This window comes from Stegastes partitus, unplaced genomic scaffold, assembly GCF_000690725.1.
Source record: "Stegastes partitus isolate 25-593 unplaced genomic scaffold, Stegastes_partitus-1.0.2 Scaffold164, whole genome shotgun sequence".
NCBI lineage: Eukaryota > Metazoa > Chordata > Actinopteri > Pomacentridae > Stegastes > Stegastes partitus.
Window position 1 is genome coordinate 29,609 of NW_007577895.1, and position 72,089 is coordinate 101,697.

A 72,089-nucleotide genomic window follows, 5' to 3' on the forward strand; every position below is an offset into this window, starting at 1 on the left:
TCTGCTGCTTCCCTTGAAAAGTCGACTAATGCAGCTGTAATGTGTTTAACAAAGTGAGGGAACAGCTTTACTGTTATCCATTATTATAACTGTAACTTCGTTTATGGAGCACAACATAATTTGTAATGAATTAGATGAAGAGTGCATTTTATGAATGTCTGAAATCATTTTATGTTGTGCATTTAGACTGTAAACTTTTAAATAATCACAGATCTGGTTAAATAACTTCCCATCTTCGAATGTACTATAGGTTGACTTTCAAATAAAGACAGACAGCCCAGTAGTGCACACACACCTAAAGTGTATGATGGGTGTTTTTTTGTGTCATCATTTTACCACTTTTAAGTTTTTTACAGGCTAAGTAGCTTTTCTTTTGCCATATAAGGCTGACTAAGCCTTTTTGTTTTTAGAGGAGTGATCCCAGATTAAAAATAAATAAATAAACAAACAAACCTGCATTTGGAAAATATGCCTATCAGCTGAACAGTTAATTGATTTCAAATCTAATGCAATTAGCAATTGCTGTAATTTAGTTTTATTTAATCTGAGCAGATTAAAGGTTGTTTATTGTTGCCCATTGACCAACTGATACTATTTTGTACAGTCATGAAATTGATATTGTTCTCCTTGAACCTCCTCCTCCAACTGAAGTTGACTGAAGCGGAGTCAAATTGCAATATCTGTCAGAAAAATCAGAATTAAACCATTCAGCTCTTCCTTTAGCCATGTTTGAGTACCCTACAGGGACAGCAAGACTCCACCCAGTCCATAGACTGTATATAAAGATGGATGAACCATCCGTTGACGTCACCCACAGGTGTCCTGAACAGCAGTTTTGAGGCTCAGCTGGCCATGCAAACATCTCCGTACCATGTTCTGTCCTATAACGGCAGCTAATTGTCACTCAAAGAGGCCACGCCCTTAATTATGCATAACTTTAAGTCTTAATACAATTTCAAGTTATTTCAATTTCAGTTTTCACGAATGAAGAAATTTGCTGTATTTCTACTGTAAAGTTACACATTTTTAACATGGTGGTTTATGGGGATTGACTCGCTTTTGGATCCAGCTCCAAGTGGCCATTCAAGAACTGTGAGCAGTCCTACATACAATTTGGTATACATCCATAGTTCATTTTTGCACTTTAAATCAGATAAGTTAGAAAAAAATATGGGAATCAGAAACTTTTTTAGATATATAATTTATGCTAAGCTAAGCTAACCCTCTTTTGGCCTCCATATTTAACAGACAGATATGAGAGCGGTATCGACCTTGTAAACCATTTCTTGGAAAGATAATTTATGACTGACAGGAATAATGGCCCAAACTATGAGAATAAGACCCAGGACTTTACAACATTGCCAGGTTGACGAACTGGATGCATCATCAGCAGTTTGGTTAGCACGATGGAGCATTACTGACACAAACTAAAGTTGTAGGTGTGTGTAAAAGTCTTTACTTTAGAATCTGCAGGTTTTTGTGTAGGTCTGACTAATGCGTACATGTTATGTTGCATTCATAACTGTGTAGTCCATCAGAAGAAACAGTTGTGCGGTGTCTGCTTCAGCCATGTGGAAACATCTCAAAGCACAGGTTAATAAACGTGTGTGTCCATTTTCATGAAATCCGCTGTGTGGTGTTTGTGTGACTGGCTGTGCAGCTTTGACCTCCACGTAACAAACTTCCTGAAGCCAATTTCACACCAGAGTCTAAAGGGTAAAAATCTAAGGGGACCAGCTGGGTTTCACATCCAAAATTTCACTCTGGTGTTCGTGTGTCTGTTCGGTGTGGTGATGTATTGCCATCATTAGCAAAGTGAAGCACTCAATCTGGAGTCATGAGCAGCCTGGAAGAATAGTGCAACTACTGTGGCACGTCTTTATCCCCACTGTTGGCTTTGTTTCTTTCATTAATTGCATTAAAGCCTTTTTTTAATTCCCACACATCAACAGCTACATATGATTTTTGGGTCATGCACACCTTTGTCGCCTCTGACAAGCACACAGACAATTGCCTCTGTCTACTTATTTGATTGTGTTGATGAAACAAGGCGATTATAAATTGCACTTCTCACTGGTTCAGTAAATTTTTGAATCAAGGATGCACCTGTCACGGGAACTTGCAATCTATTCAGATGCTTGAATGGGGACTGAGAGGGGAATCGAGGTAGCTGAAGTGTGAAAGGAGAGCAGAGCAGCGACAAGGACATGTGATGGATTTTATTTCGCAAGACCCAGTTAAACATTCCCTCCCACATTAGCCCGCTCTATCTTCAAAGATAAATCAAAATCTAAGTTGAATAAGTCAAGTTGAACTAATAAATATCTCTGTAGATGGTCCTCGGTAGCCATAAAAAATGTGAATTTAAATTCATTTTTGTGTGAAATGGTTACTTTGTCTTGTCACAAGAACACTATAAAGTAATTACAGAGTCATAAATGAATCTCGTTAAACAAGCAAGTATCTAAAGACAGATCAATTTAAGCTTATGCTCATTAGAAATATGAAAAACGGTAAATACCGTGAGGGGAAGTGTATCTCAGTTGCACAAACACACCCACACCCACACACTGAGTTGTCCTTTAAAGTCCGCTTTCTCTGGGTCCCGGACTGTCCTTGCCTCTGTGAAACCTCCTCAAGCGTGCTACAGGAAGGGAACAGCAATTAATTTGACTGACATCATTCAGAGTGATGGCCGAGGTGGCGACAAGACAGGGTGTGTGTGTGTGCAAGTGGGGGTGAAATTGTGTGTAGCGCTACTATCACCTGCTCCAACACCCAAAACCAGAGTCCTTGCAGTGTCAACAGCGCTCTATAAAAACAAAGAATGCATTCCTTTTGTTTTTTTTGCCCAGTGGAGCTTGTGAGATTCTCAAACTGATACTGTCGTTTCAGATTGGCACATCAGAAAAGGGATGTTAGACATGGCAACTTCAGATGATGCTAATGACTGGCCCTGGGGAAATGATTTACTGAGACAGGGAGAGAGAGAAAGAAAGGGGCAAGGAGACAGAGTCTTATGTAAGAATCAAGCAAAGGCAACTTAAAAAAAAAAAAAAAAAAGATGCAAAGGATGCTCTGTAAATATCACAACCCACCAGAAAGTGTCATCAAAAATCAGCCTGGTGTCCATAATGAAGTAGCATCTAGTGCCATGCTGTTTATTTACAGGGAGGCGAACCTGAGCAAGTGGCTTTTTAGTGTGCTCAGTGATTTTTCTGCCACCCTCTCTCCTCTCTGGGAATCAAAATGCAATTAAACAGTTCACAATCATTTGTATTGCTCTCCATTAAATATGTATTATTCAAAACTGGAAGAGCTATCATAATTGCACTCGAGCCTAATGCATTTTTAATATCTCACACAACGGCGAGATAAGCATAATTGAGAGCGAGCGTGTCGGTGACTCCAGCCAAAATGCGTCAGCACAGTTATGTGACGACAGACATGGATGCATGGGGGGGGGGAGAAAAAATAACTGTTTCCGGTTTTGTTGCCGAAATATATCAATGTGTTGCTTTTAAGCTGATGTAGATGAGAGAAGCCAGAAGACAGAAAACAATGCATCAGGCCACGAGTGAAACAAAACTGCACACACAAATCTCAGGGGTATTCTCTTAGAAGAGGGCTAACTTTGTCAGAGTACATTCAAAAAGCATGTAAACACACATCAGATCCCAGCAAAGGGCTATTTTATCCAGTGCTGCAGAAACAGACGCACAAGAGATCGCTCCCCGCAAATCTCTCGACCTTTAGCGTCCGTCCTCTGCAGCGAGCCCCTTCGTTTCTCTTCCTCATTTACTCTTCATTTCTCTTTCTTTATCACACCCCTTCCGCTCTCTTCCTCCGCCCTCGCTCTGTTTACTGTTTGTGCTGCGGGCGGCTGGCAGCGCTGCGTTGCCATTCGTCACTCCAACTGGCTCCAGTGGAGAGGACAGGCCCTCTGACCCCACCACTGGGAAAGGAGCAAGGGAACGAGGGGAAGGGAAGAATCACAGAGGGGCTCGTCAGCGAGACATCAGAGCAGAGAAAGATAATTACGAGAGAGAGAGAGAGGGGCACAACAATCGGGGACTCCTTAAATCATAGCAAAGGTAGTTTTCTTGCTTTCTTGCCAGTAGTTAGGTGAGAAGATCGATGCAGCTCTTTTTTCTTTAGCAGTGTTCACAAGGTTATGCGTTAAAAAAACACAACTTCTGCACTTTGTACACTACAGAGTAAACAAGTGAGTTTCTTTGTAACCCTTGGAGACGCTAAGCTTGCAGTTTGCCCTGCCCCCCATACTTTAAGTTTCTCACAATCTCCTGACTGTAGTTTCATATTTAATGGACAAATATGAGAGCGCTATTGATCCGATTATAAAAACTTTGAACGAGAAATTTACTAAACTGACTGTTTCTGTTTAGTGATCAATCATCTTAACGGTATCAAGGCCTACAGGGTTACAATTAAAGAACAAAAAGTTGTAACTGCTTGAATAAATTTCATTGTAAAGTGACTCAGAAAGACAAAACCCTGCAAGTCTGTGAAACTGGAGGAATGAAGACTGTTCTCTAAAAGATATTCGGTGTCTTCATGACGGTGGTGGAGTGCATTGTTTCACATGTCGTGCCAAAATCAAGAAGGCCTTAGTGATTTAAGAGATGGACTGAGGTGGAATGAGGGGTGGGGATGCAACTTGTTAACCTGCCGAAGCACCTGTTATACTATCCCTGCTGTAAAAAAATAAAAAATAAAAAATCACCTGCTGGGCTTGAGGCGATTTTTTTTGGGCTTGTTAGAAGTGAGTGGTTGGGCACTGATCGGGCACAGTAGAGGGCGCCAATTTCTGCCCCACGACAGAATGATTTCACAAAAAACAACCCACATCTGTATTTTTTTTTAGGTCTTGAGATAATCTGGCATGTAGGGGGTGGAATCATGGATGGAAATGAGCAAAAAACAGGTAGAAAATAGCCGATAAGGATGCATCTATTATGTTGCTTCCCTCATTTGACCGCATTTTTTTATTTTTCACCGTCACCCACTGTAAGAGTGAGGAAGAGAAAGAAATGCTGTTGTTGTACACAGAAGCAGAGTGGAAGCAACAGGCCTCCTTCTGAGAATAACAGCCACTGGCACTGTTTTCTGGTTTGTTTTCTTACATTGTGGAGTTCTTGTTTCCCTAACAAATCTCAGTGTATGCTGCTAAATCTATGAGAGATCATAATCCCTCATAAATGGATACAGTTATGTCCCGCCATTCTGACTCACGGAACGACCTCCGCTGGAGATGGGTCAAAAACGGAGATCAGTTGACCTTTTGCTAAATTCAGCCGGATCAAATCCACCAGAGAAACGAAGACAGATTTGATGTATTGGCTGCGTAATTGCTCATATCACCCTCATCTCTGGCCTGCAACAAACTGTCATCGAGGCAGAGTAGAAAGCATCACTGAAGCATGTTAAATGAGTAATAAGCCAAGACAGTGAACGCTGATCCAATTATACAATGAATAATAAGCTGGGTGCAAATGAGGATGGCGGATGAATAGCGTTCTCAACAGGGGTGATGTCCACTCCAGCCACGCTCTGCAGCTTAGCTGGAGAGAGGTGCTGTCTGGCAGAGACGGCTCTGAGTGGAGAACATGCTCTTAATGATGCCACTGCTAATGCTCATGCTGGTAGGATGCCCCATAGGTGAATTGTGACGCTGCTAATGCTAATCAGCTAGCTTCCGGGCGAGAACAGATGTGTCTTATCCCTTTAAGACCGCAACGTCGGCAGCAGAATCTGACAGACAGAGCAACAGAGTGATTACTGACAAATATGCAGGGAAACTTGGAGATAATGCTGCTTCCACATGGGCTTAAACTAAGCGATGGCTGCTGTGTGTTTGGCCTGAATGGGACAGCAAACAGTGCAGACTGTGAGAGGATTGGAGCTGATGACCATGTGATCTGAACCATGTCAGTGCAGCGCTCATGCTCTTTGTAAAATGTTCTAAACAGTTAAATTATAGTCCTGTTTCCACTCCTTTTAAAGGGCCGCTCAGCCATTTCCTATTATTGAATGAAAGTGACAAAGAAAGCATGTGACATGTGCTCCTTTGGCAAGGGCTGTTTGGGAAACACTATGCACCATTAGAGAGATATCTCACACTCTGGCAATGTGTTACTCTCACACATGGTTTCGTTTCCCAGCAGAACACCCACATGAGGTGGTGATTCATGCAATTTCATAAAAAAATGTCAAATTCTTGCTTCTTTCTCTGGCTGAAGTTACAGTAATATCACATGGCCACACCTCCATCGCTGATGAAGTCTAAAAATACCCAACTCTTGCTGAGCTTTCTGTTTCTGAGTAAGACCTAACGTATACATTTTAATGCTTAACGTGATGATAAATGTAATCCCCTGAACCCTAAACTCCACCAGCTGATTTAAAAGATGTGTTGTTTTAAATAAATTGCCAAAATTACACCATTTATCAAATCCAGAAACCATAAAAACTGAAAAAATAATAAAATTTTCAGCCATTTCATGATCATAGACCAAATCATGTGACATACAGTTAGATCAGGAAAATTAATGAAATCTTTGCTTCAAGTTCACGTCATGCTACATTTATTATTTACAAGATCACCAAAATGAATCATTTACACAAACCACATTCTGGAGAAACCAAAAAATTCTGAGCCGTCAGTGACTCAGCTGTGATCAACAGTCATGTGACACAAAATCAGGGACTTTTTTGCTGAAGTGCAGGCTGTGATTACACAGATTATCTATGTACAGTCACCATTTTTTCCATTATTTTTAACATCGGTGGGAACCTAGAAAAACATCAAACACAAGTTGATTTTAGTTTCTGGAATTATTGCAAAACAAAAAAATCTGAAATTCAACTTTCAGCATTTTTGGTATCACAACTGTGTCACACTGCACAAAAGATGTTTCTGAGTTTTAACTTATTCAAACCATGACTCTGCTGTTTCGGTAGAGGTGCAGGACTATATATCGCAGTGAAAAATGAGCCCAAAATGTGACAGGAGCAAAAATTACTCAGAAACTCCTTGGGGTTCAGAGGATTAAAGGGGCAGAAAATCCAGTGATTTTTCACATTAAGTTCAGTTTGCTCATCACAAAGAGGACTTCCCAGCCTGTGAAAAAAAAGGCTTTTGAGCTCAGGTCTGAACAACAACAAATAGCCTGACTGTGGATGTGGAGTTTAAAAGATGTGGGAAATTACCCAACAGCAAGGAAATAGAGTTACAGAGAAGAAGGATGGGAAATATCAGGTAAAAAATAAAGTGTATATCAAGATAATGCATCCTTGGCTCTGAGTTGAATTTTGACTTTTTTTTTTAGCTACTTACTAATGAATTGTGTGAGTTCTCCAACTCCACAGAATAGGAATGTTAATCCACTGTCGTACAACAGGTCAGTAAACTCTCTCAAAAGGTGCTTAACGTTATTACTCCATAAAGCACTGAGTAAGGCGCTTACTTAAACTCGCTTCTAGCTGTCTTCACTTAATAAATTCCCTCCATGGCCAAATAAAAACATGAATGCTAGCAACATGACGTGAATAATTTCCAAACCCAATTTAATTTCTGTAAATATAAAATTAGAGTAAGCCACAGATGAGAATGTATCCGGCAGGAGTAGAGGAACAGAGAGGTCACAGAAAATAAACGCCGTCTACAACCCACTGATGGCGACTCCAGGGAGAATATAAATGCCTGGCATATTTTTTAGGTTCTGCTCCGTGCATCTGAAAAGGGGATTAACAGAGCAGGAGGATAGTACAGAAAAGACCACTCAGCGACAGACATCCCACTCCAGCAATGGCACAGTGACAAGCTGAACAAACATCCCCAGCAGAGAAACAGAAAGAACAGGAAGGAGGAGAAGAGGAGGGAGAGGAGGGGAGGGGAGGGGAGGCAGATAACAACGACGGGATGGAAAGAAAAACTGCTCGAGAGTTGAAGAACAAACTGTGAACAGATTGTGACAAAGTCTGTGATAAGGGGAAAAAAAAGCTTTAGAGCAGCTGTGGCCCACTGAAGGAAAAAAAGACTTGTATTGTTCACCCGTGTAAATGTGGGTAATGTGTATCTGTTGGCTGGTTATTAGGAGTTTTTGCATTGGGTAAATGCTTAGGAAAGGTAAATACTACAATATTTCCAGTGATCTTTACTAGCATTGCATGTATGAGAGACATTAAAGTTCTACAGTCATTTTCAGCTTTAACTGGAGAATCAGTTGAGCTTAAAACTTACAATGGAGTGAAAATAATAATGATAATTAGTTCTGAGACTCTATGGCTTTATGGTGACAGGTTCTAATTTGATTCAAGTAATTACTGAAATCATTTGATAGTAGTTTGAAAACACTGATTTCATTTCATTTCAAAGTTAGCATTAGTGAAATTAACATGTTTGCAATTTTTATTCCTATAATAAAAGAAAAAAAGTCATATCGTGCTGCTTTAAAACCTATTAGAGATTCACAGTAGGAGCTTTACAAACCTATAATTAAATCAGATGCATGGAATGAATCATTATAGTAGTAATAAGAAGAAGAATGAACAGAGGAGGAGAGCCAGGAAAGCACCAGGAATAGAAACAACTCAAACACTCATTGTTGCAGCGACATGCGACTGTGGCCGTGAGTTCGTGGTGGTTTTTCAGTTCCATAGGAGGGAGGCAGACGGCAGACACAATTTGGTCTATTTCGGGAAGGGACTTGTCAAACAGGAGCACAGCAGGAGCCTCTTTTACCCTCTGGAAAGTTCAGATGGGACCACACGAGCCGACACAAACGTGCTCACAGGCACACAGAGCAGATATACTGAGACGCAGCTGGGAGATGGTTTTTGGATCCTTCGTTTGGTCGTAGTCAGAAAACCAAACAATATTTCGCCCCTTCCTCATTACTGTTTAACCGAGCGTCACAGTCCAAGCGTCTGAAAAATCTCAATTTGTCTCTCAACCTCAGTGACATCACTGAGAGGGTAACTAATGCCAGAGCTAAATGACAGCTTATCTATAATATCTACACGACAATCTGAAAATAAAATTTCCAATAACAAATGAGGGGTTCAAAGTGGGCCAAACCATAAAAAATCCAAAGCTGAGTTTTATGTTTTTCTGATAAGTGTCTATGGTCTACTAGTTCGTGGCAAAGTGGTTCAACCAACAACCCACTAGTAATGTCACAATGCGACTTTGAAGTTTGGCCCATAATGGATTTGGCACGAAAATTTAGTGGCAAAGTACGGAGCCCCGGAATGAACATGGAGACAGAAAAAACACAGAGAGAGGGGAAAAAAATACAGGTATCTTTTGCAAGATTTCGCAAAACTTTCTCGGGATCTCACAATAATGTTTGCAAGATCTCGCAAAACTATAGGTACATATGGGTCTTTGTGGCAGTATGGAGAAACGACAATAGAGGACACCCACCCGTACGAGAGTTTGATTGAGTTTTATTTTGAAATCGGCCGAAAATATAAAGACATTCAAGCAGTGCTTAGCAACAGGCACAGTTTTCCCAAAACGTCCAATAAGATTGATGTGACTTTTGCGAGATCCCAAGAAAGTTTTTTCCTCTCCCTGTGTTTTTTTTTTAAATTTCTCCACGTCCCTTCCGGGGTGCTGTAGCCAAGCCACAGGAATTGCCGACTATTACATCGTGGGCGCAGGTAGTTACGCGTGTTTACGATTCAACATGGCGGGCAGCGCGACCTCAAGCCCCGTGAAAACTCAACTCGTAGGTATGGTAAGGTAAAATAAAAACTTAATTAACTACCACCAAGCATCTATTTCTACCCCATGGTCCTCAAAAGCATCTCTAGTTCCTTATGATAGCCCATGTAAACTCCTCAGTGCTGTTTAACAAGACACACCTTGAATCAGTGTTTTTCTCAAACAGTAGAAAAAGTGGTTTGGCCCACTTTGGCACTAACCTGACCACCTTTCTGGAAATAAAGTAGATTTGAAAAAAGAAAACCCCGAACAATTCACCAGCTGACTAAACGTAGCAGCAACCTGTTCACCCCGCTGTAAGCCATTTCAGGATTTACTCAGCGTGTAACGATGTAATAAGGCTCCCATAGGGGCAAAAAATGTCCCTCGTGCTCCCTCCTTCACGCAGAGGTCAAAGGTTCAGGGTCGGCCGCTGGGCAGCCAGCCAGCAGCTGGTAGGGATTCAACGCATTGCTCAAGGACACCACAGCAGCGCGGCACTTGGGGGGCTTGAACCCAGGTCTCTCTCATTGCACCACCCTGCTGTCATTTATCCTTGACAGCCTCGAGTGTCCATAAACTGTTAGGGAAAGCTCAGCAGAGGCTGCTTATCTCTTGCAAGCTGCGTCTAACGGCACAGTTATCTATTCAGGAAACGTTATCACAAGCATCATCTCAGCTTCGTTTGTTGGTTGCATTCGATCATCTGGTAACACATGAAACTGAGATCAGTGATGGGATATAGGAGGCTAACGTGCTCACTTGTCCTTAGATATATGGGTAAGTTATTTAAGCAAATAAGAGTGTGATACAGTCAGAAGTGCACAAGGATCTCATCCATCAGTAACATGAGATAACTTAAGTTAAGTTAAGTTAAGTTAAGTTAAGTTAAGATTTGCTTTATTGTCCCATAAGGAAATCTGTCTCAGGTAATACTGTTAGAGTACAGCTTCACCTCCACTACATATGGCTTTTCGTACAAAGAAAACCATAAAACACAATTGAAACAATCAAAACAAACAATCCCATCAAACGTAGCATACAATAAGAACACAGTAGAGCAGATAGTGCAGCATGGCTCTGTACAAAACCTACTCAGTTTTCAGCTACACAAGAACATCACAAGGGAGTATTGCACATGCCACTTGAAAACAATAGTAAGGAATAAAGATCAAGATATTTCAATCTGGATCAAAATAGTGGACTGCTCCACACGTCAGCAGTGCTAACCAGGTTCAAAATGAATACCGGTAGCCCTCTTTTGAAATAAGGTATTTGTTGACATGACTAACAGGTTTGGAGGGCACCACAGCACGACACAAACATCAGCTTGTAAAAGATTTTCAGGCGAGGTTAAAAACAGGCAGATAATAAGAGTTTGGAAGTAATTTCGAAACGCAAAGGGGAAACAAGGGGATCTTATCCATCATCCACACTTTTTCAATTCATCATTGAAAGAGTTGGAATTAAAAGCAGTCGCTGCCAGACTTCGGACGTGCTTTGATTTCGTCTTGCTTTCCATCAATATTGCCCAAAGACAACAGAGTGCCCTAAATTCTCTAGAAACTGCGTGCTACGTCCGCCCACTGTGCTCAGCACACCTCAGGAAAAATCCCAGTGACACAGTGTTACAGTCCAGTCTGTAACCACTTGTTGTATCCTGGAAAAAGACCAAAGTCACAGCCAGCTTTACAGGAACATCCTTGAGAGTTTTGTGTGTTTATTTGTGTTCTATACGAGGGACAATGCCACAAACCAACAGAACTGTGTCCACATCCGTTGTCTACTATTAAAGTCCACATCAGTCATGTGAAAACCAGGAGTTGGCCTCAACTGTGTGTGAGTGAATGGGATTTGCTTGCAGGGAGTTGAAGAGTAATGCTAAATGTAGATCACCTGAAAGGTCATTAAAAAAACTAGCATTAAACTCCAATATTCAGGGAGGACACTTAAAAATACCAAGAATTATTAACAGTCTGTGATACTTTGTCAGAGCAAAAGTACTTCTGGTTCTGGAAGCTGTAGATCATGAGGAATATATCCTGTCATAACCTGGCTCCTGGGCTACAACAAATATGGCAAGGAACACAGATTTAACTCAAAATAAGGATATTTATGATAACCAAAAGCAAACAATGTAGCACATAAAAATAAGCATGGCGTGTGAATATCAGTAGTATAGGTGTGAATGAGTGTTAACATGATGAGATGTACGATGTCGTAGAGTGAAAACAGAACAAAAAGGTAACAAAGGAAAACGTGTCACCACCAACGAGGCCGGGTCAGAAAGAGTGAGAGAGGGAGCGCAAAAGAGAGATGGCTGAACTTTATGGGCCATTGTGATGCCTTCAGGGACCCACAGGTAAATGGAATCTAGGCCTCCATGGCAGCAGCTGACACTGGGCCGTCACAATACACTGTCAGACTGTGTTTGAGTGGAACAGACGCAGTGGGAGCTTCAATCAAGCAGTGAATGATTCTGTGAACTAATCTCAAACTTCATCTTTTACATGAACTAATTCAAGAGTTTTAGGTTGCTGGAAGGAACTGCTTTGAGATTTACGAGCATAAATACTGAGAGAGAGATAAACAGAGAAGTGGATGCAGGTAAGGAAACTTTAAAAAACATGCAATAAAAATAGTGACATTCTGGAAGCGCGAGTGTCAGAAAGAATACAATAAAAATGGAATACTATAATGTTCAAAAACTGAAAATAATGGCAACTATCTGTAAAATAGTGACATGATCAGCTGATTTAAATAGGATAAAATTGTGTGATTTTGCAGACACATATTCCAACAGAACAAATTACAGATTTATAAAGTTAGAAATACATTATGTACATTTTTTTACAATAGTAAATTATTAAATCAATGTAAATTTTCTGTTACATCAGAAGCTTTAAAATGAAAATATTTTTGCTGATTTAAATACAGTAAAAAATATATATATAAAAAAAATTGATTTTTTTCCTGCAAATTAACTAATTATTGTCTTTACTTTTACAAAAGTCACAAAAATTGTACAATAACACTGTAAATGGTTTTTAAAATTTTCAATTAAAAATTATCTAACATGTATTTAAATCATTTTCTACCGTGTTGATAGGTGAGGAGGGTTATATGATCAACTGGTGGGATACAGGCGAGGTGGGCGTGGCCAGAGGGGTGTAGTACAAAGCAAGTTTGACAATGCCAGGCTTTGTTTTCGTTAGCTGGCTCAACAAAACCTAAAGTTCCAATCAGTGAAATGGGGATCACAGCTGTGGTTATTAACTTACTTTTAAAATGTTCATAGTTTTGTTATTTGACTCTTCTTCTGCACAAAATGGACCAAAGCATGCTGCCTACATCCGTCAAAAGGAACAGGTTGTTATAATTAAGAGCTATGACAAATTTATTTTTAAATATTAAGAAAAAAACATTGAAAATAAGGTGAGAGAATAATGCTGGAAGAAAACTATTACAGGTCAAAGGTAATAATTATTTTTCCACTCAGTGAGCTCTCATTACAGCAGTTTATGTTTCAGGTGATGGCTCAACATTAAATCTTTTCAACTTTATACATTTAAACACCATATTCAAGACGAGCATTTAGGTCTGACACTGTGTGATGAATGTTATATGGAAATCACTTTAGTCTTTGGCCAAATCAAAGTTAAAAGGAATGTTATTGATTGAACATAAATACCAGCAGACTAATCAATTCTCTAGTCTGTTTTCAATTAGCAGAACTCGTGCTGTACATCCAGAAGCATTAAAACATATTCTTGCATTTACTGCATCACCAGCTGAATGCATGTAACATCACACACACACATTTTGTGGTGCTGTAGCTGCACAGCTTTGTTCAGTGGAATTACTAAGAAAAGGCACAACGGAAAATCATCATCAAAAGAATTAGTAAAAGGATGGCACTTCTGATTTAAATCCAAAAATCTGAACAGAAAGTCTTCTGGAGCAGGTTAGCTGTGCAGCATCAGTTACCATGGTGATGGTCTAGCAGGTTAAAACACAGGCATACCTCACTAACTCATTCATCTTAGTACGCTCCTCAGGCTAGAAATTAAAGGAGAATTAGTATATGGAAAAACAGATAAACAGAAAGAAATGAGTGACATGAGCAACAACTCATAACAGGAGAGGAAGTGGAGATGGACGGTTTTTCTGAGGACTATGTTAATGTTTTTTAATTGTCTCAACTGGAAGTCTGCTCTCCTGCTTAGACCACCCACTGCTCATCAATAATTCAATAAGTGACCCTACAGGGCACCCAGCCTGCTCTGCTGCGTTATATATTTTACAAGACTGAGCAGATTTACCAGTGTTAAATCTGGCAAATACGTACATGTTTAATGAGAACAGAAAATGAAATGAAGCGCATACTGTTCACAGTTCTGTCATGATGTTTTACCGCCGGCAAATCATGGACCCAATCAATTCTTTAAGCAGGTTTCTGATGTCTTGTAACTTCCAGAGACTTCACTTCGTCGTGCCTGATAATCTGAGGTTTGCAGAATCAGGTACATCTTTTAAATCCTATTAAAAAAGAGCTTTCACTGATTTTATTATTTTATACTTGGTTCAACATCTATTATATTCTCTTCTTAGATTTTTTAAAACCTTTTTATCTTGATTGTATTCATTTATTTCACGTTATCTGCATGTTTAGAGGCACGATTCAAGCTAATTTATTGTGTTTTCCTTTACAAAGCACCTTTCTAGTTAAATTCTTCTCAATATAATGACATTTCAATTTCATAAAGGATTAACATCTTCACGAATGAACTTAGGCGACGACGGATGACGCCACTTCAAATTCCAGCTGCACATCACAGACAAAAACCGCACTATCCGATTTCCTCAACACCCTCGAACCAAAGGGGGATCAAAACAGAGCAAAGAGCTGCGACACCTTCCCCATATTGACACGAGATATTACATTACATTAGATCTGAGCTAACCGGTCTGCGTTTTTTTGTGCATCCGGGCGCACGTCTCACATCGGCTCTCGTGTTATTAAGTTACCAGAAAGAGTTGGACGACGAGGTCTCCTTCAGCACAATGGAGGCCGTGGGGGAGACTGATGAGTCATAGGATCTCAGGAGACGCAGCGGACGCGCAGATCTGTGAGGAGACCCGGACAATGGTGAGGGCTGCAGATGGCACAGCTTGGACAGGGAGGGAGGGGGGGTATAAACCTCCCAAGGGGCAATGTATGGATGTCACTGCGAGAAGCTAATGCAGCTGACATTGGCGCGTCCTATCTGGAAGAGTCACTTCAAAGCATATAAAAGGTACTTTTGTAGGCTTAGAGACAGAGTGTACTCTATGTGCTGAAGGTACAGGACTATAAACAGCAACAAACGTGCAACTTCGTTCTTTTGTCTCAGGGGTCAACGGCAATATTGAGCCCAGATGTGCTCGATTCAGAGCATCGTGGCTCCACACAGTCATGTCAGGGCAGCAGGCTGTTGCTTCGTAGGGGGTTAGGACAGTTTTCTTACAATAACACCCTGGGAAGTATTTAAAAAAATACACTGTGGATGAGAGAAAGAAGGGGGGGTGAGGGAGCAGTGGGGGTTTTATGTGTTTAAAACATTACTTCAAATCCCCCCAAAAAAAGAAAAGAATAAAGAATAATATCCTGGAGTGTGCTGTTTTCATTTCTGCGATGACTTCTCCGGGTTATTACGCTCGGTGCCCCAGATCCTCACAAATAAACACTCATAACCCAAGAGAATCTTTCCGTCTCCCGACCTCAAAGCCAAAGCTATTAGGTGTGTCTTTATGTTTAAATGGGTCATGTTGTTTGGTCCGACCTGCTGGAGGGAAATGTCTCTTGAAAAACCAGCTGAAAGAACTAAACAAAAGACAGAAACCGCTAGAGGTGGGATTACTCTGAGGACAGGACGAGGTCTGCATGCGTGTGTGTGAGCATGCGTGTTTCAGTGAAGATCAGGTTGCTTTAGCGAGGAATTCGTCGACTTGTTTCTGTATCGGAGCCACAGTTTGAGCAGAGCGTTCTTTTGCCGTTATAATGAGCACACACATTGACTTAACAGGAAAACGATGGTGGATTGTGTGTCTAATTGTGTTGTGATTGCTGATAGCTTCTTGTCCATTCAGTGGCTTCCCTCGCTCAGAATAGGCCTTTGGGGGGTGACTATGCATGACAGTCAGCGTAATTGGACTGTGTACAGTAAAGGCAATGAGTCTTTGTTATCTCAATTGACAGGAATCTTCTGTTATTGCTGACCATCTGATAAAGAAAATAGTCTGTTATGCTTAAGTAAATGAAACTCCAATTGACAAAACTGGTTAAAAACGCTGTTTTGTCTCAATTCTTCTTATTTCTTTCTTTGACATTGCCTTAAACCTGTTTGAGGGGTGCCTCAAAACCTCTTGGGGACACCAACGATTCCTCTATATGAGGGAAACACCCTGATCTTACATGCAATGTGAAATATCTGGATGAATCTGGATGAAACAGAAAGAAAAGCAGAGAGAGAGAAAAAAAAAAGGTGTGAAGAGATGCAGACCCTGAAAAATCCAGAGCAAAGTTGAAGGATGGATCAGGGGTTGTTCGGGGAAGCACACCTGCTCCACAGCTTTGAAGACCAGATGAAAGCAGGTCCTCTGTCTTATTATAGCACTTTGAACAACACACGAGTCACTGCATGGCCACAGTGAGAGCTAAAACAAGCTGAAACTTAAGGAAATACACAAACAGACAACGATAATGACATTTGACAGAGTTGTAATACTCCGAAAATAATTAAAAATGCAGCCAGATGCTCAAATGCATCACAAAAATACACAACATCACCATGATTTCAGAAACTTTATGTGTCACCATGACAAACAACAACATGTTCATCACTTTTTCACGTCCTCTGGAAAATTACTTGCTGCATTTCATAATATGTTTGGTTCTTCTCTCTTGGCAGAATCTTTTTCTTGTGTTGTGAAACTAGTGAAGATGTTTTCTAAGGCTGCTTGTTTTTTACCTGTTTGTCTGTGTTTTCTGAAGTGGAAGTGCGCTGAGCTCAGGGACACCATGCAGTTATTTCCTTCTCTGGCCTGCAAGGTGTGCGCAGTATTAAAAATAAATAAATAAATAAAAAAATAAAATAAAATCTGCTCCCACTGTCCCCCACCCTACCCCTCGTATCTCACATTACTGCCTCCCTCGTGAGAAGTGATTCTCAAATTTGTGTGTTTTTTCTGGTGTGCAATGATGCGCGTACTGTAGCTCAGCTTTGCTCCTGCGTGCAGTTAGATCTTGAAATGTTGCTCTGAATCTCAATTTTGCTTAACAGGCTGGGACAGGAGAGGAGAGGGCCAGTGAGAAATCCAAAACTGGCTGTAGTTTTTCTTTTTTTTTTTTTCTATGTAATGCCCTCTGACCACTTTGTTTTTCCTGACACAGATTTAAACAGAGTCAAATGAATTCATAAATAATGTGCACTCAAGTCACGTTAAATGAGACGTCAGTCTGATCGGAGTAATTAGACAACTTTACTTACTTCACTAATTAACGTGAATATCTTTATCTACCGGAATAAAAGCGAGGAAGGGAGAGCTTCTTTCTCTCGATCAGATTATATCACATTCTCGATCTCAGCAGATTTGATACGACATCGCTTTACAATAATGTATGCACCGAGATTTAAAGGCTTCTTTCCCCGCAGCACTGAACTGTAGAAATCCCAAATCCCCAAACTCGTGCCATTTACCGTCGGCACAACGCAACGACGCCTAAGAGTTTCATCTTTTATTCAGCACGTTACTCATGATGAATTAAACAGACATTATCTAAGAGCCTGTGAATTTCAAATTAGATAACATGTAAATCTCTATCTAAGATGATATGTTGTTAACTAAAGTGTTCTGAAATGTCTCTTAAATGCCAAGAATAAGTCTATTAATATGCCAGTGGTGGGGACTGTATGGCTTTGATAAGATCAGTAATAGATGGGAAGCTGCTACACCCAGTGGACTTCTGGCAGAACTGCAACAACTTTAGGCACAAGGCTTATTTAGCGTCGGTGCCGCCAGTAGATGGGATCAGATTTGCTGTCTGACTCTACCTAACGTCAGCCACCAGTCACAGTAGAGCATCCCACCAGTTGATGCAGTCTAGCATCGACCCTTAGGTAGCAACTGATTGATAAAATCTTTCAAAATTCTATTTGTTTGATTTTTTAAAAAAAAGTCTTAATTAGATTAAACTGACAAGTCACAATAACTCCATCCATCCATCCATTATCTACACACCGCTTAATCCTCACTAGGGTCATGGGGGACTGGAAGGAGACACCCTGGACAGGTCACCAGTCTATCACAGGGCTACACTTAGAGACAGACAACCAAGCACACTCACATTCACACCCTATTTTGAATCACCATTTAACCTAATCATGGTTTTGGACTGTGGGAGGAAGCTTGAGAACCTGGTGAGAACCCACACTGCATGGGGAGAACATGCAAACTCCACGCAGAAGGACGCGAACCAGTGACCTTCTTGCTGCGAGGCAACGATGCTAACCACCAAGACACCTTGCAGCCCTACAATAAACTCAATTTATGAAATTAAAATTTTGAAACTAAATGCAAAGAAACCCCATATAGTAAAAAAAACAAACAATCACAGTTATTATTGACATTTACAATTTAAGAAACAATGTACAAAATCAGGTCTTTGTTATGTGTAAAAAATGTCTTTTTCAGTAAAATATCCTCCTTAACTTTAATGGTAAAAATCTCCTTATGGCCGCTATGAACAGGAGGAACTATTACTGAAACCAAAAGCTGTTTTAATGCATATATGCACGTGAGCACAAGACAAAGTTGTAAAAAAATGTTACCTTATCCTTTAAGCCTCCATGAGCTTTGTTTGACCTCTTCAACTCTTGGCTGAGGATATTATAAAGGGTGCACGAAGTGAACCTTCACTGACTATTCTACCTGAGAAACCCAGATTAGCTTAATCGGTATTTAAATGACTTGTAAAGGTGCATTTCCATAAAAATAAAGTAATTTTTTTGTCAAATTTGCCCAGCTATTTTGTGATTTTGACTCTTTTTGACTATTTATTAGTACTCACTCAAATTTAATCATTCTAAATATACAAAAATGTTCTTTATTAGATGTCAGCTGGCCATTTCTTCTGCTTAACTTTCACACTGAAAACATCTGAAACTGGAGGCTGTGGTTATTGGACAATCAAAGCCGTTAAGGGCCTCGCTATCAGCTTAATGCTGGGTTTAATTTCAAAACGGAGGGGAGCAAATGGACTGTGAAATATGTGCTAATGGTAACAAGCTTTCTCCAAGTTTACAGAAGGAGAGAGGGAGAGAGGAGGACAGAGAGAGCATAGAAATCGCTGTTCTGTTATCACTGAGCCTGTACGTATAATTTCACAGAGTTTTGGAGTCAGAATTCTGGGACAAGCTCAATTAAACCGGGGACTGCAAACTCAGGGACAACGTCTTATACTGCTGTGGCACAAAGTTCACAGAGAGGGAGCTCATTTAAAGCAGAAAGTTTCAAACTAAAGCTCAAACTTTACCTCCGTGAGTTTACAATTACAACTATTTGAGATGTGCTATTTGCCAAACAAACAAAAAAAAAGCATACATTTTTGCAAACACAATTTCACAACGTTCTGGAAAATTTGACTGAAAACACATCAAAAAGTGCAGCACCGCTTTACTTGGGCCACCCAGTTGTACATCCACCCATACGAAGGGGATCCAACTCATTTCCCTTAATGCGTGAGAGCAGCCGACAGTCGTACGGTGTTATATTATGTTTTCATTTTCGAGTCTAAAGCTCTAAAGCAGATTAGCAAACTGAATAGTTTAGTATGTTTTGGTTCGCCAATTTGTTTATTTCAAAGGTTTCTCAAAAAATGTGTTAAGTTTGAATAGTCTGAAATAAAACCAAGTGTCACATCGTTTTCCTCAGAGCTGCTTTGGTGCATAATTGTTTAAATTCAGTTAAGGGACAGATCAACGTATTTATTACATATTAGGCACTTAAGACCAGTTCACTGTTTATAGGCTGAGGTGGTTTACGGTAGTACCTAATCAGCTTATTTAATGTGAGATACAAACAGCTTCTTTCTTTCTTAAGGAGGACTAAGTTTAGCCTACTTTCTTAAGCAATAAATCCAGAGGAGAGCAGGAGTGACAGAAAAAGTGACAAGTCTGTGCAGCTGTGAACAGAGCTGTCACTTTAGCCTTTAGAGTTAAAGTCCATCATGGTCTATTTCGCAAAATATATTTCAAAAAGTAACTGCAGGAAAAATTAAAAAGTCATGATTTAAAGGTCTTAAAAATGAAGGTCACACTGTCATGGCTTTACTGGGGAATAGAATAGCGTCATCATTGCAAATTAGCCACACTAACAGCGGGGCTCAAAGTGCAGCAAGAGGAGGGGAAGGAGGGCTGTTCGTCACAGAAGTTCGGTAGGAATAGTTATTGTGGCTTCTAACTGCTCTGAATATTTCTGAAGACAAACAAAGCTTGCAGAAGGAGATTGGAACCAGAGAAAGTCTTACTGGATGCGGAGTAAGCTACAGGAGGCAGATGGATGACGGAAGCAGATGGGCCGTCAGACTCGACTGAAGAGCTAAAACGCCAGGAAACACCCATTAAAGTGCTGCATCTGAGCAAGACAGCAGCTAGCTCACCAGGTAACTGATGCTGCTGTGTATCGTATGCACGCCACAAATAAAGAGAACAAAAGAGAGAGTTAACGAAAAGTTTCAATTTAATATCATACATATGAAATATTAACCTTTAAAGTTGTAGATATGCATCATGAAATATATAAATCTAAGTGTTATCACAAATAAATATGTGTCCTTTGGGATGGTAGCAAACCTGGCTAAACTTTCATTCTCCAATCGCAGCCTCTTATTATTCTTGCTGGATTATAAAAATGTCCCTGCATATTTAAGACTAATGGGTCTAAACACACTTAAATAATACAGGAAAAACAAAATGTGCAGAGAAGAAAAATCAAAAGGCTGCTTTTTAGGACTGCAAAGACGGATCTCTCCTGGTCCTTCCAGGAAGTCTCTTGCAAAAAGTAAGACTATTTATAACATCTCCTTGTAGCTCAAGGCAAGGAAAGAGCATGAAGCTTCAGCTCCTCCTCAGATCCTTTGCTGACAGGTTTTTTAGAAGGTGCATGATTTAATGATACACTCCTGTCATTCCTTTTAAAACACACTCTGTACATGTGCGCTTGGTCTCAGGAGAGGTGGAACATGCTGTAGCCGACCTGTGAGGCGTACATGGCCAGATGTGCGGCGGGGTGAACGGGGACGCGGCCGTATGAGCAGCCCAGTCCGTAGAGCGCTGCTGCCGAACCGGCCTGCACGTTGCTGCTGAGAGGTAAACCTAAAGACGAGAAGCCGGGGTAGAATACAGCTTTGGACCCAGCTGCTATTTTCAGTTTCTCCACCTCGGCCTCCTGAAGCCTCTTGGCTTTGGCTCTACGGTTTTGGAACCAGATCTTGACCTGGGTCTCGGACAGCGTCAGGGAGGAGGAGAACTCGGCCCGCTCCGCGATGGACAGGTACTGCTTCTGACGAAACTTCCTCTCCAGGGCCAGGAGCTGCATGGTGGTGAAGGGAGTGCGAGGCTTGCGGTTGGTTTTGTGCTTCCTTAAGGAGCAGACTGCTGGACTGACCTGCCCTGGAGGAAAACATCAGACGAATAAATTGGATAAATGGGTCACTTATGCATATATACAGTATATATCATATCATATACTGTTCAATTACTGTAACATTCATATAAACAAAAAAGAACTAAAGTGATCTGATCATCCCATTAGGCAACTGTGAGAACATTACAGGACAACTTACTGCTACTGTCCATTTATATCAATATAAACTGATTATCTTTGACAGTTGATAAACACCTTCTGCTCCGGAGACTGTGATGAGCATTTAGCATTACTTTTTTTGTTTTAATTTTATAAATGAAAAGATTAATCGGTTAATCATAAGATGATCACATTTAAATAAATTATTGATTCATTATTGTCACTCAAGCAGAGCAGCCCTAAACAAAACACATGAATGGAAGTTTACATACACTTGTAAAGACCGTGTATATCAGGGCAGTCTTGGGTTTCCAATGACTCCAATGACTCTGAATTTTCTATAATGGAATATTTATAGAGTATTCAGAGGTATAGCAGTCATTGGAAACTCTGAATTTCCTATAATGGAATAACTGAAACCCATGTAATAATAATCATACAGTTTGGTTCTTTAATATATTTATTATAGGACTTTTGGGTGGTGAAAAAAAATAGCTTAGCTGAAATATAAAATACATATTGCTCCTCTACTAACAATATGTGTAGATCTTAACAAAACGGATAGATTTATTACATTTATGTCTGTCTAAAGTTAGGAACTTTCTGAGTATTTTTCACGTCTCAAACATCAGATCTCTCCTAAAGTAAGCCAATAAAATACATAAAACGACACAAATCAACTGTAAAACTGTATTGAAGTTAATCTACTTACGGGCTGGTGTGGACATCTTAATGCAGCTGGATATCCAAGACGGACTTTCCCCTTGTTCCGACGGCTCGGATTTAATAGAAACTACTTGCTGGGAAAACTCCTCCGACCTGTGCGCTCCATCGTCATCCAGATCGTAACTTCCCTCCTCTCGGTCCGTCGCAGCCAGCGGCCTCCTGTCCGACATCAGAGCCTCGACGCTGAAGGGCAAACGGGACACCTGCGCCGTGCGTGTCTTCTGGCGCGCCGGTTCCACATCCTCGTCTGTGGAAAACTCGTCTCTGGAGTCTCCGGGGGCAGACATGTTTTTCTTTACCGTGGCTCAAAATCTAATTCCGATCCAGAAAAGCTCATAACTTTTAGTCACGGAGCGCAAACAAGCAGCGTCCGGCCGGAGAGAAGCTCCCAAAGTTGGTGCTGGAAAAAGTTTGGCAGGCGCTCTGGACTTTCAGCCAATGATGCGTCCTGATCCCAGGATTTGGGGAAGACTTGTGATTGGACGGTTTGTTTGTAGGGAGGGGGGGACTGTGCCACACCCAGACCCAGACAGCAGGTCAGCTACACATCAGCCTCATTTAGCAGTAATTACCACAGAGAAGATTGGTTCTTTAAAATAGCTCACAATGTTTTATCATAATTACTGACAGCAACATTTTTTTTTTTCACTCTGCAAACCCTTGTGCTGACTCTGAAAGCACAGGAGCACAGTCCGGATTGATGTCCTTCATTCTTCCTGTAGGAATTTTGTTTAAACCTGAGGCCTCCTAGGACGCTAATACACAGAAATCAATCCCCTGTCTTCTAAACTCAAGCCCATCCAGCAATTAGGCCGGCGGATTGGCCTGGCGCTGTCTCCGAGCGCCAGGATGAAAAGCATCATCCATCCTAAGAGCTGTAATTCTACTTAACAAAAGCTGACAGAGCTCCTGATTCAAGCCCTAACTCGCAGGACCTGACACACCAATTGTGCGAGTAATCACAATAGTAATCAATAGGAATCATGGTGCTTTAAAAATTTCAGACATCACCTCGCAGCAGCTACACAATCTTCAATGTGAAAGAGCCAGTCGGGAGATTGGATTATGGTTTTGGGCAGGCTTTAAAATGACTGTCATTACATTGTTATTATTAACACCTTGTAATTAGGTCTGTGGAATCCGGTTCTTTTAAGCAGGATTTAACGGTAATGATGGAAAATTGCTACCTTCCTGAGGTGTGTGGCGCCCGCTGCGATTAGTCCCAGTCTCTGCTCTGTCGGCGGAGACAGGGGTGTCTCGTGCCTTTTTGAAGCTCGTACCTGTAGGGCTCCAGCGCATTAGGAAACATCATGACAGGTACGGCAGCGGCTCTTCCTAAACGTGGCCTCTAACCACTGGCGGAAAGGCAATCCGGCATCCTGAAAGCCAGCCAACAAGTGCACGGATGTTAGAAGTGACATGAAAAGGATGTTTAATGGACCTCTGGGTGAGACTTAAGAGTTCACTCAACCAAGAGCAGACATGCACAGGAGCTGATGCAACATTAATGTGCTTATTGCATGAAATGTCCTTCACTCGGCTCCTAGTTTGCTTCATGCCTCCTCGACTGTCCACACACACAAAGGCGTCCTGTGAAGCGACTGGAGCTGTGCTGTCCAGAGCTCTGTGATCAGCCCTCACAGAGAATGTGTGCGCTCTGTAATCAGGAGGATTACAGCGGCATCAGGGTCTCAACTCCCCAGCACCTCAGCGTCATTAGTCTCCATACGAAGCAAAGAGCTCACACAGCATGAGCTCACTCTCCTGTAATAAACACATGCAAATCAATTAAGGGCCCTCTGTTATTTCAGCGGGCTCCCTACTGAGTCCCTCCCTACAGGTTTATGGTGCGCACAGACACGTGGGTGTGAGTGTGTAGGCTACATGTTTGAAGTTTAGGGAGATCAAGACTCGCTGGAAACACTTAGCTACGGGCTAATAACAACAATTTCTCTAGAATCCAATTAGCCGGAAAAAAAAGTAGTTCAGGTTGAACAAACAGAACGAGGGGGTGTAGGTGGATAATGGTGATAGACTCAACGCCATATCAGCATGTTAGATATGTTCTTGAAAAACGGGACATTTTAGCCTTAAATCGGTAATCAGCAAAAGTGTAAACTACAACACACAGTATTGCTGCATTCTAGCAGTCAAAAGGATAAAGAGAGAAGCACTTAAAGGGTAAATTACAGTCTTGTTAGGCTTGTTAGACATTTGTAAAAGCTTGATATGTGCAGAGGTAGAACTTGATGGTCAAGTGGTTAGGGCGTGTGCCACGTGGGCTTTTTCACCACCACACGGTCAGCTGAGTCCACACTTTAACTCCCGTCCAGCCAGACCTTAGCTGCATGTCACTCCTCTGCTCTTTCCCCCACATTATTGTCTATTTCCACTTTGTCTAATCAATGTAAAGACCAAAATCTTTAGAGCAAAACATGTCGTACAAGTGGTTTTGGCAGCTACAGTTAAATGTACAATCTGTCATAGCAGCAACAACAACAGTAGCAGACATCCCACATCCCCAGAGGAGTAGAACTTGCAAGAAGATGTAGTGATTGTATTGTTATTATTATTTTTGTGTATTCAGTAGTAGCTGAATGGTCACATTAGTGAGATGTGCTGGTTTCCCATGCTGAGAATTTGGTCTAAAAACTGCTTTATAGTAACAAAAAGGAAGCAGTTGAGATAAATACTATATGTGGCATTTCTTCACAGGGATGGGTACCGAGACCTGGTATTAAAAGATGCCTGTGGAATCTACAGGCTCCAATGTTAACAGTTCTGCTGATGGTACTTTACAAAGTAAGAAGAACGTTGTCTGCCGGAGCCTCGACAGAAAGCAACTTATGAGTCATACGTTGTTTCACTCTCATGCTCCAATGTGTCTTCATTCGCGGAGCTGTTGAGATCAAAACTCGTCAAATACTGTTCTGAAACATGTCACCTGCTGCAATGCAAGTACGCTACTGATAGACACGTTTCTGTATTATTGTGTGTTGGTTTAGGCGTCGTAGCAGTGAGGCAACACTGCCCCCATGAGGTCAAACAGGAAATGACAACACTGCAAGCTATAATTTTTAACGCTGTTATTTGAAAGGAATACTTTATTATAGATCTAAGGTTTACTATATATATTTTACATTCTAAATTGTTTGAGGAACAGGGCTCATTAGAGGAAATAAAAATATTAGTTTGCTAACAATTTGAGCTACGCCTTCGAGGGTTCGGTGAGTTGACTCTTGATTTTTATTTGTATTTATTTATTTTTATTCTACGTTATATCACATATAAGCAGCTCAGTTAAACATTGTGTAACTGCACGTACAAAGGGAGAAAAACAGAAAGTCAGGAGAACAGGGGAAGGCGTTCTGTTTGTTGTTGTTGTCTACTTAATAGTTTGTTTTTGCCACAAACAGAGTTTCACATGGTTTCCAAAAATATATGATGGTAAAGGCTTGCATATATGTTGGGAAAAGCTCACAGTAAAAAGAGTCTAAAAACAGATACTCCCTGTAATCTGCCACCGGTGTAATTGAGACAGAGCATCGAGGCAGAGCAGACCGTAAAGTAAATGTCCTCAGCTCACACCGACTGCCCGCAACACCAGTGAACACTGTTTTCTCTTCCACTTCACTTCACCTGCATTAGTTCTGCTGGCAGCAGTGGAGGGTATAGACACACATACGTCCACTTGCTGCATAAATATGCACACAAGTTTCAATGTCTGACCTGCATCTTTAGCAATGCAAACAAACACTGTAAATTCTATATGTGGGTAAATGCCTATTTTGAGACGTTTAATTTGGGATATTTACTGTCTTTACAGGATCATGAGGACATTATTTACAGCTTGGACCTTTTTTTTCTGTCTTTCTTTAAACAGCAGCAAATATTTGTAAAATATTATTTTTTGCTGATTTAAATTTTGTAAAAAAACTGCATTCTTTTACTGTCAAATATTGCAAAGAACAAAATACCATGCATAAAAACTCAGATTTTTTATGTTGACATTATTCACAGTGAAGTCTATAAAAAAAAATAAAATAAAATACAAAACAGTTTTTTAAAAACTTGTACAGTGCAGGACTGGGAAATATATCAAATCAACAGGACATATTTGCACAACATGAGAAATGCCTACATTGAAAAACCTACACCAGTGCTAGCAGTGAGAAATACTTCTCTGGAGTCATGACAGGAAAACCTATAGAAGCAAACCTTGCAACACGCTTGAGTAACAGCAGCAGCAGCAGCTGACAAGTAAAAAAGACCCAAGAAAGGTAGTAATCAATCAAACACTGCACAGCCCCATACAACACTGGCCTCTGAATATATGATGACACCTTCTTTCTATATCTCCAAGCCACAGACATCACACACAGTTTCAGTGACGCTTGCGTCTACTTTGGCCGTGTCATTGTTTACAGGACATGTGGCGCCGGGTTCAAAGGCTTCAAACATGCTACTATACATAACAACACACTCTTCCACTGCCGCCATCACAAGCCAATCAAGACCGAATCAATATTTCATTTGGAGACAGTCAGATTAAACAACTCAGAAAACAAGACAGGCACAATCAAGGACAATGTCAGGATAATTGATGTTCGATGTTGTTCTAAGTGTAGGGTGAGCTGGATGACAGCAAACAGCAAAATGAGCTCTTTAAATGCTTTTCCCCAAATCTAAGGAGACGAGTTTATTTGGGGTGCACGCTGGTCTGCATGCCTTCAGATTAGTCGTACACTATAAAGCTGACACCCACCCCTCCCAAAACTGTTTATTTACTTAAGTGTGGTACAAGCGTGGCGCTGCTTGAGAGGGGGCTGTACGCTCTGAAGCAGCGCTGCAGCTTGACACTGCGCTTTCTCAGGCCTGCAGACGTGTTGATGCTCAGCTTCAGCATCATACCAGCTAAAAACGAAGAAAACAGATCAGTGAATCAATGTCACAATTTGAACTCTGCTAAAGATCCACGGAGGAGCTGATTAGTCTTACGTAAATAGAAGACACTGCAGTGACAATCAATGAGCTCGAGGCTTTCTGTGTAGCACTATCATCCATCCATTATCTATCCATCCATTATCTATACACCGCTTAATCCTCACTAGGGTCGCAGGGGGGGGCTGGAGTCTATCTCAGCTGACTCAGGGTGAAGGCAGGGGACACCCTGGACAGGTCACCAGTCTATCACAGGGCTACACTTAGAGACAGACAACCAAGCACACTCACATTCACACCTATGGACAATTTAGAATCACCAATTAACCTCAGCATGTTTTTGGACTGTGTGGGAGGAAGCCAGAGAGAACCCACACTGCACAGGGAGAACATGCAAACTCCACGCAAAAAGATCCCGGTGCGCCCACCAGGACGCGAACCGGCGACCCACCCGGACATGAACCGGCGGCCTTCTTGCTGCGAGGCAACAGTGCTACCAACTGCGCCACCTTGCACCTTGAAGTAATTCTTCACCACATGGTCAGTCAATGCAAATATTGCAAATACAGAAGCATTACGATTTATTACATTTTAACCCAACTATGCAAGGGCAAAGGGGGAGTCCGATTCAATATGAGCAAGTAATGATTTCCTGAGATTTTGGAAGGTGCCACATGTTTCCTTCAGCCACTGCCTTAACTACGTTGCCACACTTTGTAGCAAGTCCATTCATGGCACTGAAACTACAAACACAAAAGAAACAAATACCCTGACTGCCAACAAAAAAAAAAACACCCATCTCACCACAACAAACAAGAGCTACCCTATATGCAAATATACATGCGTGACTGAAACTCTGACTTTAGTTACACGTTAAACTGTTGTTTAAACATTTACAGCAAAAAAGCAAACCACAAGATCTGTTCAGTGATACGATCCCACGAATGCATCATTCAAAACGTATTCCTGAAAATGAGCTACAACGTTTTAAGGTCACAGCTGTGAACCGGCAGAATACAGTAGCAGTTGGAAAATGTTAGTCATCGTGTGATTAAGATCAGAAGTGACAGAAGTATTAGAGATGACTAAGTGTGCTGCTGCTGCTGCTGTGTGGTTGAGCTCAGCACTGCATATGATGAGCAGTGAGGATGTAGCAGCAATTTTATGCCACTGATTTCTTGCTCCTTCATGTGCCGGTGAGGCCTATATGCTTTTACTTTACTGTCAAACTGTTGGCAGGCGCAGGTGATCTTTGTTGACTTGCTAACTGAGCTCCATGACTTGGTTAAAAACTTTTTGACTTTTCTCCATCTGACTAAAACAAGAAACTTGAGGAATCTGTACAATAGATTTTAAATGCAGGTGAAGGCTACGTGCAGGAAATTCTGCCAAAAGGGTAAAAGGTACGTGTCCGTGAGCCCCGACCTCACAGGACAAGGGCCCTCTAATCTCACAAATCCCAATTTAACACATACATTCAACTACAGGTGAAACTATTTAGTACACAAGATTAAAAAATAAATAAAAATCAGAGTGACATCTGGAAGACATGCATAGAGACATATTATATTTGGGTAATTAAAATGTGTTAAATGATACATTTCCCCCATCTCAAAACCCAATCTTGAGCTTCCCTGTAAAGGTTTGTCATTTTATTTCTATATTTTGCCACAGATTTGCTAGATTTTTAGCAGTATTCTCTTGTCCAAACATTGTCTTTCTGCACTCACTGTACATAAAGCATCCTTGGTTGTAGCACATTTTAGTGTCCCATCACAAACTCCTACCATCTAAGTCGTGGCACACATTGCTTTGTCAAGACTTTTTTGGCATCCACAGCGTCATGTTCAGTTTTTTATGTCTATCGCAGTACAGCCCTTCTTCGGACAGCAGATTTTAGTCTTTGGCAACATTTAAAACTGAGACGTATATCATTTGTAGAATTTCAAATTGGACACTTTAACTCAACAACCATTCATTCGAGTAATGGCAGGTGTATTGCTGTGAACCAGTGGAAGAGCAGTGTTGAGGTAAAAGCAAAGCAGACGAGGTCTTTATGTGGACGTGATGTCACTTAATGATAGAAAACAAGACACACAGTGAAGTCAAAGGAAGGCGTAAAATCTCTTCAGTATGAAGGCAAATGCAGAAAAGGGCACCAAAACCATCCCCCCTGCCTATAAGCAGACTGTTTAGATCAATATTGCTAAACAGGGTTTGTAGCCTTGCAGCCTGCCTCTAAAACGGAAGTGGATGAAGTAGTTGCCATCTACAGCTACAGGACATGACTCAGCCAGTCATCCTCAGGAGAAATCCATCAAACCTCCAGGAGGTGGATGAAATGTACTCATGCACGCATCTCGACAACTCTGATTTTTCTGCACTCGAGAGAGGGCGGATGAAGAAATAGAATACAACAGGTTTCAGAAAACAGAAGAAAGAGACGAGGTCATCTCTTAAACTGATTGTGCAGTCACCCCTCAGTGATCCCTGCTCCTCCTCCCACAGCTCCTGAGATACCTGCTCCAAAAACAACAAGCTGCAGCTCCTAAACTGATGGCTGCAGTCCATGAACCACAGTCACCAAGTCAGAACTGGGTTAACTGGTTAATTTCTGCTATTGATTTTTATTTACAACATGAGCAGTCTTTCTCAAGTATTTCCACTGTCTCCCACTTGGCACTTTCTGTGAAACCACCTTCTCTCTCTGCATCCTCACCTTCAACAAAATTCAAATGACAGAACTTTACCTAGTTTGCAATGAAACATGTTTGTCAGGTAACTCATGGGAGCATCTAGGAGGCAGAAATTATTTTGAAACATGGAATTTATTCTCAGTGTTATTTATATTTCAGATAATTAAACTAGAAATGGATTTCTGCCATTTCACTGTTTTTCCATTACATTGCTCTGAACAGTGATTAGCACTTGAACATTTTCTGGGTTTAGGATTACATGAAGAGTTCATTTGCAAAAACAGATAACTTCCTTTTTGTAGATTTTCAGAAAACACATTTTTTGTTGTTTGCTTGAGATAATAATAATCAATTTGAAGCTGAGTGGATTTGACTTAGCAGAAATGAAATGACAAAAACAGAGATAACTTAAGTTTGATTGATATTGTCTCAGGTAGACGATGGAAAAGTCAGTTTTCTGACGGGTTGTGAAGATGGAGTTATCAGTTTTCGCAAATGAACTCTTCCCTCAATTCCAGACAAACATGATAAAGCTGAGAAAGAGATATATTTGTTTTTTTTATCTGTATGCTGAGGCTAACATTATCACATCTGGTACACAGTCCGTTTGGTAAATATGTCTTCTGTTTTGCTGCAGATGCTACCAGAGCTAAAAAAAAATAAAAAATAAAAAGAAGCACATTAGTTTACACTTGAGCAGTTTGAACTTGTAAATGGATACTGCCTACTGACTCAGTTACGGCTGATGAAACTCTGTGACAGCATTTGTTTTCCTGCAAATTTCAACACCTTGAACTCTGTCTGGCAGCGGATAAAACTAAATGCTGTTAGGAAGCTGGTATCTATATGAAAGACACGAGGCGCCACGATCCCACCGGGGGTTTAACAAAGTTAGCGGTGATAATTCTCCCACGTTTCTTTGATTTAGGGATGAGAGGAAGTGAAATGCAAATATGCAGTCAAATCACACACCTACTAAAAAAACCTTGGTTAACATTAGCAGGTATCGTTGGACAAAAAAGACGATTTGTTCATTTTCTAATAAGTGGAGAGGGACTTTAAGTTTGCTAATTAGGACATTTCTCATGAAAACATGAAACGTATTCATCTATCAGATAAACTGTACGCATGCACAAATAAAATAAAAACAGATAGGAAAATCTGGGTAGAGTTCATTTGTAGTTTTCTGTGTGTTCAGTTCAAGCTTGCTGTTGTGAAAGATCGATCTGATCACGCTTTAAACAGTGTGACTTCTTATCAGGGGTGTAAGCGCTGAAGAGCTAAAGGTCAGTCGAATTATGCAGCACCGGCCGAGTAAAAAAAGGTTGTAGTTTACCTGCTAGTTATTTTTTCTCTCAGCTGACTCGGTGGCATTTTGATAAACTTGTTTTGTCCTGCCCGAGTCAGCAGTGCAACAACATAGCTCTCAAATTTGCTGACATTAGCGGATCCTGTTTATTTCACAGAGCCACTATCAGTCAGGATGTGGTGCAGAAAGCGTTAAAAAATTAACAACCCATCATTATCATCACCGTCATCAAAGGTTGAACCACGACCACAATGCTCTCTCGCATCTTGGATGAAAAAAGAAGCTTTGCACTTTACAGATACAAAAACAGAAGATGACTTTATGTAAACGTGAGTTCACAGCTAGGCCTGAACAATACTCGACGTACTTTATCGCTTCACATTATATCTTACAGCCCAGTGTGTTTTATTGGCCTGCTGTACAACACATCTTCGGTTTCTGCTGACTGCGCTGTTTGCTGAACAGCTCCTGTACAACAAGGCCAGCTTGCTTTAAACAGGACAACAGCCTGGGACCTCTGACCACGTAAACAATGCAGCAAACCACCGATCAACATGCTTGGCAGCGCGGTCTGGAGGTACGGCTGCCTCCGCCTGCCAGTCTCCTCGCAGACCACAGCTCTGATGGCCTGAAGGCCTGTTCAACTGCTTATCACCACACCAACAGTCATTTATCCTCAGCGCTGTAAAAACACACTCGATGAACTGCCTGTTTACTAGCTCAAAACCACCAGCTCTATTTTCTGCAGAGAACATCGGTCTGTGAACTTAAGGGTTCGCTTCTTAAACAGAACCTTAGGCCTTTTCTGTTTACACAACCTGAATCTAGTGTGGCATGATCCCATTACTCAGTACATCTAACCTGCACAAGTGGAAGTGACAATGTGCATATTTTAAAACAACGTTGTCCAAACCAGCCGTATTATATCCAGCAATCTATCAAAAATATATTAAAAAAACTATATTCAAAAGCTACAACAAATGCCTTTGAGAGACGTTTGCATTCTGCCACACCACTCACTCCATAATGCCGTACATTTTACCACATACTGTACTCTATTTGCAGATGCAACACTTCTCTGACCGTTTTTCTGTGAACTCTGATGTGGTTTGCTTGTTGTGTTCAGAGCAGGAAAGGGGAGAACAAATGGCCTCCAAACACAGAGGCAATGAAGCTCATCAATCAAAACATTAAGAAAACTGCAGAACAATTTAAATTAAATTGTGCGTGGTTTAACAGCAATTATTTTACAGTTAAAATAATCACAGCCATATGCTGCCCTCAAGTTGATTGACTAATAAATCCTGTTAAAAAAAAACAAACTTGAAACCTTGGGTGAAGAAATTCAGGTCAATTCAGTTACTTCATATTAATGAATTTGAATTGAGTGAACTTATTTAACAATGACAATAATGTTGGGGATGAATACTTAAATACACCTAAATAAAAATCTAAAGCTTTTAAAACCATACATCTGGAAAATCTGTTGTCCCCTGAAGACACACAACACTCCACTTTTTAGTCTAGGGGGAAATAATCCATTCTCAGTAACGCAACACAAACCACTATTTAAAAATGTAAACCACAGGATCATCTCTTACATTTTCACAGTGAAGAATATAAAACTCATAAACACATTATAAATACAGTGAGGGTGTTACCATCCAAATTATACCAGTAAAGGCGTTTATTTGTTTCCTGATTTCATTATAAAACCTGCTGGTGTTGTTTGACCCACAGCTGAACCACCACAACACTAATAGTAGGGGTGATGGTGCCCTCTGCTGGATGTAGTTTAAAACAATTTAACGCTGTACTGTGGATGAACTCAGTATCTTAACTATTGTTTTTGTGTTGTATCGGTTGTGTGAACATAAGCTCAAATGTCTTTTGTCAACTCAAAGTAACTGATCAGTGTGTTCACATTACAATAAGATGTACTATACTGCTGTATCGGGGTCAACTTACACTGAACAGTAAAATTGTGCAAAATGTGACTTCAGAGTCACTGTACTGGATCCCATTCATGTATAACCCAAACAACCCTGTACTATTAAAATATTAAATATGAATAAAAACGTTGCCACAAAGTTTTGAACATGGACTTGTTTAATAAAATAAAACTCTTGTTAAACAAACTGTCGTCTTCAACAGACACATGCAGATGCAGACTGCTTTAACAACCACTAACCTTTGTTTTGTTGTATCACTGGCTTGAACACCCAGTGCTTAAAGAACAAGTTTTGTCCACAAATATGAACCCTGATGTGGAGAAACACGAATGATGAGTACTGGGAAGTAGCCTGCTATGGCTGCAGGCCATTTCGATCCATCCATACTCAGTTGGTCAGCCGGAGGGCAGCCAGTCTCTGTCTGATAAGCTGGTTTTCCTCCAGCATCTTGGAGATGGTCCTAAGAACTGAAAGCTTGGCCTATCCAGGACAAGGGAAATATTCCCAGGTAAATAAAGAGACAGTAATGAAAGTGCTGAGTGTATGTGTCCTCTGATTCGCAACTAGACGTGTGTCTGTGCATTAGAAAACGCAGAGTAAATTTTGCATTTTTCTCAAAAGTTCTTGTTACAGTAGAAAAGAACAGGTGTTACTGATATCTATAATGACCCTGTTCTATTCAAGTGGCTCTATACAATTTAACAGCGTACTTTATCATTCATTGTATTATTGACGCCTGCGCATTTCTAAATCTATGTAGCTAAATAGACAAACTCTATACCGGATTTAAATGTATGTCATAACCTTTTCTAAGCACAACTTTTTTGCAGAATGAATACGAAATGTATTGTATACACCACCTACATCTCCATTGTCAAAGTAAAATTTCCCCTTAATTGTTTGTAATTAATCCTATGAGCTCCTAAGATTACCATGACCTGGATAAGTGAGAATTTACACAGTTTGCAATTAAGTTAAACCCCAAATCATTCACATTTAAATGCAATTTAACTACAAATATGTGTAAGTATACTTTTTTTAAAAAACTGTTTTCAGTGTCTTCACCTGTTACCTGTTGTCAGTGCACATACTGAACATTTGCATACTGCCTACCTTTTCCTTCTCTGTTGTTGCTTTGCTGTCAGATCTTTGGGAGAAAAAAAAAACCTCTCCAGCATCAGTCGCAGAGTCACGGATGCTACCTGACAACAGCAACAACAAAAAATGTGAATGTGGGGCTTCATCTGTTTAGTCTAGAATTACACCAGTTCAAATTATGTAAACTTGGTATTTCCAGTTTTGTCTAAAGTAGATCAATGTTAACTCTCAGGGTGGACTTTAGGGATAGATACAATAACAGTTAGATGGAAATAGTTTCATAAAAACCTCCAAACACTGCCACAAGTCGCTCAAAAAGTCCAGAATTTGATCAAAACGTCTCTCAAAACCTTTACAACAACAAACATTATATGTGTTTGACTGAAGAAGTTTGTTAGAAGACTTGGTGGACTTCCTTACAGCAGTAGTTCCTAGTCTTTTCAACTAGTGTTTCATCAGGGTAAATAATAGAACCCTGTAGTAAATAGCATGTCCCCCCCAAAAAATAATAAACTAGCCTTGTGTTTGTTTTTACAAATACACTGATAAAGAGACCACAATGTGACAGTGCTAGCCAAAAGGCAAATTCTCGCTGTTTCATCTTTTACTCATGCAGTAAGCTAGTCGCCAAAAATAACACAAAATCACACAAATGTTTATTACTTTAAACCCTGTGACTCTTCAAAGTGACAAACAAACCCCTAAGATGTGACTCACCATAGCACACTATACTGTTTTATTTACTTAGTCTGTTAAAGATAATGCTAAGCTAGTGTGCTCATTTTGCTGGGTTTAGTGTTAGCCCAAACGTTAAAGCTAGCCGACTAGCTAGCTTAAGCAGCTAGCATAACTAAACTAACGGATTAGCTTCTCGGCTAATGTTAACCTTGGCTCGCTGATGTCTTGGGTTCGTCTGGCTCCACCATCCATCTTGCCGGTATTATGTCTTCCTTACTCACCTTCTTGGGAAAAGTGCGGCTGTTGAGTTTCGGTAATTTCACTTTTAAGACCGAACGAGTTTTTTCACGTTTGTCGTCACCCCGCTTGTTCCCGCGCTTGTCTGTATGGGACGACCGAGAGAGGGGCTCGGCCTGTTCCAGGGTCTGGGCCCCGTCTTGGTCACTTCTTTGACCGGAGCCCTGCTGAGAGCTAAACCGTGGTACATGCAGAGTTCTAACCTTCGGCATATTTTCTCTTCACAAACTCTACACCTGGCGGAGGACTGACTCGGGTTTATTCTGCCTACAATCACGGCTCCTTTTTAAAGGTTTGTCCTGTGTTGGTTGTACCGCTCTCAGCCTGCAGGGGGCGCTGCTACCCGGATAATGAGACTCCCAGCAGGCTTTGCGTCTCAGCCGATATATTATTGTTTATAAGGGAAAATAATCATCATCTGCAAATTGAACCTACTCATTAATGTGACAATAAGTGTATGGGTTTACACAAATGACAGTAATACACATTATTATATCACTTTTGATGCATTAATTTTTTTTTTTTTTTTAGCAATTTCATACATTGCAGTTTATGTACTTAATTTTATTCTATAAGCACACAACAAGTTTGAGTCTGATTGAGAAGAAATCCAATAATTATTGCACCTCTGCACACTGAGAATTAAGCCAGTAACTGGAACTATTTTTATATGTATTACTTTATGTATTATTAATTTCACCTGGAACAAACTGCCTTTTTTTAAAGACTGGAAAGCGTTTGTTGGGACAAAAGAACGGAGGTTTAGGTGAGCTAAATAACACTCACTAAGGCCTGAAATAACCCTCCATCTATAAATACCTCTGACCCAGTTTTAACCGACCAGATGTGCCGAAAAGTGCTGTCACACAACAATGGTATCAGGTATCCCCATTTACAAGGAAACCTCCAGTAAATGCCCGTCATTAAACAGAAAAATGAAGGGGTAAAATTCCTGTGAAACAACATCAGCCAGATCTTCTTCCTCACAGCTGTTTTATTCGTTCAACATCTCACATTACAAATACTTCAAATGTATGCATACAGTTACAAACAGTTGGCAGCAAATGAATATATGACATTAGATCTTTGTTTTACTTCAATACTACAAACCAACTATAAAAACTGACGTCTGTATTGTAGCGTAAATTAATCAGGAAGAAAATATAAAAATTGGAACTTACATATAAATGTGAAATGACTTAATAAAAATCAAATGATATCAGGTAAAAAAAAAAAAAAGAAAAAAAAAGTTAATAAATATAACCTTCCCAGCATTCAATTAAAAACTATTGAAATTTTGCAATCAAGTAATACTAACAGACATAATCAATATTTTTTTTTCCATGTGAAAATGTGGAGCACAATACAGCAATTAGAAAAACTAGACACATCAACGAGTTTAACACATCACCCCAAAAATATAACAAAAAAATCTGATCAAAATGATAGTTATACATTTCAATTGAAAATATAGCAAATGCTAAATACATTATCGACCTAGTATATACAATGTTTTCAATCACAGTAGCATGGTAGTAGCAAAATAAGTAAATAAGCACAAAACTAATGTTTAAAAATAAATTCAGGTATAAATTATTTTTTTTCTTTTGCAGACATCAGCATGAACAATAGGAAACAAAAAAAAATGTGTAAATGACTGCATGGTTTATATGGATTGAATGACTTACACTGCGGAGAACTGTTTCTGGAAAGAATAAGTATTGCACATAATGGCTCAAAGTTAACTTGCAACATTAAATCACATTCAGGTTATGTCCCAAAGCATGCCACATCACAAAGGGGGTCAAGTGATCAAGTCTCCTCACCTATGTCCTACTGAGTGTCCTCTACATTACAAAACGCATCCAAAGTGTTGTCACTGTGTAGATTGCATAAACATCATGTCTGTGTACAGTAAGGAAGGCAGACTCCATCATGTAAAGAGAGGCTACAAGAGAGGCGATCTCAAAGAGATAAGGAAAAGAAAGTTAAAAAGGAAAAAGGAGATCTAGTGCATTACATTAGGTCCTGCATTATCACTAGCCATGTTATCTCTTATGCATGCCAAGAATAAGTAGAACTTACAGGCAGTCCCAGAAAGAGGGTCTAAATATTCAAACAGCTGATATCCACTCCGGTGACAGAAGGGAAGATTTCACATTGACCAAAGCCAAAACATTTACCCTAATGATAATCTTAATGACTACACCTAGGAGCGAAATATCAGATTATATTTTCAAGACTATCAAAATCAGTTTAGAAAGGTCTTGCCATGCCTTAGGATCCTGTAATTATGTTTATTAGGACAGGAGAGAATCCATATATGACTGGCTAACGATAGCCTCATTTTTTTTGTTTATTTTTTTATCTACAGAATCACACCAATGCACCAGACAATTTTCAGATTTACCAGCACTTAAATATATAAAAGCTAACTGAAAATTATATTAATATCATTCTTTTTTTTTTTAAATTAAGTTTACCATAAATGCAGATCTCTTAGTAACAAAGGTACAAAATTATTTTTCACCAAGTGAAAAAAATGAGGTATTGCAAAAGGAGTTCTCCCATCTGTGAAAAATGTGCCTAAAATGACTATTGAAAAAAATATTTAGAAAAGTAGTGCATAATAAATGTATATATGTTCATGACAAAATAATCAGCTATAAAACACTGTACAAAAATCAGCAGGCCATGTATAAAATAATATCTTTATCTCTGTGACAGCAAATTCTAGCTACTACCATATCCAACCACAACACTTGTGATAGAAGCTCCAGTCATGGTAGAGCGTGCAGTGGTACACCATGAGGACAGCTCAGGGAGACTGGACTGTGCATTCCCATTAGTTTGTACTACATTAGCATGTTAGCTTCCAGTGCTAATATCCCTGACAATATAAAGTGAGTAAATACTACTGCCAATACCTGAGCCCTGAGGGCTGTGTCTTTATTAGCGGAAACCCACAAACTGAAACTCCAGCCTGTCCTCTGCCACGCGACGAGAGGACACAACGTTATCCTGAAAACCCTCAGATCAACGACTGTTTTTGATGATGCGTTTAGGCCAATCTTTGGTTTGCCCCTTCTGGTTACAAAGTGTCGACTTTTAAACCAAGACCTAAAAACTCATGCCAACAATCTAAACGCGTGTGCCAAACTGAGGGGAGATTTTGTTTTGTGACGTGGCCAGATGCTATACACTGAGCTGCTTGAAAAACTCAATCATCCATCCATCTGAAACCGAGTTCCTCCTCTGTTCAACCCAACCATTTGCACTCAACCTTTGGTAAATGGTACAGTTGTTCTCTAATCCTGCAAGCAAAAAGTAAGAAAATGCACCCTTCTTAAACTCAACTTCCATAGTTAGTATACTGATTTAGGTATGATGAACCTCACTTAAATTTTTATGTTACTCTCGACAACAAATGTAAGCAGCTTTGCCAGCTAACACGAAAAGAAAGTACAGTCAAGTCAAAAAACACCTAAATCCAAATCTAATGCATCCATATGCTCATGCACACTTAAAGTCAAAACGTAAATGGGATTTCACTCTTCTTAGCATTTACTTCTTTTAGAAGGCCCAATTTAAAAAAGAAAATAAAATAAAAAATAAATTAATTCTTTTTAACTTAAAAGAAAAGTGCATTTATTTTTCATATCGTAGCCCATACCCCTTCCCTAACTACCCCTTTCTCTCAGTCCCTCCCCCGTTCCTGCGACGTCTCCCTCCCTCACCCTCTCGCCTCAGTTCCAGCGGAAGGAGATGTGTCGTGGTCGGTCCCCTCCCTCCTTCACCAGCGGCTTGTGGAACTCGCGACCGGCCCGGGAGTGGATGGCTGCCCAGCAGTACTCACAGTAGTACTGCAGACAGGTTACGTTGGCGCAGAAGAAAGGAGCAAACTTCCCTCCACAGCGAGTGCCCTGGCACTCATCACACAGCTGGTCATCCAGGACATATGGCTTCACTTCCACCTGAGAGCAGAGATGAAACGGATGATAGGGAGACTGTTAAAATGGAGGTTGAGGAAAAATTTGAATGCGTGCACAGCAGCATGTTGAATAGGTGGAAATGAATATTTGATGAAGATCCGCTCTTCATTTTTAGGAACTTTTAGGAGCTGCCAGAGTCGCACTGACTCACCCGTTTATCAATCTCCCCATGCTGCAGTTGAACAAATCGGGCACTAATGGCTGCAATGTAGCTTTGCTGATTGGAGAAGGCCACTCGCCCTGCCCCTTTCGGATACTTGAGTTCAGGGTCTGTGTCGATCCCAGCGTAACACACTCCCCCGTATAGACGATCCATGATCATGGCCAGCTCGACTGGAATAGCCATGCACAATGAAGGTTAAAGGGATCTAAACACTTACAGGTCACAGAAATGTAAAAGGTCATCTCACATACGTACCTGCACGCAGGGGACGAGGGACACCTCCTACAAAAATGGTCTTCCTCGGGTCCAGTGGCTGAGAGCCGTCCATAACAAAGTCACTGTCGTTTAGGTTCCAGGGCCGAATCTGGACCTACAAACACCAAGATGAAAAAAAAAACATTAATTTCCTCTCAGTCAGGCTCTACTCCCCTATGACTAAGATACATTTTTGATTGAAAATGAAAGCGCCTTGCTGCTTATGTAATATGGATTAACACATTTTTTTGACTGCTACTGCAGGATGCTGTCAGTGGTAGCCGGGGATTTTTTTTTTTTTTGTACAAGAAGCCTCTAGCATGACTGTATTGTATTGCCGAAGTCAACATTTAGCCTTCTGCGCTGTGGGTAGAGCCACAAACTCAAAGCCCACTTGTACAAATCTATCTTAAAATGTATTTCAGTCTTTTAACTGTTGCCTTAGACAAAAAGCATGCAGGTTAGCAGCAGGACAAACTAACACACTTACAGGCTTGTCCTTGATGGTGGGGCTTGAGACACACAGGTAAAGTTTGCCATCCTCCTGAATGCAGGCGTCAATCAGGGCCTGAACAGAGCTCTCGTCTTGGAACAGAAGGAATGCATATCCTGGAAACATGGGACATTCAGAACAATTTGTATGAACAACAAAACAAAAAAGTCACTAAAACCTGGCGCAGACTTCCAGTTCAACTGGTTTGACAAACCTTTTGGTGGAAAATAGGACTTGCTCTCTGCCTTGTGAGGCCAATCCACAAACAAATGGCCAAATCGACGGAAACTGGCAGTGATTTCATCTGAAAAGGGAACACAGTCAGTGGATCACCATCAAAACGTACTACGGTTACAGAAATTGAAAGCCTGCGCAGTTGTTGTGAAGCTGAATGACTACAGTTGTAGACATTAAATATGACAGAAACATGACACTACTAACACGCATAAATATCTTCAAATACTTAACATGTTGTGTTTACCTTCATCTATGTCTGGGGGCAGCCCTCCAACAAAAACCTTGCGAGAATATCGCTCCACGCGTTCACCATTGAGGTGGGGGAAACAGTGGGCTGAACCGAGGCCTGCAAGCCCCTGCTCTCCTGACTCGTCTTCTCCAAAAGAGCGCTCGTCCTCCATGGGGAACAGAGACGAATGGCCTAGTGGACAGAATGACCCATTTGACACATGTTGGCTCACCACGACAGAGATTTAAGAGTTCTTACCATATTGTAAGAGAGCAGGGATATTACAAAAAGCAGGGAATTTGATTGAATGCAAAAAAAAAATTAAAAAATACTGTCAAGAAATTAAAAAAGCAGCCATGACAGCCAGTTTTTAAATGACATAGTAAAAGCAAGAGTATTATCACTACTAGTTCTTGGAGCCAACCCATAAAGCCTTATATGCCCTTCAGAAAAAAAAAATCTCAACCCCTCATGACAGTCAAGGCAGAGTAATCAGAGACAGACGAAAATCAAGCAGACAAACACAGAGGCAAAAACAACACAGTGATCGTATCAGGGGAAGCAGCCGCTTTCTAAATAACATCAAAGATATCAAGACACGTTAACAAGCTTTACCTCGTCTTCTGCCATAACTTCTTGCTGCATGTAAAACAACACAAAACACTCTTGAAATGGCTTTTTTTCGAAAAAGGCACATGATAAAAACAAAATGTAAAAACTACACTACCAGGGCTTGAAATTAATTTTCTGGGTCATCAGCTAAAATGGATGCATTTTTTAAAGTGACAGGCACTCTGAAATTCCACTGCCCTTTAATGAAAACACAAAATACCTAAATGCACCCAAATGAGCACAAGAAAAATGTTCTACGTCTATTTTTACCTGCATTCATGAAATGCGACTGATAGGAAGTTGGTATACAAAAGCTATGTATTGTATTAGGGAGAGAATTGAGCACATTCATCATATAATATGGCCCTTATTAATCACTTATGTAAGTAAAACTATCAAAAGCTGCTCTACATTTCTTCAAAACGCTGTATGAATCCATGTCTTTGAAGCTAAAAAGCTCATTATGCAAGGGGGAAGGAAGAGGGGAAAAAAGGATTTGGATTCAGTTTACAAATGTGTGCCTTTGACATCATATCTTTGGTGTAATTTCATTTGCTCTTTGCCACCTCTGAACCTGCCCGGCACCGCTACCATTTTCCTACTCACAGGATCCACCATTTTGTTTAGAACAATGACCAGCAAGCAATGAAGTCAGTTCTTGTTTTACCCACTTGCTTTATGTCTTAGTCTGGTCATGTAGCAGCCAGACACTTTAGTTTTGCTTTAATTTTATGCACTCGCCAAAGCAGATTCTGGATCCTGACTTCTACTTTAAGTAATGGCCTCAATTTTTATCTGCATGTGGCAGGCATTAATTTCAAGCCCTGACCTCAGTTACAGTACTGCATATTTATATGCATATCATTTACATACCATTCATAGGTAGAGGCCCGTCTCCACCCTGGTGAGAGAAGCTGTAGCGTCCTAAATGACAAAAACAGGAGAGGCATCAGAACATGATGCCATGAGAGGTTTCCCAACTGGAGTAGTAATTATATTAATTCCTCTTTCTCACGTATAAATAGCTACCCAACCCACCAGTGTTATGTTGGTTTGAGGCAATGCATTTTGTTCTGTGTCTACAGGAAAACGAAAATGACAGCACACATCTGTGGAAAGTGTGCAGAATTTGGCAGACAAATCAAAAAGTACCTCAGATGTAGTTCCGCTTGTCAGTAATTGTAAGTTAAACATGAATCTTAATGTAGTATTTACTGCCTGAAAGCACTGAAATAAGTCCAAGAATGTGTGTTTGACAACTTTTTGCTTGACGACTATGCAAATTCTCAGGCAATTTTGATTAGTAAGAAAGCTAGCTTCTAAATTAAATGATGGAAAACACCCTCATGACAAATGGCAGGTCGACTGCATAAATGACTAAACATAAGTTTCAGAAAAAGAAAGTACATGCATCAGCTGGCCCAAATTCGCATCAGCAGACCTGGCTGTGATGTAAAATGGTTCCTTTAAGACTGACTGCAACAAATCCGAACTGAAATGTTTTATTAATGAGAGAGTTTGTTTCAAGATCAAACCGTCTCCTCTGAAAAAACGCTGCAGGTGATGGTTTGCATTAATTATGGAGTATAAGACAGAAATGTACTATAACATAAGACCGATCTGTAACCACTCGAAATGTGAGTCACGCCCGACTTGTAGCGTTTTAGTACCAATGCAAAAACAATACTTTTGAAACTGAGAAACGCAACCGTCTTTCTCTTCAAATCTCTTTTTCAAAAGACACATTTTAAACACTACAGCACCTGTTAAAAGACAAACTTGTCCAAGTAAAACAGTCTAAAATGTTTTTCTTATTAGACAATCTATCCAGACATAAAATGCCAGCATGCCGATGCTCACTGCTATGGACGCATTTGCTTAGTATGATAAAAGTATTGACGCTCAATATCCAAATAGTCTTCATTTAAAATCACATGGTATTACAGTTAAGAAATGAACTTGTATAGGGAAATACATTGCTACTGTCCAATAGCCAAAAATATATTGTGCTTTCATATTTTAAATTCCGGGTGATACTCCCTGGCCCTACTAAAGGAGGTTGATTCTGTGATCAAAAGGATAGACAAATGAACAAAACAAAACATTATTGGCAGCAAAAAAAAAATGAATCTTTCAGTGCCATTATCAATCCTTAGGTATCATATTCGTGGTCTGAAAGAAAAAAATGCAATGAGCTCTACTTACACCGCAATATCACAACAGTAAAGTAAAATGTGGTGGAGTTCATTAATATTAGTTTTTTGCTGGTGCCATGAGTATAAACGTACACTGCTGTACGACAAGCATTCTACCTTATAAAGATGTAAACAGTGTCAGTGTAAACACTCGCTCAATAAGTAGCATGCATTTTTAAACCTAATTCCTGCCGGCTACATAATTTCCAGCATTGTGAAATAATAATACCCAATTTCTATTTTGTTGTTAAATACATGCAACGACCGCTGTATCTGTCTACAGCCAGCGGTGAGAGAAACCATCCCTTCCTCACCATTGTTAGTGTGGGAACCAACCTTTTAAGGAATCCTGCTCAGCCCTCATAATGTCAATCAAAGAGTTCTCCAGAGAGTGCATACTGAAACCATCAAAGGACCGTGTTCTCTCCTGCTGAAAGAAAGGAAGACAACAATTAGCCTCCTCACTTCCCACATCACCATCTAAAGCAGCAAAAGCTACAAAGATCGCTGACATAGTTTGCCATGATGCGAATAACAAATAAAATAAAAATGTTTTTAAAAAAAGAAAAAAACAGTAAAGACTATTACCATAGAGACAACGCACTGTAAACAGAAAATGGAGACCAACAGATGCTACAAATAATTAGCTGCATATCTCTGCAATCAAATCTCATCTTTCCAATCTGTCTGATGTGATTAACAAGAAAGATAAGCTACTTAAGGAGGTTGCAAAAATTAAAATAAATAAAAATTACACCCTTCTAACTGGCCCAGTTCAAATTGTAGTTAAATAGCCTACGGTGAAAATAAATATTAGCTTTTTAAACAATTCTAAAAACACAGAACATCTGTCAGTAGCACATACCACGTGATACGCAGTACATAACCAGGGACTGTGCATCACTGTGTATAACAAAGAGTTGAGAACATGCAAAGCTGCAGAAGAGCACAAGACTTCTCAAATCAGGACAAGAGGAAGCCCATGTGATCAGACCAGATGATAAGACTGTTCTCCTTTAACCAAATGATCTAGATAAGGCCTCAGACACAAACACACAATAAGTTTCAATTCATCCGTTTAGCCGGCTGAACTGCCATGTATCCTGTTTTGCTCAATGGCTTATTTGTTGCATTTGAAACAGATGAGCATGTTTAATAAGATTAACATAATTTGCCCCTGGAAAATAGAAAGATATATGCACAATTAAATGTGACCACAGTACAATTCCATTGCTGTTTTCGTGAGAATTAACTGAGATGAACTTAGTCCTTTTAGACAAATAAGAATTTCTTTATTATTAGCCTTGTGTTACTCCCACCTGAAAAGGATAGACACTGTCATTGCGGCTCATACTGTCCTCCACCCAGCCTTTGTGATTGATGCCAGAGCTGTTTCTAGGGAACTTCTGCGAGGGGACCTGGAAAACAGATAGAAAATTTGCAAGTGTCCTAACCAAACGTAGCATGTGCTTTGTTTCTGCTTTGCTTAATTACTGTCTGAGATAAGTTGTGACAGCCTCATATACCTGGTTGTTAGGGAAGGACTTTTTCAGCGGAGAGATGGAGTTGAGGCCCGTCATCCCTCCACCTACACCCCGGCGGTACTCTCGAACCCCCTGTGTGCCTCCCCATCCACCATACCCACCCGGGCTCCAAGACGTGGATGTGGGAGTGGAGGGGCTCTGGTAGCTTCCCCAAGGTGAGGGCGGTTTGCTCTGGGCAGGAGCAAGGTGGGGCAGCTGGGTGAATGGTCCAGTGCGGTGGGGATGCGGAGGAAAGGAGGGCTGGGGTGGATGAGGGCTAGCTGGGGAGCGCCGGTGCTGCTGCGGAACCCCCTGACCGTGGGGATGGTAGTGCTGGGGGTGAGGTGTGGGAGGGTGGTGCTGGGAGACTGGTCCAATTTGTGGGGAGAAACTACCTCCTGCTCCAAAGCCAGGCCCGGCGTGGTGGGAGAAGTTCTGGAACAGTAGTGGAGGTCCGTTGGCGTTGGAGCCAGCCGGACCAAAGAACCCTCCAACGTCTTCTCCAACCACTGGTGACTGGGTGGACGGGACAGCAGGGGACCAGTTGTTGAAACTGGTCAGCGAAGATGAAGAGGAGGTGGATTGTGCACAACTTGTACCCATTCCCAGGCTGTCCTGGTAGTCAAAGCCACTTAGCACCGGGGACTCCATCCTCAGCTTCTCTTTCCCACCGCTGCTCTCCAAAGAACCCTTCTCCAATGAGCCATCTTCAGGCAGAGCTCCTTCGAGCTCTCCTAGGCCTCCTCCGGCCTCCTGTTGGCCTGGAGATAGGGCCTGAGGCTGGGCCTGGACCTGAGTCTTCTCCTGCATGTCCTGGAGGTCCAAAGCCTTGGACTTGTCTGACTCCAGAATCTCATCTTGCATGTTACTGTGCTGGGCTACGGCGGGGAACAGCCAAGCACTGCCCCCATTGGTGGAGCAGGTGTTGTTTAGACAGGCAGGGGGGCTGGGGGGGTTGGAGGGGTGGTGAGGGTGCTGGGGTTGAAGGTGAGGAGGGATCCTTACAGGGAAAGCAGATTTGTTACCACTGCCGTTCTTCACCAGAACTCCAAACCCGTAGTCCCCCATTTAGGACACCCAGTAAATCTTCAGTTCACTTTTGGCTTTCTTTATCCTAAAATGTGGGTTGAGGTGAGGCAGGAAAAAAAAGAGAGAAAGGAGTGACGACAATAAAAAAAAAAAAAAAGCTGTTACACCTTAAGTTGATCCTGCCACACACACACACACAAACACACACACAGACACACACACACAAAAACGCAGTGAATGTGCTCGGGCTGCACCCTGCCTGGTCTTGTGATGCAATCAATGAGATTAAATCATTCGCTTGGCTATGGGAGGCCTGGATGAAATATAACACTATAGCAGGCAGACAACCACGGAAAACACCCAGCTTTAAGCAGCGCAGGCAGCTAACAGGCTGAGCTGGTGGAGCTGACGTCTCCAAAGGTCGTTACGCAGCTAGCAGCGAGCTAACAGCTGCTCCGCCACCTTCCATGTGCCCTATTAATCATGTAGATCCGAACAGGCAACATTTTTAAGCACCTTTACGCATTACAGCGCAAACGTGAACGCACAAGCGCAGCGGAGGGTTACAGCATGTACACCTACCGATTAATCTTCCTTTTCCAGCAATGACCTCCTCATACGCAACCATTTAAATACAGGAAAATGTTGATGACGTCTCCTGTCTGTTCTGAATCTAGGGTAGTTCCCTTCACCGAGCCCGCTAGCGCTAGCATAATAGCCGACAGCCGCAGAGCCGTTGGAGCATATTCGCAAACCAGCTAGGAGGCAATAAACCGATTCAGCGACTCAAACGTAGCTTCAAATGTTCGTACGCGACACCGTTGGCAGCGGCAGAAATTTCCAAGTTGGAAATGGTGTGTGGCTCTTTAAACGACCTCGTCTGTTTCGTGTCCTGTATGTTCAATGTCACACAGCCTACCAATCCTTGTCATCATTTTTACATGTCGAAATAAGCCAACGCGCACTCGACGGCCCTTTGAAAGCGTCGACAAACGTGTGTGTTCGGCGGCGTGTCGGGCATAGCTACCTTCAGTTCGGCGTCATGACCTTATCATTTGGATGTTGCCATATTTTTTCCTTTTTCTGCATTTCCCAGGCAGCCGGTGTAAATGGTCTCCTCTCTCTTCTAGATGACAGCTGGGCCAGTCGGGAGACACTTCCGTCTACAAGCCCCGCCCCCGCCACCAGCAGCCAGCCAATGAGAGGCAGGATTTCCCTTCAGCGCCCCGCCCCGTTAAACTAAAATCCAATTTGTGATTGGATAATTGTTCTGAATGCACGCCCACCGTGCTCCTTCTCAATGAATGGCAGATGCACTCAAGACGTTCTCCTCCCAAATAAGGATGTCTTGAAATCAATGGGAGGAGTTGTTGTAGGGAAAATGCTTTAATGATCTAAGTAAATTTCTGTCTAAACCTTTAACCAAGACTAAAAATATCTATGTTTTAGTAAGAATACTGTCAGCCAATGGTTTTCAAAGCTTTGAAAGCTAACTTCTAGAATTTGCAACCACTTATTTCAAATGCAGATGAGTTCATTTGGCTAAGCAAATGTTTTTCTCTCCCTCCACCCCACCAGTTTCCAGGCATGCAATACTGGTGTATGAGACAGGCCCTGAAAAGCAATGTATTTTATCACTTTAGACAGACAGACAGATAGATAGATAGATGGGTGGAGTGATGGGTGGATTTTGTTGAACTGCTATAACCCGGATCCACAGCAAAGTACTGCATAGCAATCTCATTAAAATAAGCTGCTGCTATTTTCAGAACGTAATCGAGCTTGAGAGCTTGATTCATTGTACTTTAGTGAGATCTGCTCCGATCATACCATCATATCATACCTTCACTTAGTGGAACACAGAATGACAGTCAGCCTCCTGTCTACCTGCAAGCCAAAGCGTCACTTTGCGGATTCATTAACAACTTACAGGTCATTCATTCACCAGGAGATGAAAGATTATCCTGCTCAGAAGCATTACTCTTGCTACCCACAGTATACATTACTCAAGTGGGAGTAAAATTACTTGCGTTTAAAGCTACTCAACCAACACAGGCTCATTAGAAGCATGCACGTACAGCAGCTTAGCAGCCATTTTGACTCGGAAAGCAAAGGTTGCTTTATTGAGGAAAGGCGGTTTAAAGAAAGCTTAAATAGAATATTGTCATGATTGTGTATTAAGGATACTACAGTACAATATAGGGAGATTGTTTTTGCTTAAAACAATGAAAGCATAACATAAAAGCAGACTTACTGGTTTTAGAATGTACTCAGAAGTAGCAGAAAATCTACTCAATTTCACTCACTTTCCACCCAAGTGTTGAGAGGATTATTTACTTGTTGAGTTTGTCTTGTTAACACAGTGTTCCAGTCCCCCAAGGCAGACCCACCCTTCATTTGTATCCTGTAGGAGCAGCAGCACATATCACCCCACCCCACTGCCATGTGCTGCAGGGCCTGTTGGGGTGGTTTAACAACACAACCGTGGATCTTGAACTTCTGGTTTCTTGTAAAAATTAATAGACAGCTGGTCCAGGTGTTACTGCTTTAATATTCTCTGCCAACCGAGCGAGGAAGCTGTGGCACGGTGTGTATTTGTGAGTCTGAATGTGCGTTCCGCTCTCTGTGCTGCTGTCTGCTTTAAGCCTTTTGAGGCTGTCAAGCATAGTGAGTTGTGTCAGCATTTTTCTTTTCCTTCCCTGAGAGCAACACTCTCTATTCCCTGGTGAGAGTACGCTGTGCTGCAGAGGTTCAACTCAGTTTATGCAGCTAAGCAGGTAGACATGATTGGATGATACGCGGCGTATACAAGTACTGTCGTGCCAGCTTTAGGTGAATGTAGGACATCTGTGTTCTTGAGGCCTGACAGAAGACAAAAGTGGGGTGCACGCTTTCACCCCAAATGGTTCTTAAATGATTCATCCATGAAACTTAGGCACCCAGTCATTAATTCATTAGGTCACACTGGAGCACAGGGCAGACGTTCACAATGCGCCTGGGGCCGACGGGCTCAGGTTTCTCTGCTCGGAGGCACAGCCTGTCTCTGCTGCTGCTGCTGCTGCTCACATGGGATATTGGCTGCCTCCATGTTGATAGAGCTCTGTTGCCATATCAGCCACGTAAGCTGGGAGATTTCTGGTCCAGCCAGCAGCCCCATTGTTTGACCAGGAGGTCATCTATCTCAGACTCAAAGTATTGTTGTAAGAACCTGAGTGTGACACAGCATAATTTCTCCCACACACCGTGTTCCCATGCAGAGTCTCTATCACACCACACTGTGGCCTTGCTGGTCAGCTCCCTGACGAACAATGTACAGCACACTGTTGAGATAAACATATTTCACATGCCATACATGCAATTAAAGCTGAAAATATATACACTGTGTACATGAGTGATAACAATGGCAACATATTTAGAAATTAGCTCTGAACATAAAGATACATTGACTGTAAATGGAGTAAGATGAATTAATTTAGGTGGAGCCTTTTCTGTCAGAACACGCAACACTGCCCAAGATTGAATCTTTGCTATGTATCAAATAGATACTAGAGAATCAGATTAAAGGGATGGTGTCATGACTTAAAATAGGGGAATTACATAAAGAAGAGAAAAAATTAACACAGTACAGAATGAATTATCTTGACGTCTAGTCTCTAATGTACGTCAAACTAAAAACAAAATCCAACTTTCCCAGAATGTATCTCAAAGGCATCTTTTGTTAGACCTTCCCAGCCTCCTAAATGCTGACTTCTTTCACAGTCCACAACCCAAGCTTGTAAAGCAAAACTATTTAAAAAATAAAAATCAAAGTCTCAAGTCCCAACTGAGACAACCCTGAGGACACCAGGGTGAGTTTTTTGAATACTTTGGAAAGCAATGTCATAGCCTACAGAAGAATCTGTGTACAGCTGTAATACAAAGCCTTGTTTTCACAGGCTTTGTAGCTCTCCTTGTAATGAATAAACAGATCTTAAGGAGGCATGCTGTTTTTTGTGCACTTCTTTTGAGATAAAGAAGGATATCTGGAAGTTAATACACTATGGAGTCACTTTACCTACACTCAAGTTAGGTTTAAAAGATTTTGTAGCTTTAATCTAGAAAACGTAACTGACCCCAATTTTTAAAATAAATCAAATACCTGCACCTGCTTCCACCATCTGCTTTGCATGTCAATAGGCAAAGAGATGTCGCCACCCAGTGGTGGTTTGGCGTCACTACGCATTCAAAGATTGCACAGTGACAGGCCCTGCAAGGCAGAATCACACTGAACTGCAGAGGTGCTGATATTACAGAAGCTCTGTGGTATGTTATGACATGGCATGCAGCCATCCTTCCATCCCTGTCACACTGTAGACAAACTAGAAAAAAAAAAAAAACAGAGGGCAGAATTTACGTGACAAACTCCCATATATGGCCTCCAAACGCACCCCAGGAGACCGAACCTGACTCGAGCATGACTTTGAGCACCCCCAAGACAACAGTTGGAAGTCTACCTTTCAAATTAGAGCACTGTCTAAATGTTTGGTGAGGCAATGTACACTGTTGGGAAAACTCATAAAAACTGACACCCTGAACCCACCCCCAGCATTGCACACAATCCAGAGCTGCTGACGTAAATGTTTAGGCTTTTCAATAGGGAGGATATTTCCAGTCCTTGAAACTTTAAACACAGCCCGTATTTCACTGTCAGAAAGGAGGCGGCAAGTCAAACGAGAATAGGGTGTCTTTTAACCTGCGTGTACACCTGAGACGCCGAGGCCTTCTCTGCTAACCTGCTCAGGGCCGGGTGGTTGTTTCGCCTCTGAAAGTGTCGATGTTTTACGCGAACGTTAACAAAAAAACTATCTTGAAAGACACAAAATGTACAAAATACAGACAAAAATACTTTAATGATAACAAGATACATCTGACTTCAGGAGTCCAAAGATATTGATGGAGTCAATATGCCCGACGTCTTACAAGTGAGTTACAAACTTCTAGACGATGTTCTGTATTTTGAAGCAGTGGAGTCCTTGTGCTTGACAGAAGAAAACAAGTAATGTGGTGATGGAGCTCTAACAATACAGGAAACATGGTTAGTTTTATTTTCCTGCGAACACATACAGAAAAAGCCATTCAACCAACTACATTATTACAAAAAGCCATATCAAACCTAATGACAGAGAGCTTAACAGATTGTCACTTTACACACATACAGTACATTCTCAATAGGATTAGCTTATGTCTTGTGCCGGGATGTCACAGGAATCCCAACTTCCACAACAGAATAAAAAAATAAAATACAAGCCTGAAAGCCTCACTTATAATAGTCTCTAAATGACTGGGAGGAAAAAACTTTACCTTACTGTAAGTATATCAGGAAAAAAAATAAAGTGAAAACCCTTAACTGAGCCACAAAATCTGAGCATGTTTTATATTCTTTTTGCACCAAGCACTCCTCAGCATGTGGTGCTCATAAACTGCACTTCCACAACTGAAGCATGTGACTGGCCTGAAATGGTCAAAAGCCTGTGTCTGTGACCTAAAGGAGGAAGAGAAGAAGAAGAAGGAGAAGAAGAAGAAGAAGAAGAGTACAAGGAGAAGTAAAGACAGAGTGAATCATCACATTAAAAAAATAAAAATAAAAAAAGACGTTGAGCACGTCTCTCTCCTTCTTGCTCCACTCGTCTCTGCTAGTTGCTGGCTCTTGGCTGTGGCCCAGAGGAATTCTCTGGTGGCCTCGGTAAATATAACATTTAGAATAACAGCGCCAGAGCCCCCGTGTGTGGACTTAACCCAGTTCCTGGGTCCTCGCTGTGTTGCCTGCGGCTCTAACGGGCAGAATAACAGGCCTTCATGTCTGACCTAGGTAAGGGACCAGAGAGGAATAAGGGCTAATTTAGAGGCTAGAGATCTGGAGGGTTTCTGTCAAGCCTCTTTCCTGCCTCCTGGGACACAAAGGTAGAAAATGTAGCATGGCTCCACTAAAGAAGGGGCTCAATCTGGTCCTAAGGAGCATGTGGGGATGCAGGATTTGTCTTTGATAAGGAAAACCAGGTTGTTCAAATGAAATAGCCTCTGATTAGAGGGTGACTACTTTGTTAATGTGGTCTTATTTCTCAAGATGCAGCAGTCGAACACAAACTGACAATCACCCAAAGTGCAAAATCTAAGACTTTTGTGGCTCAACACCATCGCAAAATAGGTTCAACATCAAATCTCGCCGTGACACAGTATCATCCATTCACTTAAATCACAGAGAAGCGGTCACTGTGAACATTTAACAAGTTTAGGCACCTTGATGTTTGTGATTTTTTTTTTTTTTACATTTGAAATTCAACATCCTCTCTTATCGCTGCACTTCACTGATAGCTAGATGGAAAACAAAGAGAACGCATTACATTTGACAGTTCAGTTACTATTCGTGAACAAGAGCAATGTCTCCTGAAGCTATACACACGACATTGATCCGTAATGTCTCCGAGACACAGTTTCTGAAGCTCTATTAACATTGAGAGTGATGTGATACTTTTCTTTTTTTTTTTTGCATTAAAATAAGACACATGTCTGAGTATAACTAAAACTTACGAAACAGAAAAGAGTCCGTAAAACTGCGGCTGCTATGCTCGTTTCCATTCACCGCTGCCCAGACAGCAGCACTGGATGACATCAAAGATCAGTCTTGGCTCTCTTATTTCTAGCTTTGCAAGAGACTTATCAATACAATACAAGTGTGAAATAACTGTTCATATTCATAGTATTACATTTGCATCCTCTTTAGAGTGGATTTTCACTTTAAGAATGCACAAGTTTGTTGGCTTTATGGCCATCATGCACTAAAATTCATATGTGCCAGAACTGGACTTAAAACCTGTACAATTTGTATTTAATCATCAAGTATCTATAGTTATAATACATATTCCCACTTTGAAACAGCAAATGGTGTATGTTACATATCTACAGACCAATGTGTGATGGGTGCAATACTGTGAAGAGAACAACAGACGGCACACCATATACTATGTCATCTATAGTATATCAGTATTGCATATTGTAACTATATTTATACATGTTTATATAAATATAGATAAGTATATTTCTATGTACATTTTGATATTTCAACATTGCATAAAGAATAAAATAAATAATACAAATATAATCAAATCTTACAGTAAGTATGATTTGAGAAATGCTATATTAGAGCCAAAATTGTCCTAACAGTTGAAATAATCATGATAATAACAATTGTTATTCAATTTAAAAAATAAAAATTGTGGCCTACAGTCTGGCATAACAGTACAAGCTACACCACAATTACCCTGCAAGTTTACCATGTGGGACTGCTGGAATGACTGGAGAGGGTGGAATAAGGAATAAAGGTCAGGGCTTGTTTCCTTCTGCTCAGTCTGTCTGGGAAATTGTGTATGTGTGGACAAATGTGTGTTTGTGTGTATGCGTGTGTGAGGATGTGTCATTGTGTGCATAAGTCTGCAAGTGTGGCTTTTAAACGGTGTAAGGGGTCAAAGGTCAGTATAGTCTCCTGAGCTTTCACCTCCGGATGTCGGTGGCCTTGGGGTCTTCCTGCTCGGCCACCACTCCGACTTCCGGACCGTGGCGGCGGGGTCCCTGACTGCGGTTGCGTGGGTGACCGTTGAAGCCCGCCTTACCAGCTTTGTCCTTGTCGCCTTGCCGTGGAGGGCGAGGGTGCTCCGGCTCAGGGTGGGAAGGCAAGGCGTGGCGGTGGTGTTCGACGGGGGAGCTGGCGGGAGACGGGGCGAGCGAGGAGCACAGGCTGAGGCTGTCGCACAGAGCCCCCCAGTTCTGCTCGCACTGTAGCCGGACGCTCCTCGTCAGGGCCTCCTTCACCTCCTCTCCGCAGCTCAGGAGGATATTCACCAGCTCCACATATGGACTGGGCAGAGAGAGGCGGATTACTCACATGAATCCTGTGATTTAATGTACAACACATCAAGGTCTGGAAAATGACAAGAATAAATGGGGACAGGCGAAGGAAAATACATATTTAAAGGTTGTCCACACCAGTCGCTTACCCTTTAGGGAACAGATCTTGGAAATGGATCATCTCCACCATGACAGCCACGTTCTCTTTAGCAGCAGAGCACAGGTTGTGCTTGATGTAGCACTCTCTCTGGAGCTGGAACACCATCTCCTTAATGGACACACATTTTCTGCTGATGCAGCTGAACTTGTGCCGTAAACCGTGTGCCATACATTTCAAAGCATCCTTGATGAAGGACTTCCCCTGTGTGCACACAAAGACAAAGACTCTTAAAGTGCTGAGGACTAACACGTCTTTTAAAGAACAAGAAGGTACACTAGATCCACGTGTTGTTGATGTATATACCTATGTATGATAGTTTTGGTACTTTAGAGATGCCATGCACCTGTTTTAGCAGTTTAGAAGTGTAGGCCTGGCTGTGTTATATATAAATGTATACGCTTCTTATAACGAAATGGGAGAATTAAATCCTGCATGAATAGTCAAATTGTGCCATTCTTCTGGTGAAGTCTTCTGGATTCATCTGCCAAAGATGTTAAATTCCTAGTAAGTGACCCTATAGACATATTAACACCCCAGTGAAGCCTGGCTTGGCAGGGCTTCAACCTCCGCTATGTATGAAAAGGGAGCTAACTGGGCTTCTGGCCAGCTGGCTCATGACCCTTGGTCCTAACTGTACACACATCAGTCCACTGAGAGGCAAGTGAACTTCCCAAGAAAGGAAAAGAGATTATTAGATAAGTGCATGGATGATCGCACTCCTAAGAAAAAAAAAAACCTAACTGATATGTTTTGAGGTATGCAGAAAAATGACGAGTGTGGAGCAGTGAACCGATGAAAAGGAGGAGGAGGAATGTTGCCTCTGGTTATACCATTTTTGCAAACAGACAGAATAGTTTAGTACCTGAGAGTCAAATTTGCCAGCGTTGTGCAGGAACGTCATGCAGATTTCCTGTAGCCCTCGTATCTCGCAGGAGTTATTCTCAAAGCACTCAAACACACCACAGCCGACATCCCCTGCACTCACCAGGCAGTGCTGGATCTCAGCTGGAAATAGAGAACAGGTTAGGGGAGGGACCTTATCATCTGTTCACAGCAGAGACAGCGTACAGATTGTTACAGGCGTGTTGGCAATGAAGACCATACAGCTTGGAGGCACAACTCCACTTCAGCACCGATTGCTGCACGAATCACAAAGCTGATGTGGCGTATAACTATTTCCACAGACGCAGGCGGTCGTTCGTGTGCTCATGACCCGGAGTCTGAGAGAGAAAAAGGACGCAGCGGAGTGGGGGAGTGGGGAGAAGTCTAATTTCCCAAAGCTGAGGGGGTTCCTGCAGAGGAACACTTGGTGACAGATATTACTGTGTCATTCTGCACCACAATCCATCTGCACTGCCTAGCATTGAGATGGGATGGTGCATTGCAGATACAGCCAAATGCAGTCATTTCAGTCAACGTCTGTTAACTAAATGTGTATCAACAAGTCTCTAATTACTGCATTTGGAGGCTGACTGAGATTGCATACTGAAAATGCAATATTAAAAGCTGCAACATTAGCTTTGTGAGGAGTGCAACAGCAGCAATGCAGGCAAAAATTCAAAGGGAAATATGCAAGTACATGTCATGTGGATGTCTCCTGTACAACACCGGCTGGCCCTCAAGCACCCCTTTGCTTTTTAGCATTAAATACAAGAATGAAACATTTTATTGGTGCAGAAATGCTTTTTTTTTAAAAAAGACAAGAAAGGAGAGAGAGAAACCTGCCACAGCTTCCTTATGTGACATCCTCTCGAGTGTTTTAATTTTAAATGAATATGGCAAATTGCAGGTTAGGCTGGGAGCCAAGACACCATATAGAGTTACAGTTTGGCTATGAAAACCCCAACTGTTGACCTAAGTAAAACACAATTACACGCGTGATTTGTCTTGGAGCTGATAACTGATGGGCGTGAGAACATTGTCGGAATTGCGCACCAGTTGCGTAAAAGGAGACTTTTTGTCTTGAGCACAGCAAATAAAGGATTAAATGTGACTTATTAGAAATCACGCTTGTCAACAAAGAGCCTCTGTTTGGGGGGCAGTAGTAGGGGGGTGGTGGAAGTGTGTGTGTGTGTGTGTGTGAGGAGGGGGAGGACGAGGGGGGACGAGCTGCTGCTGCCGCTGCTGCTGCTGCCGCTGCTGCGGGGGTTTGTAGGCACCGAGTTGAACTTTAGTGCGCAGGAAAAGTGAGCCGCTGTCAGCAGTGCTTGTTTTGGCATCACGGGAATGTGCTTGGATCGTACGAGCTTGGCCGCAACGTGCATTGAATTACACAGTGGTGTTACCAGGGTCTCTGCTGCGAAACCTGCATTGGAGTTTGTCCCCATTTTTTCGATGTGGAATAAAGATCTGCTGTGATATTCTTTTTGAAAAAAAACGCAGGTTCACATGGTTGGGTGGCATGCTGGATAAATCAGCCAGAATACGCCACTAAGTTACTGGGGGGGTGGGGAGGGAGAATTCAACGTGGTGCGCAAATTACGCGTAGCCACACGTGTCTTTTAATCATATTTAAGCGCTATTTCCTCACAGGATCGGCGCTTGTAAATTAACTTGGCTCACCACCACCACACTACTCCGCTCATCCGCTGCTCCACTAACCTGCTTGAACGCATCAAGCAACATTCATTTCACAGCACATGCAAAGAGATTTTTTTTTTCTTCTTCCTCCCAGATAACCGGTGAAACAGTCACCTATAACCCGCGCACACACGCTCAGCAGCGCGCCCGCACACCTAGACGTGCTGCCGTATACATTACCTATTACCTTGTGCCATTCTATTAATAGTTTACTAACATATTGGATTTCTGTCTGAGAGTATTTACAAAATATCGCCTTTCGCAGTGATCGAAGAGCGTCACTCGTGTGAAGAAGGAGAAAAAAAAACGCCCGGCTTTCAGTTCAAAAAACGGGGGGATTTCTCAAATCGCCCAACCGTGTCACCTGCATGGTTTAATTCGCAGCCACAGAAAACACGTGTCCGGGAACAAACCCCACGTAGATCTGCAACCGAGAAACACCCCAGACAAAAATAAAAAAAAATAAAAAATAAAAAAATACATCTGATCTCTGTGAACATTTCTGTTTCCTACCTGTGTTCTGCAGGGAGAGGCGTCCTTTCTGGCTCGCAGGCTTCTCCGGGGGACTGTCGTGAATATCAATATTATCCGATACCACTACTTGCTCCAGCACTGACAAAACCAGCAGCGCCACGGCCAGTTTGACCAACATTGCGTCTCCGAAACCAGCGCGCTTCTCTATTCCCAGCAAAGATCCGGCAGGCGTGTGTTGCGTGAAGGTTCACCTTGGATCAGTGATCAGCGCAGCTGCGGCTTCGGTATCTTACGGGGCAGCTGTGGGACTGAACGCATGAGCTGGAAGGGATGCTGCCTATATTTCTCAGAGCCCCGGGTGTCAATTTGGATGAAGGAGTTAAGCAGGTGTTGTCGGTCGGGGCTTCACAACCAATCAGAGACGCAGAAATCCACGTCCAAGGTTTTAGGGGAGTGTCCAGTGAAAGTCCCCTTTTTGCCATAAAACTGGCCCCGTAAAGCAATGCTCATGAGGAAAGTTGACTGTGACATTTGTGGGTGATCAAGCAGGGTTTCAAAAACCAAATCTGCAACAAAAAAAAAGAAAAGAAAAAAAAAGAAAAAGTCAGTAATATAATATCCAATATATCCTCCAATAAGTCATTTAACAATCTTCCACTGGCTCGTGTCATTTGCAAACATAGTAAGATAACTTTTTTTTTTTTGATGTTGTTGGAGATGCAGCAGTGAAAAGTCAAGAATGTCTGTTTTTGCCATAAAACTTGAGCACTCATTTAGGATACAGGGCTATCTGTGAGAGCAGAGGGGGGAGGATCAAGAAGCCTGGCAGCATACTGGAGAAAACTAAAGTGTGTGATGTTGAAGTAGAAAAAAAAAAAGCTGAGAGTTTGTGGATCTATGATTGTCATCTGTAGCACTCACACAAAATCTCCACAGTACATTCTTGCAATCGGTGTTCTGCTGATAATCACAAACGGACAACAGGATGACAGGGCTTTATGTCACGATCTATTAATATTGTATTGATTTCACCCTATAAAAACTGTTTACTTACAAGTGAAGCTCCTATAAATAGAACGCCTTTAACTAACTTTTTATGGGGAAGTAAATACGAGGAGGTCTGTTACACAATGCCCAGTTTAGTCTGTGACAATGAGGTCTGCTAACCACTACTACAGGGAGTGATCTAAGAATAGAGGACAAACATTGGCAGGGCTGCACATTTGGAGACGCTGGAGGAATCTTTTTCAAGAGCAACACTTGAGGATGCCATGTGGAATAACTGCGAGCTGAATGAGCCTGCGAGAAGGAACATAAAGTCTCTGTCTTCGAAATGTTTCCAATGACCTAATGGTGTTACTACTCCTCAGGTAAAGGCCTGTACGGGAGGCGGCGGTGCCATGGAAGCCGGGCACGCTGCTGCGTCACCCGTGTTGCAGCTGTGGACAAGAAATGGCATCATGAAGTGGCTGTCAGCTTGTGCAGGGGTGGGGAAGTGCACTTTCAAGCCTGTAGGGGGCCCACTGATACTAATTGTTCCCTCCTAATCTTAATTAGAGCAACCCAACATCCCAAACCTGTAGGTTATCAACAGGCCTCACTCGAGACACTCTAATATATTCGCATCCACAGCTACAGGCCGTTTCCTCCTAACCCAACCTGCATGTCCTTGGATTGTGGGAGCACCTCAAGAAAACTTGTTGACATGATATGCAAACTCCCAAAACCACAGCTGGCGGTTTACTGTTAAAACTCTCAGGGAGCGAAACAAACTTCAGCCTCCGTCTCAGTACAACAGAGGAGGCGCTTCAGCGTCTGCGTGTGATGAGCTGAAGGGGGTAAAAGGCCCGACTAAGACCCAGACCCCCAAGACAAATACATTACGCCACTGTTCAGGCGCCCCATAAACGAACATGGGGAAACGATTGGCGGTTGTGTGTGTGTGTGTGTGTGTGTGTGTGAGAAAAAAGAGGAAAAAAAAAAAAAACACAAGACGGAGGAAGAGACAGACAAACAGGCCTCTGATTGTGGCCGCCCTGAATTTCATAGATCTGTGACTTTTGAAATCTGTTTATCATAACATTTCATTTATTTTCATAAAATCCTTTTCATGGGAAGCTCTGGCTCTGTCTGCTGGAAAAACTTTAAAACCCAGGCTATATTTAGACCATCAATGAAAATTAGCCTAGAGCGGGAATTGGACTCCTGCTCTAACCTAACCAAAATGATGATCACTTATAGCTCTAAATATAGATAATTATTATCTTGAGACGGCAGTATCTATCGTTTTAATTGAGGTTTTTTAGTCAGCGGAATGAGTTTTTGGAGAAGTCACCACAGCTGAGAAATGGGAGGTATTTTGGCCAGGAGATGATGCAGCACAGCAAACCTCAACATTTCAATATTCCCATTATATTCTTATGGGGAATGTGGTAGGCTTTTACTGTCATGAATTTATGATGATCTTGTCCTATTTTGTCTCCTGTGTTTATATCACTCTCACAGAAAGATTAGTTTTTATGTTATAATGAAATAAAGGCGTTCAACTTAAATAAATACATGTAATATACCATCTCTATAGACTTTGCTCTGCCACCAAAAAAAAAAAAAAAAAAAAAAAGTTCCAGCCTCTGTGTCACAAATTGGCCTAAGCTTTGATGAGCACGGAACGGAAATTGCAATACAGCAGTATTTTCAAAGTCCATTGGATTTCCATCAGGAGGGTGTAGCGCACCGTGGCACGCGTCTGGAGATGGGCTTGGTGCGTGTCCAGTTGTGCCTACACCACAAACTGGAATCTCCAGCTCAATTCACGTCTGTTAAAAACTGCCCACGCTGTCCACACACCCTCGATTTGGCCCAATCAGTGTGCTGCAGTGGACCACAGGCTTGTAATAGCGTGTGCGTCACCGCTGCCTACTGATGCTGCGTTCAGGTCGTATGGGAAAAACCTGCGTACGGATCCTTAAACCAAAAGCTGGCAATTAGGAGGTATCCAATTAGCTGTTGGAAGTTATTTCCAAGGAATTCCTCAGTTATCTCCTTGACAGCAGAGAAGAATCCATCCATTGAGGTAGACCTACGAGTGGAGACTGAGCTAATTTCTTTCTTTTTCTTCAAAACCTACTTAAAGTTGGCACCTCAAACCCAAAACTCCCAAACGGAATTAGGTTTGGAGTATCCTTTAACAATAATTCATTTTGATTTCAACTTAATTGGCTTGCTGAAAAGTGAAGAAAAATGTGTTGTTTTTAAATGTGTAATGCATATTTACTACTTTACATGAATGCAGCACAAAAGGCCAAGCATTGGCACAGAGAGCAAGAACATTCAGCGGTTTGACGGACCAAATGAATGAGCATCCCGATTTAAAACTTTATTCTCAAGGATTAAGATATTCTTTGAGGACATGTTTTCCACAGCAAATGGCCAGTTCCCGTATATGTTCAAGCAAATCAGTGAATTTGACAGAAACCTCTCACTTCAAGCTCTATTTTAGTGACTATGCTGCACCTTTAAGGCAGGTCACATAATTGCAATTAGCTGACACTGCAATGTAGATGTTCACATTTTCCATTTTCTGAGCACTTTAAGGACATTCTCATCCATGTTGCCTCATAAATTGAGTTTATTGGCTGATGTTGCACTTTATTTCAAGGCCTCCAGCCGCCAAACACTTGTCAGTCACAGCTTGACTGCATCTGTTGCAGCCACTTAAATATCTGCAGAGTTATCACCGCCTGTGATGACAAACATGCAAAGTGCGAGCACGGTCGTGGTCTGCTTCCTGCAGGTGGTCGCGTGACAGCTCGAGAGCGGGTGGTTTTTTTGTTTGTTTTGTTTTTTTTTTTTACTTCTCAAATGTGTTTCATTTCAGACGTATTATAAGTATATTTCATGTTTACGTTGCGTAAAGGCATTGTCTCCTTTTGGTGACACTGTCCAGAAAATAGACAAGTATGCTTTGATAGCCGTAACGTTCATTCACTCTGACTGCTGTACTGTAAACATACAGAAAGCAGACATGTGTTCTGAGTTGGGACCCCTGGGGCCCTGGCAAGTGACCGACCAATGAAACAACAACAGAGAGGCCAGGCTGGGGTGTGTGCGAGTGTGTGTGTATTTGTGTGTGAAATGGGGGGATGCTTCACTGGGAGGGAGGTTTCTGTAACAGCAATTAATGTTACTAGTTTACAGACTCCTTTTAGCAACTTTACGGGAAGCATGTGGGTGTAGTTGGGTTACAGATTCAGGCTTTGTAGTAGAAAGACACCGGACAGAGACTCTTGATTGACCCAACAGAGGATTCTCTCATAACTTTGCAGTTTTCTCTCACACACTTGTTGTAAAAAGATTGACAGTAAAAATATGACTGCAGATGACTTCAAACAAAAAGAGGACGACATTTTTAAATATAACACCCTGTAGCTCTTCATTTGACACATGCATGATGTGAGTTCAGCTGTGATGTGGCCTTTGTCTCTCATGTGTACCAGCATTAAGTCCATCTTCCTCCTGTCATGGTTTTACTCACTCTGGGCTCATTTTTCACTCCAATATAAAGTCCTGTACCTCTATGGAAACAGCACAACCATAGCTAGAAGCATAGAGAACTCAAAAATGTCTTATAACACCACAAATACTTAAAAATGAAAAAAAAAAGAGTTGAATTTCTACTGCTTTTCATTTGAAGAAGAAATGGAATCAAAATCCATCCATCCATCCATGATCTATCCACCACTTCATCCTCATTAGGGTCGCAGGGGGCTGGAGTCTATCCCAGCTGACTTAAGGTGAAGGCAGGAGACACCCTGGACCGGTCACCGGTCTATCACAGGGCTACACTTAGAGACAGACAACCAAGCACACTCACATTCACACCTACGGACAATTTAGAGTCACCAATTAACCTCAACATGTTTTTGGACTGTGTGGGAGGAAGCTGGAGAACCCAGAGAGAATCCACGCTGCACGGGGAGAACATGCAAACTCCACACAGAAAGATCCAAGGTGTCCTTGGAATCAACATGTTTAGCATGTTTCCATATTGTTTACCAAGAAAAAAAGCCCTACATATTTTAGATATTTTACCTCTTTTATTTTCTTCTATACTTGTATCCTACCTGCTCTGTAAACACAGCCTGCAGTTCAATCCAGTTTAGTTGAAAAGTTCCTGAATTTTTGTCACGACTGTAGCTTGCAGCTGAGTCACTCACAACCACAGCTGCACCAAAAAGTTTTTAGTCTTTCACACGTTCTGTTTAGTGCAAACAGGTAAATTTAGAATTTATTTCTAGGATTTTAAGCTCAGATTTGGATAATTTTCCCAACTGAGCAACATGCCACAAATGAGTAGCTGAAGGACTGATGGAAAATTGAAAATTTGAAAAGTTATCTTTGCTTTTACTGTTTCTGATTAATGGAGTAATTTTTGCAACTTCCTAAACATAACATGCCTTTCAAACTTATTACCTTATTTTGGGATTCAAGGTGAATTAAAATTACAAAAGAAACAGTTGTATTGTTATAATGTTGGCTTGGCTATTCTCTGCCTACAAGCACCTCTAAGGTTTATTAATTAACAAGTTATATCTCTTTTGTTAAATCTGTACTAAAAGCAAAGTTAAAAATTAACAGGATGAAGTTTTACAAAAGGTAATATATATGGCCGGCTTACTGTTTTTCTTCTGTTGTGCAGACATGTGCATGAGAGGTATCAGGATTCTCTCTGCAAAAAGCACATTTCCTAAAAGTATTCAGCTATTACTTTAAAAGTAAAATATATGCAAATAAAATAAGTATCAGTTTTTACAGTGAGCTACGCTGTATGTTCGGCCAGCCAAGCCAATGAGCCACTGGAGCTGTGTGCTGACACATGGCCTCCATTTCATTGACATACTTGTACTCAAGCATGCCAGGTGTTTACTCTCTATAATGTTATTATTTGCATGACAGGGTCAGTTCAAGCAGGGTGAGCAGTTTCAAATGGCGCTGAATAAAGCCACAGTATCATAATAATATGAACAATCAAGTTAAAAAAAAAAAATAAAAAATCTGAGCAGTAAATCAAATCTGAGTTTTAGGTCTCGCCGTGTGAACATAACTTCAGAGGAGAAAGAGCACAAGAAGGCAGCAGTGTTGGGCTGTGAGAAGGAGAAGCTGTGAAATATCAAGTACCGAAGTCTTCGAGGAACTTGAAGATGATATCTTAGTTTCTAAATTTGGCTCAGTTTATGACTGTGTGTGTGTGTGTGTGTTTCTGTGTGGATGATGATGATATGATGAGGCGAAAACCCCAATGTTGACTTCTGGGAAGCTTCATTTAGGACAAATTTTCTTGTTTTTATCAGGGTGACTTTGCATCTCTGGCCTTATTTAAGAGAGTTTTATGAGTCTAAGGAGTTGAAAAACTGTTGCAGCTCATTAAGGTGTGACATTTTTTCCCTGTGAGTGCGCATACTGCAAAAGAAAAGCATGCAATCTTGTAGCAGTGAGCTGCAAAGCCTCTCTCGCTCTCTCTGTCTCTACTATTAATGCACTCTTTGGTGTGTTAACTCACCTGACTCGTGAAAAGAGAGGTTTTACTGGCCCAGCTCAGCAGGCCAGCTCTGGGCTCTGATTCCAACTGGTGTGAAAGCGCCACATCTCAGACCCTCACTTAACTCGCCTCAAACAATGTGCTATTATAGAGTTTGCTCTGTATGGGTTATATTGCTACAGTGCTGGCAGATTACAAAGTGCCCCGTCTCATTACTGTCCATATAAGCCCGCAGGCCTCGCCAGGACAAAGGAGTTATTGAGTGATAAGGGGAAAGAGATGGGCTGTAGCTGCCCATGAGAGCCCTCACCTTGGCTGCTCCAACCTCGATGAGGGCAGAGGTGATGTCATCATGGCTAGAGACACAGGGGTCGACCCCTCTGATAGGTGGGCATGCTGGGACAAAAGAGAGCAGCTAGGACACAAAGGCCCCATTTAATGAGAGTGAGACATGAGGCCAGAGTGGACTCCGTGGGTGGCACATAGTGTCATAGCCGCTCAAAAGACTGGTGAGCAATTAATCATCTGATTCAAGAACTGGGCAAAGTGCTTGGGCTATTATGTAAGGTCAGTTTTGACATCACCATCGAAGCAAGGGGAGTCTTTCTGGGTTACGCTTGTATTTGATCGCACTGATCCCACCCCCCCTAAAATTTGCCTTGATCCCATAATACTGGATCCAGGGATGCTATATTTATCATGATGGTCAGGTCCAACAATTGTGCAACATAATATGACACACTTACCCCTCATTAGAGATGAAGGGTCCTTTGTGGCAGCCTGACAATCATTAAAACTTCTCCTCTGGCTTGGCTTGTTTACTCTCTGGTAATTACCAGGTGATTGTGTAGCCTGTGACCCATATTCAGAGTCAGGTCAGCCAAGACATGGGGGATAATTGACAATATTCAGAGAAGTGCACGTAGAGAAAGAGTGTTAGAGTGGATAGTCATTTGTTCCTGCCTCATTAGACTGTGTTAGAAGACAAGCTGGCTCACAGTATTCTTGCGGTGGAACAATACCTCTTTCCATTGTAAGACCAAAATGTTGGCTCTGGTGTGTAAATGCATTTGAGAAGGTATATGGCAGCAGCATTTATCAATTTATGTATTCATTTATTCACTAGCTGGTAATATGGAAAATAAACAAATGAAGTGACTGCGTAATGTATATGCCTTCGTGGTGAGCTCACATTGACCTAATACGGTTTTTCTCCCCCCGTTTCACCTGTCCAAGTGAGCGCACCACTTCTGCTGGCAGCGCTCCTGCCGAGAGAGAAGTGACTGACAGCGCCCCTTAAATAAACCCAAAAACTCGTCCTCGTCTTGAATCATAGGTCACAGTGGTCCGCTAAGGTTTCTGTCGTCACCGTTCAGCAGCTATAACCTCACTTTGATGATCGTTTTATGCTTTGCGTTGTGTTTATGTTGTGATTACCTCCATAAAGCAGCACTGGCCTAAACACAGCCACCGAGAGCCAACCTGTGAAAAACAAATAGGTTGCACGTCTCCAGCATCACCAAGGCTGGCAAACCAAAGCGAATTCTCTCAAATTTCTTGTCGCATAAAAGCACTGTGAGGTCCAGGCCGCTGGCTTTGAATCCAGGACTGTTCAAAGGTGTCCGAACAAGAGAGCAAATCAGCTCAACTCCTCAAAACAAGAAGTAAACAAGTTGATGAAGTCTAAAATTCAAGGCTCAAATGAACGGTTCTGAGAAAAGGCAGACGGTCACGTGACATCGTTGACCAACTTTAGGTGAGGTCATGTAGTGGGATGATGAACGAGCAAAAAAAAATTCAACAAATTTGGGTGGCTGCGGCCAAACGTGATGTTTTTGTTTGCACCACATTTTGTTTGAAGCGCCGCAGGTCCAGAGCTGTTTCAACTTCAGGTAAATGCTATGTCAGTGTATATACAATTACAAAACTTCTCTTTGCAATTTTTTTAAATGAGTAAACTTTCAAAGAAATATTGAAAAGTACACAATTGCTAGTTTAGATAGTAAAGTCATATTTTTACTACAATTAACATTAATAAACATTGTTGCAGATACTCTAAAAACAGAAAAAAGCATAAAAATGTGCTTTGCAACGTTCATGCATAAGCGTGTAAAGCAACAATAAACAAAGAAATGATTACTATTACCATTATGGTTATAACAAACATAGTTTCCGGCCACTGCACAAAACTCCAGCAATCACAAATGGAGTATTTCACCTCAGAATGAAGCAAGAAATTGAGTTAAACTTGTGTTAACCGCCAGCATAATTTCAGGCTTTCAACCAAAGCCCTATTTAAATTGTGAACCAGCTGCTAAAAATGGCTAGAAGCGCTAACTCACTGCTGCCGTTTGGTGCCAAAACCTCAGAATAACAATATTTAATTTCCATTTCACCAACTTCTCAGCTTGGTTTCATGTGGTCGTTCGGAGTCACTGGCATAATGTAGAAGCAGCAGTCGGATTCTGAGGGAGAAACATCCAAGCTTTTATGTGGGTCTTTGATTAGCCAGTGCTCCTCAGACAGTTCTTGGACCCTGCAAGACAATGCGTTGGTGAGCAAATAATAACCTGGTAGGTAGCTCATTAGAAAAGTGTTGTTTGACATGGCTTGATTGGACAGCATTGTTTTTATTCTGGCGCCAGTGTTTGCAGAGAACAGCACTGGACTGTTATGGCGATAATATAACAGGCTTATATAAGGCGACCTGTCTGTAAAGAAAGCATTTTATTGTACTGTTGAGGAGTACCATATGCATTTGGCACTTTTTCTTGTTTGGAAAACAAAAACACCAAGGAAGGAACCATTGTCTGATAGTGGTATAAATAAAGCACATGATATATTTAGAATAGTTGAGGTTAATTAGCCAGCTCATGAATTAGTGGTTGGGTCCAGATCAAACCAACATGTCACAGATGCTTGTGAACCTCAGTGCCATGAGGTTACAATTGTAGGATGTTTTGGGGTATTTGTTGTTTACGATGTGTGTTCTACAGTTAGGGGTAATTGATTGCTGTGATGGTGGTGTGTTGGAACATGTTGTATTTTTCCGTAAGGCCAGCGGCTGGGAGGGGGTTGGGCCGATGCAGCAGATGAAAAGCCTCCTAGGACCGTCTAACCTTCCCAGGAATTCCCAGAATTCCAGTTCCTAATTATGACATCCGCGGAGCAGAGGCCCAACAACCCCACCGCCACCGCCGCCACCACCACTGCAACACCCATTACAAACACAGACTTGCGTGAACACCCGCACGCACGCGCAAACATGTGCACACATTCCAATTACCACTCTACTGGCAGCATCACAGATGAGAGACAGAAAGTGACTGAGAAATGGAGGCAGAGGATGGAGAAGCTCAGAGCAGAGAGAAGATAGGAAGGCAAAGAGGGAACAGGAGTTAGTCAGGAGATCAGAGAGTAGCTTAAAGTCATTATTACCTTTTTATTCATGCAGGCATTTCAGAGGTTTGGTGTATGTCAGCCTGGCCCAGCTCCTGGAAAAGGCAGTGTGACAGATAGGGTAATGAAGCACCTTCGCTAATTTGAGGTTTTAATATTTCGTACAGAAAAACATTTTGTACTCTCAGCAGCTTTCAATAAGGCAGAAACAGTAGACAACAGAGGTGAGAAGACCCCTGTTAAATACTACATAAATGTTAAAAGATTTAAAAAAAAAACTCACAGAAACTGCATTACTTCTAAACTGATCAGCAGAGAATTTGTTCTTATGTAAAATTAAAAACAAGCAAATTACATTTGCCTGAAAAACTGTAGAACCCAATGCAACTAAATGAAGTACACCTTTCATTACTGAGAATCAAATAGTTCATTTTTTTCAACACTTTATGCTTTTGCTTCCTCCTCAACATGAAAGATACTAAATTTCAAATACAAACCAAAGGTGCTCTCTGGTAATTCTTTGGGATATGCCAAATGGTTTACTTTGTCAGGAAGTAGTTTTCACTTTTCACAAACTGGGAGTCATCCTGTCAAGCTGATATCTGATATATCCACCGACATTCATGGTGCCATCTATGAATGTCATCTCCCCAACACCTTCTGCTCCAGTGCAGCGCCATCATCACACTTCCACCTTCAGGACTATGTGCTCACTGTGGTACTCCTGGCCACGTTCTATTACTTTAATTGAACCAAAGAATATGCTCTAAGTAATCATTGGACTTCTTTCATTTAATTTAGCAAAGTTTCATTTTGTAGTTTTGTGCCAAAGAGCAAACAAGGGTTTCTTTCTTGGATGCTGCTCACAGACACTCTGATTTCTCTTGATAATTCCTGCGTCAAGTCCAGAGCACTTGCCCATCTGTGTTTTCGAGCCAGACTGTGCAGGTAGTGCACTGTCAGTGGCAACATTTTGGAAGGACGACCACTAAGGCTCTAATTCTTCGTGCTACGGCTCGTTCTAAACCTTCTGCAACTGTTTTTCAACTGATTTCTGTTGGGCATCCATCTTCCTGTATCCTTTTCCATCTTTGTGAAGACTCATAATCAGATTGTAGGTGCTCCTGGCAATTCTTTTCAAAGTGGCGCCACAATGCAGACATGCAGATAGGTCCAAAACTGAGAAAGTTCTGGTTTTCACAGGGGATTTTCGAACCATGTTCATGCAATTAGACTAATTGGAAATCACAGGTGTACTCAATTTGGTTTAAGCGATCACAGCTTTTCTAACTTGTGTATGAGTAAACACTGGTGTATTTTGTTGCACTGAACTTCTATTTTGATGCCTGTTACCCGTTAACTTGACTTAATGAGCTTGTTAGGATCATCCAGCAGACATGGAACAACAATAGTCCAAAAGCGTCTTTCTTCTGAGGTCTGTTTCGTCCGCTCGTGAGGGAAATATTGCACCTTCACTGGTTAAATGTTCCACTGTTTTAACCAGCTAGTCGCTATCTTCGTCTGTCAGATTTTTACAGCGTTTTACTGAAAAACAGCGATCTTCTGCAGTCAAAAATTATACCATGAGAGCAGTGAGAGTGAATCAAGCAGTAATCTTGCAGCCAGAACACCAAAACACTACACTGATAGATTATTCCATGTGTGATCTGTTGTTAATACAGACATATAGAATTGTTGATAAGAGCCACTTTAAAAGGGAAAAAGTATTGTAATTCCTTAAAAAAATATACTTTTTAACTCACGTCTTGCGCCCACATTTCCCGTTCACGTCAACCGGTATTGGGCTGGTTAACTGTGTTCTAAACCTGGCTCCATGTACAGCGTCTTCATTTCATGAGCCAGAAATGCTTTTGGACAAAAATTCTCTGGCGAGACTCGTGGGAGGTATGAACTGAGCATGGGTGTTTCTGTTTGCTCTGTGCATTTTGTTCCTTGGGGAAATCTCACTGATTAAGTGCTACTATTTTGACAATATGTCAGCTCACAGGGAGTGAAGATGAATTTATGTGCTTGGCAGTTCTGTAAACAGCATTGCTGACCAACATGTTTCCAACCTCATCCCAATGCAGTCTGAAAAAAAAAAAAAAAGGGTCAGAGGACTGCCTATTTTAGTGCTTTTGTCAGACTGGAAAGCTGTAATGAATCATTTAAATTAAAACCCATGAAGTGCCTCCTTTTTTCAATTTCTCTTATGAATAAATCTTTGGTGAAGCATCAGTGAGTGTGCATGAATTCTCCATGCCAAAAATATACCAATTCCTAAAATGCATATGTATATTTCTTTATTTTTAGGACCGAGGCCCTGGCCAGACCGCTCTGTGAGTTGCCGTGGGAATAAAAAGGGCCCTTTATTAGAGATGGCACACAGGGGTCCTTCATGAGGCCCACGTGGGCACTTTATAACATCTGACATAAGCATTTGTGAGTGTGGTTACCAAGGCTTGTGGTTCCATCACTGACTCTGCATGGCTGATAGAGTCCAGTCTTATGGGGTTGGAAGGCTTACTCACTCTCTCTCTCTACTGCACTTCAACCAAGAGAAACTAAAGGAGGGAGAGAGAAACAGATAGGATAAAGTAAGAACCATAAGTAGGAGAAATAACGGTAAATGCTGGACCAAAATCACACAGAAGCAGTTGGATAAATAACATGAACTGCATATAAAAGTTTCGAGGGGGCTTTTGGATAAAAAAAGAAACTATGAATCGTTCTTTGCCAACGCTATATTAGCCTGTATCAGAGGTGCTGGCTGACTTTATTACTTATTAAACAGCATACCTCTTAAATGACTAATATAGGTCTACTGATCCTCTGCCCTTATTTGTAGGATGGGAACTTTGCCTTCCAAAATGCATGTGAACATTACAAAGATGTGTCATTGGATGGTTTCATGATCTCTCACTTATATGCTTAAGGTTAAGTTTAGGAAACTACTTGGATAATCATATTTAATGTCTAGAAAGATGATAAATGGTGTAAAACCAAGGCTAGGAGTCTACAGACGGGCGAGCAGTTCTCAGTGGCTAAACTGCACAGTGATGCTTTGAACTAAATGCCAACGTCAAAATGAAAAATGGAAAATTTAATATGTGGTTTTTTTTAGCAGGTACAGTGTTTACTACTTTTACCACAAGAGTTCTAAGTGACAACCTCCAGAGCTGAAAAATGAAGCCAATACAGAAGGGTCAAATACTGCAGTTCCTCAAATGTCCACTTGAGGCTGGCTCCAAAAGCAAGTCTATCCCCATAGAACCCCATCGTAAAATGTCCAATTTTACTGCAGAAGTAAACATGTTTACAGCCTGGTACAAAACACGCTTTGGTCTTTATAGCTAATTTCCTTTTTTATAACAACTATACAGTGGGACAACTGTCATATAACTCACCTGTTTAAATTGCATTAAGGCCTCAAGTTATGCATACATCTTTGACTGATTGATGCCGCTCTTTCTGAGTTAACCAGGAGTTAATTGAAATCACACAATGGGAAGATCGCAATGGCCAAAGCCACCACACAGAACTTTAAGACCCCTGTTCAGGAAACCAACAGGTGCTGTCATGGAGAGATTATCAATCTTTATATACAGTCAATGATTAGTTTATGTTAATATACTTAGATTTGTTAAGTACTCCTTGAATAAACAGAAAATATACAGTTGATCACCAAAGTAATTAAGGTTCACTTTTGGGAAATAGTTGACCAGACATTTCACTCCAAACTGCGAATGTAAACCTCACAGTGAGGCTTGAGGATGAGTCAGGAGATCCCCAATCCCCTGGGGACCATGATACAAAATGTTTTCCTTCTGGACTAAAGTTGACAACTGGATGACCAATGAACTTCTATTGCCATCTCTAGTGCCCCTCAGCTACCATGGAGTGGTGTCTTAGTTAATGTTAGAAAAAGATTGAGGAATGATGCTAAAAAAATATATACATGATTAAGTTAAGTGGATGATTACAGTCATGTTTGAACAAAACAATGTTTACAGCTGGTAGCAAACGAGAGGCGAATAGCAGCCACTGGTGTCACCCTAACATCCACCCAGACCTCTTCCCCCAAGTGGATTTGTGGTACATTAACAACATTATGCTGCTTCCACCTTTGCTTCTGACAGACAACAGTCATAATTCGCAAGGTCGTACGAGGTCCTACTCAGAAAATCATAAACATAGGTCATTTAAGGCATTTGAATAAACAACCAGTGCAGAAGTCTTTTTCTGGTGAGGACGAATCTCCAAATTTAGCTAATGTCGTTCAGGTCAGGAATGTTGGACAACCTGCTACCAGTTTGCAGGCCTTGCCTGAGTGTTTGTGTTTGTATCAGTATGTGTGAACATTCCTGGCATGGGCAAGCATCAGAGCTGAGTGCACAGAGGGGGGTCAGTGGAGTACTTGTAGACCAACTCAATGAACCCTGGAAGGCCAGTTCATCCTTCATTATTACCTTGTGCTGAAAGATCACAGTAAGAGAGAGGGAGCAGGCTGCCTTCAGTTGTTTGTGCACACACAGAACACACTTTTATCCAGCTCACAATCCCTTATCTATCCCTTAAACCCTTACTTTTCCATCGCCTGTGAGCACCTTTTACTGAGTCATTTAATAAATCTGTTCTCTGTGGGGTTGGGTGCTTTTCAAAGCAACAAGGCTAACTTATTTCTTATGTCTGGACTGAGGTTTCTGAAACTTTTTGACCCAGTTTTCCGATCCCCAAATTCTGTATGTTGTAATTCTGTTTTCAAGAGCAAAGATGAAGCTCCAAATAAATCACTTGGGCATTTGGATGTATTTAAAACCCCGACATTCATGCAGCAGTTTGACAAATCTCCCATGACCCTGTTTGCATATTAAGCGACCACAAATAGCATCTCGATCCCAAGGTTGAGGACTCTGGTGTAAACATTTTGAAGCTCTGCAGCTCTTGTGCAACAAGTTGAAATAAACTCGATCCATAAGTACTTAATGCAATGTCGATGTCCTCCTCCAGCGTGGACCGCTTTTTTGGCTCTGAACTGTCTATCAAGGGAGACCACAT

The 72,089-nt window shown here is 41.4% G+C and overlaps 3 protein-coding genes across 6 annotated transcripts; all 3 read right to left on the minus strand.

Annotated features, from left to right (window-relative positions):
• Positions 1-20,995: 20,995 nt before the first annotated feature.
• On the minus strand, positions 20,996-22,587 carry LOC103355679 (homeobox protein MSX-2). The gene is made up of 2 exons (XM_008279552.1): positions 22,287-22,587; positions 20,996-21,441 (listed from the first exon to the last, which is right to left on the minus strand). The coding sequence occupies exons 1-2, from the start codon at positions 22,585-22,587 to the stop codon at positions 20,996-20,998; spliced, it is 747 nt and encodes a 248-aa protein (XP_008277774.1).
• Positions 22,588-36,247: 13,660 nt separating this feature from the next.
• Positions 36,248-60,246, minus strand: LOC103355681 (cytoplasmic polyadenylation element-binding protein 4-like). 4 transcript variants are annotated; one of them, XM_008279555.1, is made up of 13 exons: positions 60,235-60,246; positions 47,027-47,046; positions 44,974-46,084; positions 44,767-44,865; positions 43,784-43,877; positions 42,126-42,176; positions 41,256-41,279; positions 40,656-40,832; positions 40,389-40,478; positions 40,172-40,290; positions 39,682-39,796; positions 39,415-39,596; positions 36,248-39,245 (listed from the first exon to the last, which is right to left on the minus strand). In XM_008279555.1, the coding sequence occupies exons 3-13, from the start codon at positions 46,036-46,038 to the stop codon at positions 39,018-39,020; spliced, it is 2,244 nt and encodes a 747-aa protein (XP_008277777.1). In that variant the 5' UTR covers positions 46,039-46,084; positions 47,027-47,046; positions 60,235-60,246; the 3' UTR covers positions 36,248-39,017. The 4 variants fall into 4 exon arrangements, with proteins under 4 accessions (XP_008277777.1, XP_008277779.1, XP_008277778.1 ...); XM_008279557.1 differs by lacking the exons at positions 47,027-47,046; positions 60,235-60,246 and adding an exon at positions 54,708-54,712 and having other exon boundaries at positions 44,974-45,689; XM_008279556.1 differs by lacking the exon at positions 60,235-60,246 and having other exon boundaries at positions 43,784-43,874; positions 47,027-47,104.
• stc2a (stanniocalcin 2a) lies at positions 50,869-57,395 on the minus strand. Its single transcript, XM_008279553.1, has 4 exons — positions 57,134-57,395; positions 54,903-55,045; positions 54,030-54,241; positions 50,869-53,890 (listed from the first exon to the last, which is right to left on the minus strand). Exons 1-4 carry the CDS (start codon positions 57,270-57,272, stop codon positions 53,527-53,529), a joined length of 858 nt encoding a protein of 285 aa, XP_008277775.1. The 5' UTR covers positions 57,273-57,395; the 3' UTR covers positions 50,869-53,526.
• Positions 60,247-72,089: the final 11,843 nt, after the last annotated feature.

Bases quoted from the DNA above. Each gene is read 5' to 3' on its own strand.
- LOC103355679 (XM_008279552.1), bottom strand. From the start codon at position 22,587: ATGTCTGCCCCCGGAGACTCCAGAGACGAGTTTTCCACAGACGAGGAT. The intron at 21,442-22,286 runs GTAAGTAGATTA...GTTTTCCTCCAG, and splicing joins TAAGATGTCCACACCAGCCC to GGCAGGTCAGTCCAGCAGTC.
- LOC103355681 (XM_008279555.1), bottom strand. From the start codon at position 46,038: ATGGGGGACTACGGGTTTGGAGTTCTGGTGAAGAACGGCAGTGGTAAC. The intron at 41,280-42,125 runs GTATGTAAATGA...TTTTACATGCAG, and splicing joins CGGGCCTCTACCTATGAATG to CAAGAAGTTATGGCAGAAGA. The intron at 40,479-40,655 runs GTAAACACAACA...TTCCCTTTTCAG, and splicing joins GCCCCCAGACATAGATGAAG to ATGAAATCACTGCCAGTTTC.
- stc2a (XM_008279553.1), bottom strand. From the start codon at position 57,272: ATGTTGGTCAAACTGGCCGTGGCGCTGCTGGTTTTGTCAGTGCTGGAG. The intron at 54,242-54,902 runs GTACTAAACTAT...GTGTGCACACAG, and splicing joins CTGGCAAATTTGACTCTCAG to GGGAAGTCCTTCATCAAGGA. The intron at 53,891-54,029 runs GTAAGCGACTGG...CTCTCTGCCCAG, and splicing joins CAAGATCTGTTCCCTAAAGG to TCCATATGTGGAGCTGGTGA.